Source organism: Lissotriton vulgaris, chromosome 1_1 (assembly GCF_964263255.1).
Source record: "Lissotriton vulgaris chromosome 1_1, aLisVul1.2, whole genome shotgun sequence".
NCBI classification, from domain to species: domain Eukaryota; kingdom Metazoa; phylum Chordata; class Amphibia; order Caudata; family Salamandridae; genus Lissotriton; species Lissotriton vulgaris.
In genome coordinates, this window is record NC_141685.1 from 59,335,020 (window position 1) to 59,407,108 (window position 72,089).

At 48.6% G+C, this 72,089-nt stretch overlaps 1 protein-coding gene across 1 annotated transcript; it reads right to left on the reverse strand.

Annotated features, from left to right (window-relative positions):
- Positions 1-697: 697 nt before the first annotated feature.
- On the reverse strand, positions 698-50,526 carry LOC147737258 (uncharacterized). Its single transcript, XM_086922011.1, has 2 exons — positions 50,397-50,526; positions 698-3,200 (listed from the first exon to the last, which is right to left on the reverse strand). Exon 2 carries the CDS (start codon positions 2,280-2,282, stop codon positions 1,464-1,466), a length of 819 nt encoding a protein of 272 aa, XP_086778137.1. The 5' UTR covers positions 2,283-3,200; positions 50,397-50,526; the 3' UTR covers positions 698-1,463.
- Between the last annotated feature and the right edge of the window lie 21,563 nt (positions 50,527-72,089).

Consider the following 72,089-nt stretch of genomic DNA (forward strand, 5'->3'; position numbering starts at 1 on the left):
CTAACATAAGTAAAAATATGCAAAAAATCAATACAATCAGCATTGTTACAGTTCCATAAAATAGAAAGGGAGAAATCATATTATAATGATAGTGGAACCAGGTCTATAGCGCCTTGTGTACCACCCTCCCCTTGCTAGGTATTATAATAATAGAGGATCTCAAGGTTAAAACGGGGACCGCATTCCTCCAAAGTCAGGTGAAGTGAATCACATCCCAGATCAGCACAACTCTTTGTCGATGGAAAGGTTTTTTCCAAGTGTTAGTCTCATGCATGCAGTGCAATATTAAAAGCACCTGAGTTTCAGAAATGAGCAGCTGTGTTTGTGTTGTGTCTAGAGCGTGGGCTGATCAACCTACATCAACAGCATACATTGTTATTTTAACCTTGAACACTTTGTGCAGACTTGAGGTCGCAGTGTGAGTCCAGCGATGTGAAAAACAGATCATTCTCATGTGAAGGAAAAGCAAGCAGTTTGTCTTTATAAAAACAGAGACATGTAGTGTCATGTGCAAAAGCAGCAAAATGGCGTTTGAGCAACTAACTCACTTATACTAATATAGCAATGTGTGCAGGCAGAATCGTATTCATCCCTACACTTTTACAGTTAGCATGAACAGGAACTCTTGGATGTTTTCCTTTGTAAATCTTCATCGCTAAATAAAAACCACCAGTGTTTCTTTTCTTTTATTCCACATTGTGCTAGTCTCCCAGTGGATTTCCTGTTATATCACATTGTTTTTTCTATGTGTACCGAAGTGAACAATCACTGGGAACAGACACTTTTATTATTCTACAAATCTTTGGTTTTCTTCATTTCTTCTAGTCGAGTCTTCATTCATCTGGTATTTGAATATCCCACATAATTATATATTTGTTCCTGGAATTCCTTCATGTCACAATAACTGCACTGTTCTGCTCCTGTCTATGTCCTCAGATGAGTCAATATTATTGTTAATGTTCTTCATTTCTTTCTGAATTCATTGCATCTCTAGGATTATTTCTAAGTGAGTTAAATGAAGGTGTGTGTTCGCTGAGGCTATGTAGGATCAGAAATTGACAAAAGCTCGTCACACTTTTAGTGCAATTGTAAGGTTTACCCCAGGTGTGTTCGCAATTGACAAAATTACTTCTGACATTCATTGCAATGCCCATTTTTACTCTGTGTGTGTTAGTTGATGTATCTGTAGGTTTAATAACTGACAGAAGATATTCACACATTCACTGCACCTGAAAGGTTTTTTCTCTGTGTGCATTAACTGATGAATCCTTAATGCGGAAGATTTCCTAAAGGTACTTCTACACTCACTACAGTTGTACGGTATTTACAGAGTGAGTGCAAGCTGATGTCTATATAGGCTTGATAATTGACTACATTTCTTCACACATTCACTGCACTTGAAGGCTTTTCTTCTGCGTGTGTTCGCTGATGCCTGTTTAGAATTGATAATGGACTACAGCTTTTCAAGCATTCATGGCATTTAAAAGATTTTTTTGCTCTTTGAGAGCTCGCTGATGATTTCTTAATGCTGAAAAGTAAGTAAAACTACTGCCACATTCATTGCAATGGTAGGGTTTTTCCCCTGTGTGTGTTCTCTGATGTGTGTGGAGGTTTGATTGTAAACTAAAACTACTTCCACATTCACTGCAATTGTATGGTTTTTCCCCAGTGTGTGTTCGCTGATGTCTCCGGAGGTCTGTTAACTGACTGAAGCTCTTTACACATTCACTGCACTGGTATGGTTTTTCCCCTGTGTGTGTTCGCTGATGTATTTGGAGATGTGCTAACAGACTGAAGCTCTTCACACATTCACTGCAATGGTATGGTTTTTCCCCTGTGTGTGTTCTCTGATGTGTGTGGAGGTTTGATTGTACCCTAAAACTACTTCCACATTCACTGCACTGGTATGGTTTTTCCCCTGTGTGTATTCTCTGATGTCTGTGGAGGTTTGAAATGTGATTGAAGCTCTTTACACATTCCTTGCAATGGTATGGTTTTTCCCCTGTGTGTGTTCGCTGATGTGTTTTGAGTTCTGCTAAGGTACTGAAACTCTTGGCACATTCACTGCAATGGTATGGTTTCCCCCCTGTGTGTATTCTCTGATGTCTGTGGAGGTTTGCAATGTGATTGAAGCTCTTTACACATTCCTTGCAATGGTATGGTTTTTCCCCTGTTTGTATTCGCTGATGCTCTTTTATGGTTTCTATTTGGCTAAATCTCTTGACATATTCAGTGGAATTGCACGATTTTTTTCCTGACCGTGTTTCCTGAAGGGTCAGCATAGTTAATAAACTACTTGCGTTATTTTCACATTCCCTGTATGCGTGTTATATTTTGGACGCTTGATTTCTGATTTAACAATAAAATACAAGACTCACTAAATACCTGCCACATTCATAATATCAGTAAGGCTTCCTTGTGGGTGATTGCATCTTTAGAGTGGATAATGGCTTCGCCTGCTTGCGGGTAAAGCTTAATCTTCCTTCCGGTAGGTGCAAATTGGGACAATACTCTGTACTTCAGAGAGCAGAACTCCCCTTTCCTTCAGCCTTTAGTTGTTAGGCTCCACTTCATTGTGCTTTTCCCTCGTGCCTGCGGTTTGGCTAGAAAGAGTTTGCAATACACCTAGAACACTGAATGGTGGTCTGTTGCCAGTTTAGATAGCGAAGCACTGCTCTAGCCATATCATGATGATGAAGCGACTGGTAATGTGTACAGCTACTCCAAAGAGTGTCCCGGGGCAAAGCACAGGTCAGAAAAGAAAGTAAATCCGGTTGTTTCAAACATGGACAAAAAGCCAAGTTTTCAACCTTTTTTAAACATTATCATGTTGCTAACAGCTCAAAGCTGAAGAGGGAGTTTGTTCCAAGCTATGGATCCCAAATAGACACGAGACCTTCCTCCAACTCTCATACCGGCCTCATGATCAAAGCTGGTGTTGGACGCTTGTTTATACAGCAGGTGGTTTGTCAGTTGTGTTGCCTCAATTTTGTTGAGGTAATTTCTTCGTCTTGGGGTGTCGAGGTGCAGAGCTCAGACTCGGACACTCACTGAATTGCCTTTGACTGCTTCTTCCTGGATCTGTCCTCTGCCTCTGATTTCACTGATGTTTTTGGAGCTCCTTATTTTTGATAATTTTTGGAGGTTTGATGTGTTATCTTCATTATTCATAATCAATCCGTGCATTTAAGGCTTATTTTCTGTTGGATGTAAAGAAATGCAATATTACTAAATGCAAACGTAAAGAATGTGAATACACAATATTTAACCAGCTGTAGAAGACATCTCTTCTCTACCATATTTGAAATTTAGTAAGGAACATTTGACCATACATGGATATTTCATTAAAACTGTGGTTGAACATGTCACATTGTATTTACTTCTGAAAAGGCAGTGATTTACCATTATTCACCGAGTAACTTACTAAAGAAAGGGCAGTCACAGAGCACTCGTGCTACAGGTACAGTTTTAGGTAGATGTACATGGACAAGATTTCAATTAAACAGAACAGATTGTGGAAAAAGAGAGGAATCAGGAAGCGCTGCCGTTAATTCAGTTTCAGGAAGTATCTACCAAAGGTGGCTCTTTAGGAAGTGTATAACAAAGGTAACTCTGCAGGAAATATTTAACCAAGGTAACTCTTCAGGAAGTATATAACAAAGGTAACTCTTTAGGAAGTGTATAACAAAGGTAACTCTTCAGGAAGTATACATGACAAAGTTAGCTCTTTAGGAAGTATATATGACAAAGGTAACTCCAGACACCTTTTTCCACAATGCTTTCCTGTTCATACTGGATCAGCTCAAATGTCAACTCCCGCCTTTACCTGGCAGCTTATTAAGTGTCTTTCTATAAGTGCGACGGTCCTCATGATCGCCGTACTCGCGGTTGCGGTCCAACTGCCACCATCCAGGCAGACTGTCCGCTGTATTATGAGTGTGGTGGTGGGACTGCCCCCCCGCCAGGATCAAGGATCCTGCTGTGGAGGCGGTCTGCAAACACCCCGAATATGTTGGCAGTGCGGATACCGACATCGCCGATCATATTACGGTCTGCATATCCGCCGTCCTTTTCCCTGGCGGGGACCCCGCCATGAAAAGGATCAAGGACATGCAGGTAAGGGGGCCCTCACAGGGCCCCGGACGATTCTGCTCCTGGGGTTGCATGGGGGGGGCACATGTTGTGCCACCCCATGGAATTGCGCCCTTGTTCCTGCACAGTGTGCCATGCATGACATGGTGCAGGAACGTGCTGCAGGCACTCTTAAGGTGGTGGTATGCTGTTTAGGCTCTCCAATGAGCCTAATACAGCCCCTGCAAGATCGCTGCTGCACCGCCCACCCACCCTGGATTTAGGTCATAATCCGGCGGCGGGCTCTCAATGGGCTTGGCAGTCTGCCTGGTACCGCCGCTGTGGTAGTCCCATTGGAAGACCGCCACACTCGTAATAAGGCCCTAAGTCACCTTCAACACATTTACAGCCCTCCTGGCTCAAGCATTTCTGGATCCTAGTAACCTAGAAGACTGGAGCATTATCCTGAGTTGAGGTGGATTTTCTATCAGCGTAATATATATCCATCTCCCTTAAACTAGTGCCTGATTCTGAACTGAATGACAACTTACAAAAGTGAGGTGCAGATTTATGAGTTCTGGCGCATCTCTGCAAATCAGCAGGGATGCGCCAGATCTGATGCGTCACGCAATTCCCTCCTTGCTGCACCACAGATGCGCCGCATTTAGAATGCGGCGCACCATGGTGCAAGGAAGGGCAGATGTGTGACGCATCTTGTGGTGTACGGGCGGCTCATTGCTGGAGTAGCGTCGCAAGTGCGACGCAACTCCTGCAATGTACAGAGGCCACCCATACATAACGTGGTGCGTCACTCCTTACGCCTGCTTCAAGCAAGCGTAAGGATTTGACGCAGCAGCCTCGTAAAACTGACTCAGTGAAATCTTGTAGATTTCACTGCGTCAGTTTTACGGGGCTTTCCTACGAGGGAACGCCCACCCTGCGACAGAACGCCCACATGAAACCTGATGCAGGTTCCATGTGTCGCAGGGCTTTACAACGTGACGCATCTGCCTAGATGCGTCACGTTGTAAATAGGTCGCAGGGATGCACCACGTTTCTGTGCCGTTGCGTGACGCAACGGCGGCGTAAACGTGGCGCAAGTCTGACATAAATCTGCCCCTAAGACTTTAGTTCTTCCTAAACTAGTTAAAGTTAAGATCATGTTGTATTTCAATCAGCAGCTCCTTCCAGGGTTTTTTGTAAAACAGAATGAGGGGTTATTATAATGGGCCCGACTTTATGTTGCGCACACAGATTTGGCAAACAAACATTAAATCATGTAATTTATTATTCAACGATATCAGTCATTTAATCCTTATAGAGAATCCATCACAACCAATAATTTAACTGAAATATCAAGCATCAAACAGATGTGTGCATATTAATAATTGTTTTTGTTTTTCAACATTTACAAGATATTTGACTTATTGTTGTCTGTCTGAAGGCCAGGATGCTACTTTGTGACTCAACAGGGCTTTGGTAGAGCGGGAGGAGGTGTCTGATGTCCACAGGTGAAGTCTCATTTCTCCATTCCCATATTTCTTTTATCCAGGTTTACCTCATTCCATGTCCTTTAGCTCCCTAATCCCCTCGGTCTGTGTACTCACTCGACAGGGTTCATTGTTAGCTGTGGCAGGGTACACACTTGAAGCATGCACACAGCAGATGTATGATAATGGCCTGATAGTGAAGAGGCCATGGTTGGCAGTACGGAGCTCACAAGCTTCATTTCAGAAGCTCACCTGGGAGGTCCTAACTGAGGAGGTGAACACTTTTTTTGGGCTGTCTGTGTCCAGTTTATCAATGCTCAGGGTTTAGTTTCAAGTCAAGAGATAGTGTAGGATTAGAATAATTGTAATGTCATACAATCCAACAAATGCCTTTACCACGTATGCCTTTACCACGAAACACCTTTACCACGCAAGTCTTTACCATGCATATGCCTTGACCACGTAACACCTTTACCACGCAAGTCTTTACCATGCATATGCCTTAACCACGCATAATGATTTACAACAATGGCCCTGCGATAAGCCACCTCAAAACGACTTCATTCAAAGGACGATCAGCCGCACTCTCACTCTGTGTCCAACGAAGACGACACACCATTGTCCAAGCACTCACTACTGTTTTATTAATTCTATAATGCAGCAACACTCAACACACAATGCCTACGCGTTTCGACTCACGCCTTCAACCGAGCAACCCAGTGTGCAACAACCACAGTGTTTTTAAAACAAACATCACTAAACATTTAAGGTCTCCAACACGGCTGTCCTCTAATCATCTATAAACAGGTTGCAACACTTGGAATGAGTGTCGTCTCTCTGAGCAAAACCAATTTGATGTGTGAATGTCTTGAAGAATATATTCAAACTTCAAAAAATCATGATTTCCATCGTAATTTATTCCATGTTTCTTCACAGGAAATTGTATGTATCATGTAGCTGATTGCTAGTTTAACATCCTTAAATTTCCCAAGATTTTCAAAAAGACCATTGAGAGTTCACCCAATGCATTTCAGACTTTTAAAGTCCTTCGTCAGGGGTAGTCTGAAAATAATGTAGAAAAAATATATGTAGGATCTTTTCAAGTGTCACATTGCACAAACATTTACAGAATAAAATAAATCACATGCTGCAAAATCATTACTGATTCAACCATAATTGTATCAAAAACCATAAGTAAAATTACAAAAAACGAGTAGCATAAAACCAAAATATCAAGCACTATGAAGAGGAAGATAAGTTGATAGTCCCTAGAAATCCTGATCAGAAATAAACCATGAATGTATCACGTTTACCCGAGGTGTAAGAAACGAATATTAGAAAGTGCAAGTAGCTCGAGGTTGGAATGAAAAATGAAAACATGATAGGCAGTGTACGAAAATCGTAATTACCAAGTGAGATAATGTGTCAAAGTAAAGTGTGCCGAAAATAGTAACAAGTTAAAGAAAGAGCGTGAGCCCAGATAAATCAAGCCGGATATACCGTGTGGAGAAGTGCGGTCGGTTAAAAGAATGTGCTAGCGGCGAGTGGACCAAACTTACTTGAAGGTTCAGAAACGAACAGCGTGTCAACGCCGTTCAGCTATCTTTGCACCAAAGCGTGTGTTTGTGAAAAAGAAATAGTGAAGGGGGAAAGTGAACTAGTAATGTAAACATAGAAAGAGGACACATATGGTGGTGGCCATCTTGTAACGGTGTATTTGGAAGATGAAAGGCAAATAGTGAAACTGAATGGATTAATACTGCCCAGTAATGTACCAGTAAATGAAAAAAGTAGATAAAATGTAGACAGTATGTAAGAAACAGATATCAAGAAATACAGATAATTCATGACTTCATAGGTAACACAAAAATTCCATCCGATCATTTAAACCCAAAGGTTTTGACGATTGCAGAAATTTTATCCAGTAATTTTCCCTTTGCAAGATAAAGTTAGTATTGTCTCTGTCATCGCGCTTAGGCACCACTTCAACAGCAGCAAATCGTAATTGACTGATGTTGTGTCTAAGTTCTTTAAAGGGAGCTGCTACAGAAGATTGAAGGTTTTGAGTCCTGATGTTGCTTTTGTGTTCATTAATACGTGTCTTTAACTTGCAAGAAGTTTTCCCTGTGTAGATCAATCCACAAGGACATTTGATGATGTACACCAGATTTTCGGTATCACATGTGGCATTGAGTTTCAGCTTGATGTCGGTGCCTTTCATGGGGTGTTTCAAGATTGACCCTCTGATAAGGTTGTTACAATTTTGACAGTTAAAACAAGGTTGATTGCCTTTGTAGATGGTGGAGGTTACTTGTTTCGGTTTGGTGATAATTTCTTTTAGGTTGTGACCTCTTTTGTAGGCAAATAATGGTGGACCTTGAAAAATGTGCTTGAAATCAGGTTCAGTACCTAGGATTGACCAATGTTTGAGTATAGATGTCTTATATGATCTCGGATTGACTGAATATTTTGATACGACCACAGGTCTTTTGCTGGTGTCTCTGTTTTTAAAGGTCAATGCCTCCTGTTGACTCAATTTATCACAACGTTCTTTGGCATTTTTAAGAATGGTTTGCGGATAACCTCTTTGTTCAAACCGTCTGATCATAGTGGTTGCCTGTTCTTCAAACTTGGTAGTTTCAGATACTATTCGTTTGCTGTGGTAGGTGGTATTTCAAAGCCGTCTGGTGAAAAGATTTGTAATGCAGAGTGTTATTCTTATCAGTGGATTTTCTGTGTAGGTCAGTTTCCAGATGATAGTTTCTTGGTTGACCTCATGGGTGAATTGAATGCGATCATTAATATGATTCAGTTGTAGTAGTGCATTGTTCAAAGATTCATGGTCTCCTTGCCACAAGACAAAGATGTCATAAATGTACCTTAGGAAAATCCTGGCATGTGTCTTCCAAGATTTGAGGTTCAGTATATTGTTTTCTTCAAAATATTTCATGAAGGCATTGGCGTAGACCGGCGCGGCACAGTTGCCCATAGAAGTACCGGACAACTGTACAAAGTGCTGGCCCTCCCATTGGAAATAGCTTTGCTCTAATCATCTATTACACGTTTTGTGATATACTTCTCCAATTCCCCTTGTAATTCCTCATTTCGCCCACATTTTCACACAGAAATGTTGGCAGTTTTCAGTGTTTAAGTATATATATGCTCTGTATTTCCAGATATCATATTTACGTGGGGAAGATAACTGCTTTTACCGGCCCCATCCGCACTAAAGAGATTATACGTAATAAGGGTTACACGCTGGCTGACCTCCAGACTGCCCTGCGGCTTGTCTTTATGGCTGCTCCTCCTTCAAGTCTCTGTGGTTCACAAGTAACCTTCCCCAACGGGCAGGGCTCTTAGCGCCTTAATATCTCGGTGGTATGGTGTACTTGCTTGCAGCACATACAGGAGATCACCATATCTAATTAAGTTGGCCAAACTTTATGACAAGGCCTAGAACACAAGCAAAGGTAATGCGCTGGGCAGCTTCCCCTACTAAGCTGTGTTCACATTCAGTCCTGTTAAGCAGTGCCATGCTCCCCAATGGAACTTCCTGCCACTGACGGGCTGATAATCATTTCCAACTCTAAAGCTGATGTATTTCACGTATAGAACAATATCCAACGAGTCTTTACTCTTTCATACAGCATCCCTCTCGCAAATAACATTTGTTCTCCAGCAAAGCTAGGTGACAGCAGTAGCCAGTGTGTCAGGGGCTCTAGTCCAAGAAAGAAATTCCCTCTTTGACCCATGTTAAACTGTGAAATACAGCAATAATTAGGAGTTCAGTGGGCCCTGGTGCCACTGCACCTGCTGCGCAAATGGAAGCTACGCCTCTAGTTTGGAAGTAGGAATGGAGGAAAAACAATCCGTGTTTGGGATAAATGTGATTGTGAATACATAGAAAATTGCGGGTGTGCTAATGTCATTTAATGTGTTTTTTAATTTGTAAGGCAGGCTTGGGGAATACCTAATTAAAAGAGGCTTTCTATCTTCTACGGCAGAAAAGGGTGTACCTACAAAGAAATACACATACAAAGGTTTGCACAGGTCCACAAACACACACACAAAATATGAACACACAGATAAGAGTGGGCGTAGTTGGCGGAGTACCACTACACCGAATTCTGTGGAATTGATAAAAAACTCAGTGAATTCTGCTCCGCAACTCCATTCTGTCTCACCACAATTAAGAAAACAGAATCCTCACATACCCTTGGGAAAACGACTAGTAACATTATTACATGCTAAAATGTATATAATCATCTCACAAAAGTGAAAATGAAAATACAGCAAGCAGTGAGAGAAGTGATGATTTTGGGGTCCTTCCTAACCTAGGGAGAGGACCAAGCAGAATCCTTGAACACAAACAGCACACGATGCTGAAATGATATGGTGGTGGTCCCATCCTCCTAGGACCACCCCAAGCACAGGTATGGGCAAAAATACAATCCCAACCAAAAGGCCCTGCAAAGCATTATGGGACAAAATTCTAAAGTGCAGTGAATATTATAGTATCCAATATCAAAACCCTCCTCAGGGGGCAGGCTCTAAGGCTCAGCTGAGAGCTAATACAATAATATTCACTAAACTCTAGAATCTTGCCCCATAATGCCCCGCGTTCAGCAAGCAAGAGCATTTTTTTCTGCTCTTGCTTGCTAGAAGTGGAACACAGTTTGCTGTGGCTTGGCCGGAGCGCTATAGCTCCCGCCAAGCCACAACAAACAGATATGTTCCAGGGGTGGGCACCCCGGGAAATAGCAGGAGTCTGGCCTGGGGTGCCCAGGGCCATTATTGGCTGCAAGTTCTTCATATTTTCCCCAGGGCTGCAGAGGGGCCATATGTCCCCTGCAATACATTTAACAAAAAAAGAGGTGGCAGTCCCTGGGGTTGCAGGGGGGTCTGTGTGGGCCCCACACATCAATTAAAATTAGAGCCCTTGAGAGGTGGTCCCTGGGTCTCCGGGAAGACCACGCTGGCCCCCCCATCCAAATTGGCAAAAGGCCCAGGGAGGTGGCAGGGGTTCTGTGTGGCCCCCGCATTATTTAAAATTAAAGCCCTGAGAGGGTGGCAGCCCCCAGGGTGGAGGAAGGGTGGTCCGCACGACTCCCGCTTTGTGTAAAGAGAAAGCCCCAGGGAGGTGGCGGACACCGGGGCAGGTGGGGAGTCAAGGAGCCTCCAGGGAGGTAATGGTTCCTGGGCAGTGGGGGAGGCTGTACAGGGCTCGACAAATCCATTCGCCCGCTTGTATTTGCGAGGGAGAATTGATTAGGACAAACTATTTTTAGGTCCTACTCGCCTTTTCTGACGAGTAGGAAGACAAACTAACGTTTGTGCTCTGTCTTTGAAAACGGAGCAAAAGTGACAAGATAACAAGATTTAAAGGCATTTTTATTGCTCACAAAGGGAATGAGCAATAAAGATGCCTTTAAATCTTGTTACCTTGTCACTTTTGCTCTGTTTTCAGAGACAGAGGTCAAGAGGGTTACAGTTAGGTCGATGGGATTTTCCAAGGTACTAGACCTGCAGGACTAGTACAATTTTTCGGATTTTTCCTACCCTGCTGTGCGAGCCTCCCCAACTTTCATTTTTAAAGAAGCCCCGGGTAGGTGATGGCCCCTGGGGCAATATTCAGCTTCATGGGGTGTCCTGCTCCCAGGACACCCCCGCACCTCATGGCCACCAGCTGCTGCGTGTGCCCCCCTGCTCGACTCAGCCTCGCTGAGCCTGCCGCCTCTGCGTGTGCCCCCCTGCTTGACTCAGCCTCGCTGAGCCTGCCGCCTCTTCTCTGCTGACTGCCGCGCTATTTGTATTTCTTTTTTCTCGCCACTGTTGCCACTTTACTGTAATTCTCTCCCCCTGAGCCTGTGTTGTCCTTTTGGGTATTCCTTGCATTAGTTTGTGTCCCCGTGTTCCCCTGAGCCCCCCGCCCCGCTCCCTGCTTCCCGCCGCCGTGCCAGCGGCCACGCCCCCTTTCCTTTGTCTACCCTCCCCGCTTCCCAGCTCCTCCCTTCCTGACACTTGGCCATATATGGCGACCGTGCAGTGCGGGTGAGTGTGACCTGCTCCCAGGACACCCCCGCACCGCACGGCCACCAGCTGCTGCGTGTGCCCCCCTGCTCGACTCAGCCTCGCTGAGCCTGCCGCCTCTGCGTGTGCCCCCCTGCTCGACTCAGCCTCGCTGAGCCTGCTGCCTCTTCTCTGCTGACTGCCGCGCTATTTGTATTTCTTTTTTCGCGCCACTGTTGCCAATTTACTGTAATTCTCTCCCCCTGAGCCTGTGTTGTCCTTTTGGGTACTCCTTGCATTAGTTTGTGTCCCCGTGTTCCCCTGTGGCCCCCCGCCCCGCTCCCCGCTTCCCGCCGCCGTGCCAGCGGCCATGCCCCCTTTCCTTTGTCTACCCTCCCCGCTCCTCCCTCCCTGACACTTCGCCATATATGGCGACCGTGCAGACGCGCAGCGTACACGCGCAGCGGGCGCACCAATTGTGTGCCGAAGGCGCGCCAAAGGTAAGCCTGTCTGCGCCCGTCCGCGCCTGGACCGCGCCCAGCGCCGGAACCCCTGGCCCCCGCGGACCCCAGCACACCCGCCAGACGTACGACGCCGCCACCCTCATCGCACTCAACACCGGCCGAGTCCCGGGATGCTACCAAGCCACCCCGAGACGCACCCATGGACCCTTCAGCTGCCACTACTGCAAGTTCACCTGCATCCGGACCTGCAAGGCTCCCGCCCCCTCCAAGCCGAACACCAGCAGCAGCCAACTGAAGTGCATCCTGCTCAACACCCGCTCCGTCCACAGACACGCCGTCCAACTCTGGGACCTCCTCGACACCACATCCCCAGACGTCGAATTCCTCACGGAAACCTGGATGAACGCCTCCTCAGCGCCCGACGTCGCCATCGCCATCCCGGACGGACACAAGATCACCCGGAGGGACCGCGTCAAACAGATTGGAGGAGGCATCGCCATCGTCCACAAGAACACCATCCGCGTCACGACCAACACCGACAACACCATCACAGCCGCCGAACACCTGCACTTCCAGATCCACACCGACCCCAATACCACCCTCAGAGGCACCCTCATCTACAGACCCCCGGGACCACGCACACAATTCAGCGAAGACATCGCCGACTTCATCAGCTCGCACGCCCTCCCCTCCGCTAACTACATCCTCCTCGGGGACCTCAACTTCCACCTGGAGGACAACAACGACCGCAACACCACCTCTCTGCTCGACAACCTCGCCAACCTGGGACTCAAGCAGCTGGTGACCACCCCCACCCACCTCGCCGGACACACACTCGACGCCGTCTTCTCATCCAGCAAAGACATCGCCTTCAGCCACGTCACTGGGCTCCACTGGACGGACCACAGCTGCGTCCACTTCAGCTTCAGAAGAGCCACGATCCACCACCGCCAGCAACAGGTTGCACGAAGAAGCTGGAACAAGATCACTGCCGACCAGCTCGCCGCATCCCTGAGCCAGCACCCTCCCGCCAGCTCTGCGAACCCCAGCCAGGCAGCCGAGAACCTCTCGAAGTGGATCAGCAGCTGCGCAGACGACCTCGCCCCCCTGAGGACCCCGCCCAGCAGACTCGGCAGCAAGAAGGCCCCATGGTTCACCGACGAACTCAAGAGGTCCAAGAAGAACTGCCGAGTCCTCGAGAAAGCATGGAGAAGAGACCCTACACCAGACAACATGACCAAGCTCGCCACCCGAAAGCACCATCAACTGATCCGCGCCACCAAGAAAACAGCATTCAAGGAGCGGCTGGACAACAACGGACACAACAGCAAGGAACTCTTCATCATCGTGAAAGAGCTCTCCAACCCCAACGCCGGAAACAACGACGTCACCCCATCGCAAGACCTCTGCAACTCCCTCGCCTCCTACTTCCACAACAAGATCACGGACATACACAACAGCTTCAGCTCACAACCAACGCTCCTCACATCTGCACCATCGCCCCCCACCACCACCCTCAACGCCTGGACCCCTATCAGCACCGAAGACACCATCCGCATGATGAACTCGATCCACTCCGGATTTCCGACCGACCCCTGCCCTCACCACGTCTTCAACAAAGCCGACGCCGTCATCGCACCCCACCTGCGGGACATCATCAACACCTCCTTCAACACCGCCACCTTCCCCGAGAGCTGGAAGCACGCCGAACTCAGCGCTCTACTAAAGAAACCTACGGCAGACCCCACCGACCTCAAGAATTACCGCCCCATCTCGCTCCTCCCGTTTCCAGCCAAAGTCATTGAGAAGACAGTCAACAAGCAGCTGGCCGCCTTCCTCGAGACGAACGGATCCCTCGACCCTTCACAGTCGGGCTTCAGGGCCAACCACAGCACCGAGACCGCCCTCATCGCCGCCACCGATGACATCCGAGCCCTGCTTGACAAAGGAGAAACAGCGGCCCTCATCCTCCTAGACCTCTCCGCAGCATTCGACACTGTCTGCCACCGCACTCTAGTGCAGCGCCTCAGCAACATCGGTATCCAGGAGAAGGCACTGGAGTGGACCATCTCCTTCCTCGCTGGAAGGACACAGAGAGTCCGCCTACCACGTTCAGATCAGAAGCCACCGAAGTCATCTGCGGCGTCCCTCAGGGCTCCTCGCTCAGCCCCACCCTCTTCAATGTCTACATGAGCCCCCTTGCGGCCATCGCACGCCAACACCACCTCAACATCATCTCCTACGCCGACGACACACAGCTGATCCTCTCCCTTACCAACGACCCCGCCACCGCCAGAGCCAACCTGCACGAAGGGATGAAAGACGTAGCCGAGTGGATGATGACCAGCCGCCTGAAACTGAACTCAGACAAGACGGAAGTCCTCATCCTGGGCCCCTCACCCTCCGCCTGGGACGACTCCTGGTGGCCCCCCGCCCTGGGCACCGCACGCAAACCGACAGACCACGCACGCAACCTGGGCTTCATCCTGGACTCCTCCCTCTCCATGACCAGACAAGTCAACGCCGTCTCCTCATCCTCTTCCTTATCCCCCAGGATAAGGAAGGCTAGATTAGGCGGACGATCCTTTGCGCTACAAGCAGCTCAACAATGGAATAAACTTCCCCTTGTTTTGAGACTGGAGAACAGTGAAACACGGTTTAGGGCCTTGCTTAAAACACATCTATACACGGCGTAGAGCATAGGACCTCATGTCATGCTGCTTCACTGATAGCTTTAGCGCAGGGACACGCCGCGATGGCGTTACTGAGCGCTCAACAAGCTCTTTATTATTATTATTATTATCTTGTTTCAACATCCTGCGCATGCTACGCAAGATCTTCAGGTGGATCCCCACCGAGAGCAGGAAGACGGTCACCCAGGCCCTCGTCACCAGCCGTCTGGACTACGGCAACGCCCTCTACGCCGGAACAACCGCCAAGCTCCAGAAGAGACTCCAGCGAATCCAGAACGCATCGGCGAGACTCATCCTCGACATCCCCAGACACGGCCACAGCTCCAGACACCTGAGAGACCTGCACTGGCTCCCGGTCAACAAAAGAATCACCTTCCGTCTCCTCACCCACGCACACAAAGCCCTACACAACCAAGGCCCGGGCTACCTCAACAGCCGCCTCAACTTCTACGCTCCCACCCGCCATCTCCGATCGACCAGCCACGCCCTCGCCGCCGTCCCCCGCATCCAAAGAGCCACCAGAGGAGGAAGGTCCTTCTCCTACCTGGCCGCCAAGACCTGGAACGCCCTCCCGACCCGCCTCCGCCTGACCCAAGACCACCTCACCTTCAGGAAGCAGCTCAAGACCTGGCTGTTTGAGCAGTAGCAGACCCCCCCCCCCCATGCGCCTTGAGACCCTCCGGATGAGTAGTGCGCGATATAAATGTCTTGATTGATTGATTGATTGATGGAGGGGACCTGTGTGCCCCTCACTCTATTATTTTTAGAAATGCCCTCAGGACCTGGCCACCTGGGCCCAACACAGGAGACCACGCTTGGTTTAACAACAAAAAATTTAGCAGGGTCCACGGATCCTGCTGAAATAAAAAAAATTTAATGCTTTTTTGATCCTGTGAGGTCCTTGTGGGACTCCCTCAAAGAGACCCAGTGGGGTCAGGGTGTTTCTACCCGACACCATTTTCTTTTTTTAAATGTTTTTTTCTGTGACTTGATTCAAGCAGAGCCACAAGATGGCTTCCAACACTACCTGGTTTGAAGTGTTGGTAGCCAATCAGATCACAGCACGAGATTGGGAGGTGTTGGGGGTCCTCCGTGTCCCAAGGTATTTCTTTAAATAACTCTGCAACTACTGTACAGATTTAAAGAAATCACAAAAAGGCACTTCCCAGAATCAATATCCGTTTTCCTGCCAAATCTGGTGTCATTCTGATAAGCAGGTCAGGGCTGTAGCCATGTCTAAATTTCCTATGGAAATTAACACAGGGAAAAAGCGTTTTTGGGACCCCCTTCTAAGCCCCCGCTTGACAGATCACCCCGAAAAAAGATAGCAGATAAAATTAGTTGCAAACTACTTTTAAAAATTTCACAAGGATTCATCAAATGACACCAAAGTTATTGGCAAATCAAAAAACGCTCTTCCTATTTAAACTAAATCCTAACTAGAACTACCTATTGGCAACCGCCTGTAGGTGATATATACACACACATCTGATATATATACTTGGTATTTTGTTGTAAAGGCATGCGGGGAAAAGGCTTGCGTGGTAAATGGTGCATTGTAAATGCTATTTCCCTCTATGTCAAGTTTATCAAGAACTAGGGTTTAGTATCACATCAAGAGATAGCGCAGGATTAGACTAATTAAGACCCCAATTCGTCTCATAGCGTCATGGTACTCAATGGGACATGAACCTAAACTGAGTCAATGCCGTCTACGGAGTCCACTTCAATGGGCCTTTGCTACCAGTATCTTGAAAGCTCAGTAGCACTTACGCTTCTTTTAATGCTGAGGCAGTTTTGGTATTTGGTTCACCACAGAACGAAAGGCCTGACTAGTCCAGTTGAAACTTCGTCACCTTTGTACATTGACAGGGGTTCTTTTAAGAGCATAAAAATGTGGTGGACGCCCACATTCGATTTTGATGGCAATCCACCAAATGTTTACAAAGTCGGAGTTTGTTTCTGAAAAACACACTGGGAGTTTTTTCATGGGGAGTGTGGATCAATATTTTCTTTTCTGTTCATCGCTACCAAATTTTACCTGGAGTTGCCTAACAAAAACAAGCATTTGCAATGCAATAGGTTTTTGCATTTTCACGAGTTAGAGCTATGGGCATTGCAAATAGCAAAGTATTTTACCTAACTGGATTAAGCGGACCACAGGACTATGTGCTGCGACCAACCTGCTCTGCTTTACCTCCTGAGCCCACGGACACTGTTCGCCGGACCCGCTTCGCCGGTCCCGCATCACAAGGGCACTCAGCAGGGTCTGTGGCAGCGAAACAGGGCTGCGAGCGTGACGGCAGGGACTCCATCTACCAGGAGTCCCTGCGTGGCCAATAGCTGACACCTGGTTCGCTCTCCCTGTAAGCCACGCCCACAGCGCACCAGCTGACTGAAAATCAGCCCTTCCTTCCTGCCCTGGTGGGATTCTCCTTTATTTGCATCCTGGATTAAGCGGACCACAGGACTATGTGCTGCAACCACCCTGCTCTGCTTTGCCTCCTGAGCCCACGGACACTGTTCGCCGGACCCGCTTCGCGGGTCCCGCATCACAAGGGCACTCAGCGGGGTCTGTAGCAGCGAAACAGGGCTGCGAGCGTGACGGCAGGGACTCCATCTACCAGGAGTCCCTGTGTGGCCAATAGCTGACACCTGGCCCGCTCTCCCTGTAAGCCACGCCCACAGCGCACCGGCTGACTGAAAATCAGCCCTTCCTTCCTGCCCTGGTGGGATTCTCCTTTATTTGCATCCTGGATTAAGCGGACCACAGGACTTTGTGCTGCGACCAACCTGCTCTGCTTTGCCTCCTGAGCCCACAGACACTGTTCGCCGAACCCGCTTTGCGGGTCCCGCATCACAAGGGCACTCAGCGGGGTCTGTGGCAGCAAAACAGGGCTGCGAGCGTGACGGCAGGGACTCCATCTACCAGGAGTCCCTGCGTGGCCAATAGCTGACACCTGGCCCGCTCTCCCTCTAAGCCACGCCCACAGCGCACCGGCTGACTGAAAATCAGCCCTTCCTTCCTGCCCTGGTGGGATTCTCCTTTATTTGCATCCTGGATTAAGCGGACCACAGGACTTTGTGCTGCGACCAACCTGCTCTGCTTTGCCTCCTGAGCCCACGGACACTGTTCGCCGAACCCGCTTCGCGGGTCCTGCATCACAAGGGCACTCAGCGGGGTCTGTGGCAGCGAAACAGGGCTGCGAGCGTGACGGCAGGGACTCCATCTACCAGGAGTCCCTGCGTGGCCAATAGCTGACACCTGGCCCGCTCTCCCTGTAAGCCACGCCCACAGCGCACACGTACATAACCAGTCCAACACCCGCGCACGCCGGACGCGTGCGGAACAAAGCGCAGAGCGAAGCCCGGGCAAAGGGCGGGCCGTTTGAGGCCGTTAGAGACTGTTATAGACTGGGCTGGGCCACCCCCCTAAAAAGCTCGATCGCCTAAGCCGTAACTTATAATCTTTGATATTTTCGGCAGTTGTCCCATACCAACCCTGGGTTCTGCCTGTATTTCCACAAGCTCACCCTCTTCTTTGTAAGTGAGACAGTACTCACACGTCCATCATGTCTACACGTGGAAGTAGAAGTAAAACTGCCGCTAAGGACGGGCAAATCACCGGCCCTATCGAAAATTTTATCACCAGAGCGAATACTTTTATAGATCAAAGTATTTCCTTGATAGAACGTAGAGTGTCCCAAGATTTAGCAAAAGCCAAAAGGTCCTCTATGGGACATTTGGCGGATGCACGAACACCGGATCAACGTAGGGACCTTGGACTGAGTGAAGCCTGTGGCCAAAGGCATAGCCTTCCAACCACGGTTGATCTATCAGTCTCACAGCTTTCTGACTCACAACTCTCCCTGAACTTAGAAAAGACCCCAGATTTAGTGATCCATCCTACCCCAGAGGAAATAAGACAGTCAAGAGGGAGGAGGGAGGGTGCAATAAGAAAGAAAAAACCTACAGCCACAAACAATCGAAAAACAAAAAAACTAGATAAGGGCCCTAATAAGACAAGAGAGACCCAAACCCTTACCCCACCGAGACGAAATCAGGAAACTTGTAATGTGATTGTTCACCAAACACTACATGACACCCCGCCACCCACTACTGGGGAAGTCATAACTGACCTCTCATTAGGTAAGGATGCCGGTGGTAACTCTGACTGCAATGCCCAACTATTAACTAAAATTGGAGACCTTTTTAAACAACTATTCAAACCACTAGAAATGAGACAGGGACAAATAGAAAAGACATTGGCTGATTTGACAGCCTCTGTAAAAACTAAAACACATCAGGGGGTACAAAAGACAGGGGGAGGTAAACAGTTACCTACAACCACCACCGTACAAAATAAACAACCTATCCCCTCGGTAGCTAAACCAGCCCACCAGATTCTGACAAAAAAAAAGACATCAGAAAATACCCTAAGTAACACCCCGATTAACATTAACACCACAAACACAAATTTGGCACACAATAATATGGGCCCAAAAACACCAGCTACACAGTCTAACAGAGAGTGGGATAGAAGACCCCCCGATGGAAGATTTTCTGTTAATCTCCCACCGGAAGCCAGTCCTTTCATAGTGGTAATGACAGGCGTACCAGAATTGGTAGATCATACTAATGAAGCAACCTGTTCGCTAAAAAATAAGGTCCAACATTGGCTAAGCGCAAATCGCCCACCTCCTCCCTATTGCTCAACCAAGATCCTAATGGTAAGAAGAGCCCCCTGGGTAGGGCATGGTAAAAAAATGATACAGGGGGATTGTGTCCTTATCACCTTTGATGATCCTAGATTGGTTGATCACATTTGTTCCTGGGACCACCCGACCCCAACTGGCACTATAGGAACAAAGCGCCTTTCCTTCTTCTACCCCCCAAGACATCGTAATGGTTATCATTACGATGGACCCTGGCAAACAGTAGGCCCTCGACATCGGGGTAGAGAAAGGGACGACTGGGGAGGACCATACCATAGGGATCCCTATGGAGAACCACCATCTTGGGAGGGCTGGAGCGGCATCCCAATAACAAATAGATACAGCGGTCTGGAGTTAGTGGATAGACCACCACAGGCTGAAAATCATCTCAGCCCCCAAAAAAAGGAATCAGAGGGTAATACCAGACCCCAAATAACTCAAACTCCAAAAAGGGATCCCCAAACTTTGAGTTTTGTGTCCTGGAACATTGCCGGCCTCCGCTCCAAGATCGAGGATGGCACAGCTATAAGTTTCCTAGACAGTCATCAAATAGTATGTCTCCAGGAGACATGGTCACTAACGGAACTACACCTCCTGGGTTTCAGGAAGTTCATTTCTCCATCTATATAGCGAATACCATACAACAAATAACAAGCACTGGCGTTGCCAATAGGTCTCGCAGTAGGAAAGTTGGAGCTATTACAATTGCAAATAACAATGCCTTTTTTTTGTTTTCATTTTAAAAACATAAAGGGCTTTGTCATTTACAAAACCAATAGCTTCAACTTTCCTACTGCGAGACCTATTGGCAATGCCAGTGCTTGTTAGAAAGAGTAGGCTGAAAACGGTGGGAGGTATCATTTTATGTTTTTCAAAGCAGGGTTAGCAGCTTTTTTATTAATAGGCATGTAATTGGCTTTAAAAATTTAATTTCATGTATGTTCTTACTGCCTCTTCTGTAATTCTCGGCTAAGGAGCACTGTGCGCTGGTTTGAAGTAAAATTGTAGTCCTTCTTCTATTTTTGGGAAATGTCCCGTTTTTTTACTTTAACATTCTGGTCACCCTAAACATGTACCATGTTACACATCATGTTTGAAAACTATTCCTTCCCTCAATAACGCTTCTTCACTGTATCAAAAATCCTTGCCTGTGTGACCTATGTAGCCCAGTATTCCAAGTGCCAGTGCTTCCATGAGCTACCCAAGGCCACATCCACGCATGGCGAGTGCGCAGATAAGGGCATCAGCGACTGTGCTGCATATCCTAGGGAGAACACAAAAACATGCAATGGATTATGACATTGCAAAGCTTCCACCCCTGAGCTGAAAACCTTCATAGTCCATGGGTTTCCAGCTCAGCAGCTTTACCAGGGTGTGAACTCTACACCAAGTTCCCATTGGAAGCATGCTTATACTGTGGGACGCTTGCACACTCTCTTCCTGTGCTCTTGCAGTGGGCCTTTGTGCCCCATTTCCTCTAATTAGGCCAGCGGGCATAATTGGGTACTTTTCTGCAATTTCGAGTCACAAAAGTAACACGAAATTACCGAAACGACTCTGCTTTATTAACATGTTGCCCAGATCTAGTTATCAAAATGGGTTAATTTATTAACATATCTGTATTATAGAAGCTTCACTGTTTTTTTTATTTCGTGTGAGTCACACAAAGAGCCGCAGAAAAAGCACTAAAAAGTCGTCCCTTTTAAGTGCACTTAAAATGCTGTAAAGTTACACATGGAACTGAAAACGTGGATATATGATGGGGTGACAGCATTGTGCGGCGCTGTTGGGTGCCCAAAATGGCAAGCACCAAAAGGTGGTCTCCTTGCTATCCGTGAAACAGCAGGTCTGGTGTGCAACACTCGGTCAATGAGACATCTCGACCTCCGTGAGCAGGTTGGGTGTTTGCTTTAAAGTAGAAATGATCCGCGATCCCGGGGATAAAACAAAGCCCCTTAGTTAGTTATGCATGATGGTGCTAAGCGTAGAAATGACGGTCCTCTCTACCATTTTAAGCAGGGTCGGTGGCGGGGATTTCGGTGATGGCGCCCTTTGTAATTCAGAATAAATGTGGAGTTTACAAGTAGGCGCGAAAATGGCGGGTTTGACGGTATTCAGACATTGGCTGTTTCTGAAAAAGTTTCGTAAGCAGGCGTTTTGGCGCCCACTTTAACCTTCTGCATATCTACCCTGTCCGACGACGGTCATTATCACACTGTCCCACAATGTTCATGTCCCTGCAGATATGGGTGGGGCGGGGCGGGGTGATGGAGAGGGGGCTTGTACATACTCAACTAGGATTTGCGCGCTTAAAACTGGGCAGATGATCGGAAATAGAACATGGCGCCAAAAAAGGGAACGAGAAAAAAAAAGCTTTTTAGTGTGTATTTCCTGCAGTCTTGGCTCTAAACTCTCTGACTCAGAACAGCCAGGGCGTGGACCCTGGCAACCCTACACCTAACAGCTTACATCTCATGCAAATATGCTGTCACTTTTTTTAATTTTTTTTTATTTAATGCGATTTTATATAGCGTGAACTTTACCTGAAGGTGTCAGAGCGCTTTACATGAGAACCAGTTGCAAAACATAAGGATTTAGGATTACATGCGTTCCATAAAAGACACACACACACAAAAAATAGTCACCACTGCATCTGTTACCGAGAGAGGACGGGAGAAGGGAAAGTGAGTTGATCAATGGGAAATTCATCCTATTGTACCCGCAGCTGCAACCCTAGAAATGCTGCCACTCGGACACAGAGGCGTGATGGCTCGGAGTAATGTGTCTGGCTTCTCGATGGCGCAGCACTTTTCAACTCTGCCATAACAAGCAAAACAAGAAAAAACGTGGGAGTGCGAGAGATAGCGAGGACAACCAGAGAGAGGTCGTGGGAGGCGATGGAGAAACTGAAAGTGAATGAGCGAGAGAAGCGCAGAATCACAGAGAAAATAGAAAGTGGTAGAGGGCAGACCGCCAGCCAGTCAGCTCGGATGCCTCTTCAGAAGGTAGCTTGGGAGTTCTGCGTGCGCATTTCAAGGGATTTCCCCTTCATAAGCAAAGAAAATGGAAGTAAACCAGACGGCAAGGCTGTGTTTGCGGGGAGAGAGAAGGGAGGTGCTGGTGTCGGAGGGGGGAGGTGCTGGTGTGGGAGGAGTGCTGCTAGGGCAAGGCTGTGATTGCGGGGAGAGAGAGGGGAGGTGCTGGTGTGGGAGGGGGGAGATGCTGGTGTGGGAGGAGTGCTGCTAGGGGAGGAGAAGCCCTGGCCGTGAATGCGTGTGCATGTTTACGTGAACTGCAAGAAAACCGCGGGGCTGAAAGCCCTTGGTTTGAAGAGCATTTTGCCGACTTGAATTCTCCCCATTTCCCATTCCTGTGGAATGGTAAAGGCGAGACCTAAAAATTACTACTCTTGAACTGGATGTAAATTTCCAGCTTCTCTCCCTCTCTCTACCCAATGAGACTGTCCTACTTATTAACTTTTATAATAACTTGGAGGAAGGAGAATTGCAATTTGTTAACATGCCCAAGGGTGTTAACATACACCTTCGGTACAGCCAGTCTCCTTTCTTATTAGGAACAGTTCAGCAACTCCCCGCTTGTTGTTTAGGACTGCTGATAGGGCAAGGCTGTGTTTGAGAAGCAAATAAAATGGAAGTAAACCAGACGGCAAGGCTGTGTTTGCGGGGAGAGAGAGGGGAGGTGCTGGTGTGGGAGGGGGGAGGTGCTGGTGTGGGAGGAGTGCTGCTAGGGCAAGGCTGTGATTGCGGGGAGAGAGAGGGGAGGTGCTGGTGTGGGAGGGGGGAGGTGCTGGTGTGGGAGGAGTGCTGCTAGGGGAGGAGAAGGCCCTGGCCGTGAATGCGTGTGCATGTTTGCGTGAACTGCAAGAAAACCGCGGGGCTGAAAGCCCTTGGTTTGAAGAGCATTTTGCCGACTTGAATTCTCCCCATTTCCCATTCCTGTGGAATGGTAAAGGCGAGACCTAAAAATTACTACTCTTGAACTGGATGTAAATTTCCAGCTTCTCTCCCTCTCTCTACCCAATGAGACTGTCCTACTTATTAATTTTTATAATAACTTGGAGGAAGGAGAATTTTTGAGAGTAATACTAAATTTAAATGAAAAACTCACTAACTTTAGACAGACGAAAGGAGGGAGGGTTTTTTTTTTCTTTTTATGGGGAGGGGACTTCAACCTGCATCCCTGTCCTTACTCTACTAAAAACTGTAGTGAAATGGAAAATGAATTGGATATCCCCCTTACCCATTTTTGTCATACAAAATCGGACATAGCCATGAATGACCTTCTGTCAGACCTGGGTCTTATAATAGCTAACTACCTAAACCCAAAAACAGGAAAACTAGAACCTACGTATGTAGGGAGGGGTCACCAGTCTACTGTCGACTACATCCTCATATCAGATGGGCTGTCAAATAGGATTAAGCACGTTGAGGTTCTATTAAACACTTTAAGGGATCACTCTGCTATCAAGATAGAATTTAACTTACTACACCAACAATCCCTTGAGTCAACAATAGCAAAAGCTTTGAATCAGAACACCCTACAACTGGCTCAGGTAAATGGTTATACTCTAAAATGGGGGAAGATAAATCCTGGGTAAATCACCGAAGAGGTGATCAAAGCAGCATACCCCCATATCTTAAAATGCCTTGATCTAACCACGATAGAGGAGGAAGTCATAAGTAACTTCTCCAAAATCTTAACTGTCATCAAGGGCCTTTTAACAAAAAAATCAAAGGCAGAAACTCTAAACAAGAGAGGCTGGTTTAATCATAGCTGCACCTCGGCACATACCAAGCTTAAAGTGGCCCTGAATAATGAAAATAGAGACCCACAGCTAATCACCAGACTGAGAAAAAAATATCTGTCTGCCCGAAAGCAGAGAAAGGCCGAATTAAAGCATGCCTTGTGGGACGAACTACATTAAAGTGCCCTATACAAAAATATGGAGGAATTCTGGCGAGTAGTAAAATCCCCCTTCTTAGCTGACGATGACCTCCCAAAAATAGAAGTGGCCAGAGAAGAAGGAGCATGGGTTTCTCATTTTTCAAGAATTTTTAAGAAACAAATGTTTCTTGAAAACAAAGAAATAACTCATCCAGCTGTCGCTTACCCCATCCTAATAGAATTCGATATCTCCGAAGTTCTTATGGCCCTAAACCTAAGTAAAAATGGAAAAGCCCCGGGCCCGATGGAGTCCCGGTAGACATTTTTAAATATAATCCGGACCTTTGGGCCCCCATATTGACCAGGGTGTGTACGGCAGCCGCAAAAAAGGGACTTCTGGAATCTTGGACCAAGTCAGTTATGGTCCCGATTTTCAAAAAAGGAGACCGTCAGGACCCTACCTGCTACCGCCCCATCTCACTGTTGGATTCAGTGGGCAAGGTAGCCGGTAGGGTCATTCTTGAGCGTCTCCAACAATGGGCAGAGGATAGGGGGATACTGTCCGATTTACAATTTGGCTTCCGAGAGGGTTTTGGTACGGTGGAGCAGGCTTTAAACCTATCAATAATTGTGGCAAAATACATCCATACAAAGAAAGACAAACTATATATGGCGTATGTGGACCTGTCCGCAGCATTTGACTGCGTATCCCATTCAAAATTATGGTCAGTCTTGTCACAAATGGGCGTGGACCCCTCACTTCTAGACTTTTTAAGAGAACAATACTACAAGGCTTCCGCAAGAGTACGTTACGGTGTCAGGGGCGAGTTTACTGCATCCTTCGGAGTAGAGCGTGGAGTCAGGCAGGGATCTGTCTTGGCCCCCTTCTTATTCTCCTTATATACAAACAGCCTGGAGACGGAGCTTCTGAAGGGGGCTCAAGACCTCCCCCGAGTAAGACAACGCCTGACTCCCGCCCTGCTCTACGCAGACGACGCCGTCATCCTAGCCCGTACCCCACGTGAGCTACAAACAGCACTAACCAGGAATGCGGATTTCATGGGCACCTTTGACCTCCACATTAATATTAAGAAGACCTTTGTAATGGTGGCAGGTAAAGGGAAAAAAGGGTTTAGGGATATATCCCTCAATAACCAAAATCTCGAACTGACGGCCCAGTACCCCTACTTAGGTATTACGGTAGACAATAAATTTAATTGGAAAGCGGCAGTTGAGTCTAGAAAGCATTCCTTCAAGCGGGCAATAGCCGCTCTGATGTCCTTTTCACAAAAACTGGGCAAACGGCCGCCTGTGGAACTATTGAAAATGTATAATGCGAAGTGCCATACAGTAGCCCTGTACGGGGCTGGGGTTTGGGGGCATGTCGACGTTAGCGCTCTACAGGTGGCAGAAAATTCCTTCTTAAGATTTCTTCTGGTGGCACCAAGGCGAATCTCCACGTATGCTTCCCACATTGAATTAGGTATACCGCACATTGAGGACCTGGCAAAAATCCAACCTTTGTTATTATGGAGGCGTATATGGACCTCAGAGAAAAACCTGTTAATTAAAGGAATTGTGGCGGACTCAATGTCACTAGACCATTCGGGAAAAATAAAATGGCTCGCCTATATCAGAAACTTTTTCACCGATCTAGGCCTAGAGGACTATTACATAACGCCAGAAAAGATCTGTGAAATAACCAAGAAGGACTTGAAAGAAATGGCCCTGAGCCATCTTGATGGACTAAGACTTACAAGCGAAATAAGGAAACCTTCGGTCCTCCATTCTGTCCCTATAATTCAGCCTTACCTAACGCTTGAAATTGGTATTTTTGATCGTTTCTTACTAACCAGATTCAGATTAAATCTCTTCCATCGGTTAGTAGCCTTCCCCATGAGAAACACCTGGGGACAAACATTAGACCATTGTCCTTGCGATGATACATCTGTACAGACTACTATGCATACAGTATTGTTCTGCAAGTACTATCATGTCCATTGCAAAATTTGGTTGGCACCATTGCTGAAATTGTGGGACCTAAGACAGTGTCACCCTGCAATGCTACGCCTTCAATTTCTGGACTCTGAAGCTACTTGCTACCATATGGTTAACTATTTAAAATGTGTTTTTAAATATAGAAATAATCTGTGAGGAAACTGTTAACACAACGAACTTTATCAAATATAAACAGAACTGAACTATTTTTAAGTACCCTTTTTCAAAATTTTATTGTAAAACTTCAATTTTTAAAAGGTGTATTTTCCTTCTATTTTTAATGGTAAAATGTGTATAAAAAGGCTTTTATGGATTTCTATCATGAAATACCGAATAACGAAATTTAATAATAATAACCTAACTATAACATGTGAGGTTTGGTTTGATTATGTGTTTTTTTTAAATAATACATGTAAACTTGAGCGTATTTAAGGTAAAATAAAAAGTAAATGTTAAATGAAAATAGAATCAAAAGGTATTTAACTATTAAGCACATGTAAGAAAAGGAAAACAGCCCAAAGTAAATATATTATTATATGTTATCAGATGATCCTGTGCCAGTTACTTTGTCTTTACCGACCGCTGTTCTTCCTGTAAGATAGCGTTTGTGACCGGGAGGTAGGTGTGAAAAGCTCTTTGTGGCGAGCCCAGCAGGATATAACAAAAGCATGGCCGCTAACTTCAATATGAAGCGGTGTGTGCAGAAAAGGAAGACGTGGCCGCTACTACGAATGTGTGTGAAAAAGTGAATGAGATGTGTGGCACACACAAGTCATATGTTATAATTAACCACCACATGTTAAACATACCTACAGATGGTATATGCATGTATATATACTCAAATGTACACAATAAAATTAAACAAATGAAAATATGTATGCACTCTACTAATCTATTATAGCATACCGGGAGGGCAAGGGTGATAAAGCGGGCAGTCCTGTTCAGAACACTGCTAGCTGGTGACTGCCTGTCTGCATCCTTCTGTGTACCTGGTTCGACCTGGGGGTGAGGTGCCTGTTCTGCAGCAATAAACACACACCGTGTACCACACACACATCTGTGATGCTCAGTTTACTCCACGTTCAACATTGCGTCGTTTGGGTTTCTTGTTATATATGCTTTCATTGTTTTAAGTTTTACTGGTATTGTGACCTTCTGTCCTGCACAACACTTCATTTAGCAAAGGAAATCCTAGGTGCGAGAAAGGACGCACAAGAGCAAGCCCTCTCACAGGGGCAGGGGAAGTAAACAAAAGACGACAAACAACTGCACCCAATACACTTACTGCGTCCTCAGTAGGCACATTATATGGTATTATTTTCACTATTAGATTAGACTTCCCTTTTTAGGCGCTGCCTGGCATCTAAGTCAGTCCTAAACCAGACTTAAAAAAGATGCATCGTTTTGCACATATCTTATAAAAATGTTTGTTATGCAAATGTACTGTGTACCAGCATTAGAGGGCAGGAGGGCAGGATGCCATTATGTAGCTTCAGCAGTAAACCGGAATCTACGGGTAACGGCTTGGGGAAGGAGCTACAATCCTAACCACCCCACACTACTACAAACAGCGACAAATGGAATGCTGTCCGTTCACAAGCTGGTAAATGGAAGCAGCTGACGTAGGCGGGCCGTGCCGGCGCACCATACGCTTGCACATATCCTGTCCGGGCTCGTGCACATTTCCTGTACCTCTTCCACAAAGAAATCGACGACAATAGATCTCGCCAAGTGAGCAGAAAATATGTTGCACCGCTAGGCGAGACCTAAAGAGGACAGTAGTACATCACCCACCCTAAATAAGGTGGGCAGTGTAATACCCCTCCTTTGACGACCCCTACTCTATTGGCTGTCAGAGGAAGCTTGAAACCCTTAAGGCCTGCCATCCAGGCAGTTTATTCTTTCGTGTTTGCAAAGGATTACCCAAACTCTAAACCAGGTCATAAAAGTCTAGGGGACTGAGCTCTTGTTTGGATAACACCCAGGATTCCTGCCCGGCTCCTGCACGGCACAGTTTTTTTTAACTTTACAGGAGGTGCTTCAAATGAGTCAAGATGATAACCTTCAGGCCGGCCTGAACCTTCTAGATCCGACGGCCACTTTAGACACTGTTGAACAATTACTTCTCGTTTTGAATGTCCTTCGGTTGGAGGCACCAAGGGCAGCTCTACAATCGTTCTGCTTCTTCAGCGAGGGTGTTCCAACACTGTTTTTCTTCTGCTTGCTTGTTCTACTGCTACTGCTCTGGCAATAGTTTATGGAGGAACCCAAAGGATATGATATCTCATCCTTTCTCTTTAAACCAGATGTGGCACCACTGAGGGGTTAATCCACTCCTTTGTTCTGTAAGTATTATCCTTTGCTGATGGCACACAGCTGTTCCTTAGGCTAAACAGGGATTCTGACAATTCCATCAGCCGTCTGAGGGTGTGCTTGCAGTCATTTATTTCCTGATGACTATCAAATGTATAAATATGGATAGAGTTAACACGGAAGTTCTTCTTATTGCTAGAGGACTCTCAACAGGAAAGCCAGAGCTTTGTCCCACACCAGTTGAGCCTGAATAGGTTAAAAACCTTGGAAGTACATTTGACAGCGATGTCTGATTTCTTCTTCAAATTCAAAAACGTTTGGTCTTCTTGAGTTTTACAACAGGATTACTGGACTGATTCAACAAAACTACTACCCACTCCTAAAAGAGTTGAGGGGGTAAGAGCTTCTTTTTCTCTCTTGGCTCGACTACCTACCTCAACTTGTGGAAGGCTGCACGGGGAAGACAGCTACACTTTCAAAATATGCTGTTCAGAATATGCTGGCAAGGATGGAGTTACGGTGCAGAACTATCATCCTGTCCTATCACTGCCTCCTTGATGAAAAACAGGTCAACTTTAAACTCCTCTGTCTCAATCATCAGACGTCTTACAAAGTACAAAGGTGGTCCAACCTCCTTGCCTGACGTGTTAGTGCCCGCACACTACTCCTACACGACTTCTAAGACCCATCGCCTGGGTCATAAATGATATTCCTCACTTCCAGAGGGCTGGCTGGGGGTGGAGAACCTTCAGTGAGCTGAGGAATTACCTATTGTCCTCGCTTTCAGAGGGCTGGATGCGGGTGGAGGATCTTCAGTGAGCTGGTGTATCACCTATTGCCCTCGCTTACAGAGGTCTGGATGAGGGTGGAGGACTGTCAGTGAACTGAGGCTTCACCTATTGTCCTCTCTTCCAGAGGGCTGGATACAGGTGGAGGACCGTTAGTGACCCGAGGCTTCACCTATTGTCCTCACTTCCAGAGGGCTGGATGAGGGTGAAGGACCTTCAGTGAGATGAGGCATCACCTATTGTCCTCTCTTCCAGAGGGCTGGATGAAGGTGGAGGACCTTCAGTGAGATGAGGCATCACCTATTGCCCTCGCTTCCAGAGGGTGGATGAGGGTGGAGGACCGTCAGTGACCTGAGGTTTCAACTATTGTCCTCGCTTCCAGAGGGATGGATGAGGGTGGAGGACCTTCAGTAATATGAGGTTCCAGCTATTGTCCTCGCTTCCAGAGGGCTGGATGAGGGTGAAGGACCTTCAGTGATATGAGGTTTCAACTATTGTCCTCTCTTCCAGAGGGTTGGATGAGGGTGAAGGACCTTCAGTGAGATGAGGCATCACCTATTGCCCTCGCTTCCAGAGGGTGGATGAGGGTGGAGAACCGTCAGTGACCTGAGGTTTCAACTATTGTCCTCGCTTCCAGAGGGATGGATGAGGGTGGAGGACCTTCAGTAATATGAGGTTCCAGCTATTGTCCTCGCTTCCAGAGGGCTGGATGAGGGTGAAGGACCTTCAGTGATATGAGGTTTCAACTATTGTCCTCTCTTCCAGAGGGTTGGAAGAGGGTGGAGGACCTTCAGTGAGTGGAGGCCTCACCTATTGTCCTCGCTTCCAGAGGGCTGGACGAGGGTGAAGGACCTTCAGTGATATGAGGTTTCAACTATTGTCCTTGCTTCCAGAGGGCTGGATGAGGGTGAAGGACCTTCAGTGAGTGGAGGCATCACCTATTGTGCTCGCTTCCAGAGGGTTAAATGACGGTGAAGGACCTTCAGTGATATGAAGCATCACCTATTGTCCTCGCTTCCAGAGGGCTGGATGAGGGTGAAGGACCTTCAGTGACCTGAGGCCTCACCTATTGTCCTCGCTTACAGAGGGCTGGATGGGGTGGAGGACCTTCAGTGACCTGAGGCCTCACCTATTGTCCTCGCTTACAGAGGGCTGGATGGGGTGGAGGACCTTCAGTGACCTGAGGCCTCACCTATTGTCCTCGCTTCCAGAGGGCTGGATGGGGTGGAGGACCTTCAGTGACCTGAGGCCTCACCTATTGTCCTCGCTTACAGAGGGCTGGATGGGGTGGAGGACCTTCAGTGACCTGAGGCCTCACCTATTGTCCTCACTTCCAGAGGGCTGGATGACGGTGAAGAACCTTCAGTGACCTGAGGCCTCACCTATTGCCCTCGCTTACAGAGGGTTGGATGGAGGTGGAGGACCTTCAGTGATATGAGGCCTCACCTATTGTCCTCGCTTCCAGAGGGCTGGATGAGGGTGAAGGACCTACAGTGACCTGAGGCCTCACCTATTGTCATCGCTTACAGAGGGTTGGATGAGGGTGAAGGACCTTCAGTGATATGAGGTTTCAACTATTGTCCTCTCTTCCAGAGGGCTGGATGAGGGTGAAGGGTCTTCAGTGATATGAGGTTTCAACTATTGTCCTCGCTTCCAGAGGGCTGGATGAGGGTGAAGGACCTTCAGTGATATGAGGTTTCAACTATTGTCCTCGCTTCCAGAGGGCTGGATGAGGGTGAAGGACCTTCAGTGATATGAGGTTTCAACTATTGTCCTCGCTTACAGAGGGTTGGATGAGGGTGAATGACCTTCAGTGATATGAGGTTTCAACTATTGTCCTCGCTTCCAGAGGGTTGGATGAGGGTGAAGGACCTTCAGTGATATGAGGTTTCAACTATTGTCCTCGCTTACAGAGGGTTGGATGAGGGTGAATGACCTTCAGTGATATGAGGTTTCAACTATTGTCCTCGCTTCCAGAGGGTTGGATGAGGGTGAAGGACCTTCAGTGATATGAGGTTTCAACTATTGTCCTCGCTTCCAGAAGGCTGGATGAGGGTGAAGGACCTTCAGTGAACTGAGGCATGACCTATTGTCCTCGCTTCCAGAGGGCTGGATGGGGATGAAGGACCTTCAGTGATATGAGGTTTCAACTATTGTCCTCGCTTACAGAGGGTTGGATGAGGGTGAAGGACCTTCAGGTATCACAAACTGAATTTCTTCTTTTTGTCCCTCGACTCAACCCTTCCCTCAGTAAAGTCATAGTGGCCTCAGGAACGACTTGACAACATACTTATTCCGCTGATGTGATGTTCTGTTAGCTTGTTCTTTGTCTGCCTGTTTTAATTCTATCAGTCTTTTCTTGGTCCCCCAGGGCCATGATCACAGTGTCAAACTTACACTCTGCTGGTAACGTGTTACTACAGCTCCCGGGCCCTGGATCAAGTTTGTTGTTGCTTTGGTGACGGTGGCCAGCTGGGCTTGAAGGATCGTGTGGTTTGTGGGTCTCTCACTGGTTTGAGGCCACCGCCAGCAAGGACTTCTGTCAGCGGGGCCTTGTGCAGATCTTCCTTCCAGGCAGTTCAAAGGTCGGGTGAGGTACAACTGGCCTAGGTCAACTTCTTTATTGTAATTCTACTGGTCAAGCCACAGGGCTCAAGCTGTGAGATGAAGGACAATCTGGATTTTCTAAGCTCCGTGGAAAATTGAGACAGTTCTACCGCATCCACCACATACTGCAAGACTCCAAGAGCTGAAGCTAGAAATACAATTCCAAGGATTAATCCAACCACTCTTTCTGAACATCCCCTTGAAAATGGCAACTAGTGAACATATTGACTGTACCAGCACAGTGCAGAGAGCTTTTCAAGAACCTCGAGGTACATTTATTTTCTCTATCTGTTGTAACAGAATATTTTGATTCTTGGTAACATCAATGCTCTTTGGACAAGGTCATACATTTTGCAATAAGAATCGAATTAATCCTGCCCAGACATACACCCTCAAGTCAATATTGCATGAAGCTTGGCGGTCTTAGTTCTCAGCAAGCCCTCTGCAAATTGCTGAAATTTTCTTAGACCTCCTGGACAGCTGTGCCAACACACAGACCAACTAAACACCCTCCAGGAGCTACCAATCGATCTACCAACACTTAGTAGTCCAATCCAGACTCTAATCTTTAAAACCATCTTCCAGCATCCAGGTTCAAATCTTTCAACGTTCTCTGCTACCATCTTTGGAACTGCCTGTCTCTGAGATTCGTGGAAGCTCCACGCTCAAAGTTAGTTCGTAAAATCCCAATAGACTGGAAGACAAGAAAAAACAATGACACACCGCACAGAACTGTATATTATTCAACCATTTTTTCATACCATGTACCATTGTCTTACTTCTGTTGTTTCAACATGGACGTTTTGCTGTGTTTATCAAAAACAGCTCAGTTATTTAAAACCTCACTTACCAGTTTGTTTTACATCATACCTACCTAGCTGTTACTATGTTGGACTTGGCTCTTTTCCTCCAAAATGTTTCGCTTTTCGCCCCCCTAATTTAAGGCTGTCTCCCCCATGGTAAAGGTTACTGTATGTGTGTGAAGTAGTGTGGCTCACTGTGAAGTAGTGTGGCTCACTGGTTAGAGGCGGCAGACCCGAGAGCAGAGGACGGCCCGGGACCAGGGTTCGATTCCCGGCGCAGCAGGTTTCTGGACCAGGGTCAGCGGACTCGATAATTCTCTCGCCTGGGTGCCCACTCTGATCAGCGTTCACACTCGGCAACTCTGGGCATTAGCTTGCCTCATCTTCACTAACGGCCCCACCAGACCGCCGGGGATGCCTGGTCTCACCCTGGAGATACCCATTAAAGGACCATCTCTCAGGGAAGCCAGGAAGGGTTTCGCAGCGGTCGAAGCGCCTTGGGACCCTCCGGGTAAGTAGTGCGCTATATAAATGCCTATACATTTACATTTACATTTACATTTACTGTATAGGCCAGGTGTGGTGTGAGACGCCATGTTAATGTGATAATGTGATGCAATGGTATACGCGTATTTTCCCCCCATTGTGTAAAATGTACCCTGATGAAATGTCACATTTAAGATGGATGCCATGGCTGTGCGTTGTGCCACCTGACTGAAGTAGGTTAGCAGTCTAGTTGTTAGGTACCCAGCCATCCCTGCTTTTGGAGGGAAAGCCTGGCACCCAGGGTGCTCTACTCCTCCCCCTGAGCCAGTTTAAACCAGTTTGCCTGAGAATTCTAGAAGGTTCTGACATTGTCTGGTAGGTAGGGTGAGGGGGTTATAAATAAGGGGGATGTGCCACCCTGTACAGAGACAGAGCTGGGACAGGAACGTGAGGGGACCTGCTGCCAGGGGAGACCGCCACTTGGGCCTGTGTGCTGGACCCTGTAACCATCTATCACCCCTCTATTGTCCCCAGTGCTAGTGGAAGCCCCACTTCAGGAGTTCAGGCTGCTGTTCAGGAGGAGGGCCCCCCTGCAGTGGAGGATGGTGTCAGCCTACCGCCCTGTTTAGATGAAGCCCCCACTGGCTGTTGACCTGGCCCAGTAGTGCCTACTGCTCTGTCCTCCAGCCCCCTGAAGAAGGAGGGCCCTCCTAGGTCCCTGAAGTGCTGGGACCCTGCACCACAAAAGCGCTGCGCCCAGAAGCGCCTAGAATGGAAGGAGCATCTTAGGCCCCCCAGGAGGTGAGGAGTGTTACCCTGGGGTTTGCTGCTGGGACTGTCTGCCCCCCTTGCGCTACAATCCTAAAGCGCTATGCCTAGAAGAAGCGTTGTGGGCCGGGAGAGTTGCTGCCTGTGGTGCACCTGTCAAGCGCTATACTGCCTGGGACTGCAAGAAGCATTGAGCCTCCTAGTGCTGGAGCTGGAGTAGCTGTCTGCCCCCTAAGCGCCACAATCCTAAGCGGTGTGTGTGTGAAAACGCTATTTCCCGGAGCGCCATGACCGGGACTGCCTTGCTGCCCTTCTAAGCGATGTTGCCCCCTTCATAGCTCTGTGCCTAAGTCGCGCTGCAGGCCCTACTCACCGCCGCAGCCCGGGGTCAGGAAGAACTGTGGGCTCAACAGCGCAGCAGGTGACTACCCCGCGTGTGGCGCGATCAACTACCCCCGCTTCATAAATAATTAATCAGCGGGTGCCTACCCCGCACTGGCGCCACAGTTGAACTCACCACCGCGGGCCCTTGGGCCGTCTGAAGAAGCGCCGTGCCTGGGATCACCGCCGCGACCTCGGGGTCGCTAATCAAGGAAGTTCCGCTAGTGACTGGACCCTCGCGGCGGCCCCTGGAGCCAGGAGAGGGCCGCCGCAGCATTGAGGAAGCCGCGCTGGGCTTCGCAGAAGCTGGGACGGGTGGCATCACGTGGCTGGGGGCGCTGGTGATGTCACCGGCCACGCCCCCCAGCCGCCGCACACAGATTGGCAGGTCCCCGTGATGGAGGGGGAATCCGAGTGAAGCCGGAAGGGAGCGGAGACGTTGCAGGGCTCCCGGAGTGTCGAGGGAGCCCGTTGGAGAGCGACCCCGCCGGTCTGTGCCCCACAAGAGGAAACCGCTGGAAGAAGCCGAAGTGCTGTCGGGGCCCCAGCGGTGGATAGAGAGCCCTGAGTGCTGCCGCGAGTCCAGCGCTGTGCTGCGGGGGCCTGAGTGAGGCCTCGCGGGCCCCGTGTAGCCCACATAGATCCCTGGAGCTGCCCCGGGGCCCTCATGCTCTGAGGAGAGCCCAGCAAAACCCCGCAAGGACATCAGGAGCCCGGTGAGTGGGGGCTCCATTAGACTGTTGTGTGGGGGGGGTCTGGGCACAGGGCCGGTGCCTGCCCCCGGGGACCATTGTGTATTCAGGGAGCCCCAGAAGAGGGACTCCCTCATGCCCACACAGGACTACCTTCGCACCACTGCCCCGCTGGACAGAGGGTAATGGCAGCGATTGGGGACATTAATAGTTTAAGTGTCACCCCATGTAGGACACCTGACCTGTTAGGAAGGGGGCTATGTTGGAAATGCCTCAATGCTTTACGCCCCGGGATAGGGTCGTGCCTGCAGTAAAGAGTTTGCCTGATCCCATGCCGAAAGTGGAGGTCAGGCTATGAAGTTTATTTGCAGAAGGTCCTGCCTAAGGTTTTGATGCCTAGGGTTTACCTGTTACCACTGATGTACCTAATGTGCTTTTCTTAAGGGTGATGCCAGATGTTAAGTTGATGCCCCATGTTAAAGGTGATTCTGCCTGCCTAGGCCTGATGGTAGTATTGCGTGCCTGTTGTTCCCTTTTGCAGGAGGTGAAGTCAAGCTGTATTTAATCCTAATGTTTTATTTTATATTTACAGCCTACTGCTAGGTGATGACAAGGATTAATGCCTGTGTTTTCCCTGCAATACTGACCCTATGTTTCATGCCAATTGATAGCGTTCTTTTTATTTCAGCCTGGAAACTAATGGACTCACCCTTTTCTTGCTTTGCCCATTTTCCCTGTAAATAATCCCCCTGATATCCATTGCCCTGGCGCCCGTTGGCGCCCTATTGTGATTACTGTGCATTACTGAGTTTTACCTTTGCAGGTTGGACCTAATAAAAAAGTTATTCCTTTTCCAACCAGAAGCGGTGTTGTGTCTCTTTTGTGGTGTGCCTGGTGTGTCATCTGTGCATACTGTGTGGATGCTTCACACATGTCCTCAGGAGTTTGGCCTGCCTGCTCTGCTCCATGCTACCCCCCGTAGAATTGGTAACCCCATTTCTAACATACTATTTCTGACCTAAAGAAATCTCCGGTAGACATGTTGTGCTGCCTGTTTCTACATAAATAGTTAATGGACTACTACGGCAGGAACTGTGCAGTATTCTTGCAGTAAGATACACTTTATTGGGAGCGGGTCGAGCAGATTTGGCTCCCCCCTATTTCCTCCTCCCCTCAGCTGGTCACCATTGGAGTCCCGCAGGGTTCCTCCCTTAGCCCGCTCCTCTTTAAAATTTATGTTACGCCACTGATATATCTGGCAGAGGAAATTGGGGCTAAGGTGATGGCCTATGCGGGCGATACGCAGCTGTTGTTTACCTGGGACAAAACATCGGGCACCGTTTCAGCAGCGCAACAGTGCCTAGTTTCCTCCTTTAAATGGCCGACCGATGCACAGCTTAAGGGTAACGAACAAAAATCTGAGATCTTGCTTTATGGCAAGTTTCCTGCTGACTTCCGCGAGCAGCTGTGGCCACCTGACTCCCCGCTTCCCCTCTCATCGGGCCAGCCCGCCAAAAATCTGGGAGTGTGGTTTGACGAGAGTCTTTCTTTTACAACTCACATCAAGAAACTGGCAGGATGTTGTTTCGGCCTCCTTAAGACTCTGAGGACTTTCTTTCCGCTTCTCCCTCAAGCGGCAAGAGAAACTGTTACATGTGCCCTGATTTTATCTCGCTTGGATTACGCCAATGCCCTCTATGCTGGCACCCCTGGCTACCTGCTTAAAAAGCTCCAGGTGGTCCAGAATGCGGCCGCCAGACTACTATTGGGCATTTTGGTGAGGAACAGTGTGAGTCTCCAATTACGATCTCTTTACTGGCTTCCTGTCGCTGACAGGGTCAGGTTCAAATCTTTGGTTTTGGCCCACCTTGCTCTCCATGGCTTTGGCCCCCTGATAACCTCGGAAGCGGACGCTCCCCTTCGCTCCCCTGGTCCCACCTGGATATCGTATCTCACTGCACTCTGCTGACGTTTTTACCCTGATTATTACGATTTGTGCTGGTGCCTACGCTGCACGCTGCACTCTGGGACGATTTATTTAGTGCTGTAACCTAATTTAATTTCTCGTGGAACCTGCGCTGCTCGCATTCCCTCCTCAGCTGCATCCTCCATAGCTTAATTAACTCTCAGCTACTGTGGTGTGGTGCTCGCTTTGTGTGCCCTCATTGACTACTCGCATTGCCTCCGCATTAATTACTTTCGTGCACAGCCTGTCCCGGTTTGGAATCGCCAGCCATCTTTGTTGTTGTTGTGATTAGGATCCCGGCCCCTCCATGGATCCCGCCTCCCAGCTGATCCCCCCTCCGACTAAGTGCCTTGCCTCGCTCCATCCTTTGTTTGCGCTGTGTCCGCCCTGATAACCTCGGAAGCGGACGCTCCCCTACGCTCCCATGGTCCCACCTGGATATCGTATGTCACTGCACTCTGCTGACGTTTTTACCCTGATTATTACGATTTGCGCTGGTGCCTGCGCTGCACGCTGCACTCTGGGACCGATTTATTTAGTGCTGTAACCTAATTTAATTTCTCCTGGAACCTGCGATCCCGCCTCCCAGCTGATCCCCCCTCGCCCCTCCCCCTCTACTATCCATATATGACAGATGCATTTGCGCGCAGCGTTCACGCTCAGCGTTCACACGCAGCGGTCGCGCCCCATGCGCGCCGAGAGTGCGCCAAAGGTAAGCCCGTCTGTGCCCGTCTGCGCTTGGACCGCGCCCAGCGCCTGTCCCCCTGGTCCCCGCCGCACCCAGCCCACTAGAATCACATACGATGCCGCTACTCTCCTCGCCCTCAACCCCAGACGCGCTCCACAATGCAGCAATGCTGCCCCAGGACGTACTCACGGCCCTTTCGCTTGGCTCTCCTGCAAGTTCAACTGCTCCAGGACCCTCACCAAACCCACTTCCTCCATGCACAGCTCTGACTCTAACCGCATGAAGTGCATCCTTCTTAACACCCGTTCGGTCCACAGACACGCCACGGAACTCTGGGACCTACTCGACACTGCATCACCGGACATTGCCTTCCTTACAGAAACATGGATGAACACATCATCAGCACCCGACATTGCCATAGCCATACTGGATGCTTACAAGATTACCCGTAAAGACCGCACCAATCAAACAGGAGGTGGCATCGCCATCATTCATAAGAACACCATCAAAATCACGACCAGCTCCGACGACAATCTTGCAACCGCTGAACATCTCCACTTTCAGATTCACACCGACCCTAGGACCACACTTAGAGGCACCCTCATCTACAGGCCTCCAGGTACCCGCACTCAATTCAGCGATGACATCACGGACTTCATCAGCCCACACGCCCTCGCCTCCGAGAACTACATTCTTTTAGGAGACTTCAACTACCACCTTGAAAACAAACATGACAGCAACACTACCACCCTTCTGGACAACCTGGCCAATCTTGGCCTCAAACAACTTGTTGACACCCCCACCCATGTAGCCGGACACACGCTCGACCCCCATCTTCACCTCCAGCAAGCACATCTCCTTTGATCGCACCACAGCTCTCCACTGGACGGACCACAGCTGTGTCCACTTCAGCTACAAAACCACCCTGACCCACAACCGCCCACAACCTATTCCTCGAAGAAACTGGAACAAAATCACCTCCGATCAACTCCTCACATCACTCAACCAAAACCCTCCTACCCTCTCATCGGACCCAAACCAAGCGGCCACCAATCTCAAGCAATGGATCGCCCTCTGTGCAGACGAATTAGCGCCCTTGAAAAAGCACCAGATCAAATCAGCCAGCAAAAAGGCTCCCTGGTTCAATGATGACCTTAAAAAATCCAAGAAGCTATGCCGCGCCCTGGAGAAAACATGGAGAAAAAACCCCACCACCGATAACATGGCCACCCTCAAAGCAGCCACCTGCAAACACCACCAACTGATTCGATCCGCCAAGAAATCAGCATTCAAGGACCGTCTCGACAACAACAATCACAACAGCAAGGAACTTTTCAACATCGTCAAAGAATTCACCAACCCCATCGCAGCATCTAACGACATCACTCCCTCCCAAAACCTCTGCGATGCGTTATCCTCCTTCTTCTACAACAAAATTGCCGACATTCACAACAGCTTCGAGAATACTCCCAGCATTCAACCCTCCCCACCCACCTCAGATCCTACTCCGCCAACTAACAACCTTAGCGCCTGGAACACAATCACCACCGAAAACACCATCCGCCTAATGAACTCCATCCACTCTGGCTCGCCAACCGACCCCTGCCCCCACCACATCTTCAACAAAGCGGACTCCATCATCGCACCCCATCTCCGAGAGGTCATCAATTGCTCGTTCAACTCTGCCACCTTTCCAGAAAGCTGGAAACACGCCGGACTCAGCGCCCTTCTGAAGAAACCGACAGCAGACCGCTCGGAACTCAAAAACTACCGACCCATATCCCTCCTCCCATTCCCGGCCAAAGTCATCGAGAAAGCCGTCAACAACCAGCTCGCCGCCTTCCTTGAATCCAACAACTCCCTCGATCCATCTCAATCCGGGTTTCGTGCCAAACACAGCACCGAAACCGCCCTCATTGCAGCAACTGACGACATCCGAACACTACTGGACAACGGTGAAACAGTAGCCCTCATTCTACTCGACCTCTCCGCCGCCTTCGACACAGTCTGCCACAGCACCCTTATACAACGCCTCAGCAGCATCGGCATACAAGAAAAAGCCTTGGACTGGATCACCTCATTCCTCGCTGGGAGAACTCAAAGAGCCCGACTTCCCCCATTCAACTCCGAGGCCACTGAAGTCATCTGTGGCGTACCACAAGGATCTTCACTCAGTCCCACCCTCTTCAATGTTTACATGAGTCCACTCGCCTCCATCGCGCGTCATCACAACCTCAACATCATCTCCTACGCCGACGACACCCAGCTAATCCTTTCCCTCACCAAAGACCCTAACACCGCCAAGAACAATCTCCACGAAGGCATGAAAGAAGTAGCCGAATGGATGAAACATAGCCGCCTAAAACTCAACTCAGACAAAACAGAGGTGCTCATCCTAGGATCCTCTGCCTCTGCCTGGGACGACTCTTGGTGGCCTTCCACCCTGGGCACAGCACCCACACCCACAGATCATGCACGTAACCTTGGCTTTATCCTAGACTCATCTCTCTCGATGTCCAGACAAGTCAACGCAGTCTCATCCTCCTGCTTCAACGTACTTCGCATTCTCAAAAAGATCTTCCGTTGGATCCCCCTCGAAACAAGAAAACCTGTCACCCACGCACTGGTCACGAGTCGGCTGGATTATGGTAACACACTATACGCCGGAATCACAGCAAAATTACAGAAAAAACTACAACGCATCCAAAACGCATCAGCGAGACTCATATTGGACATTCCTCGCCAAGACCACATCACCGGACACCTAAAAGACCTCCACTGGCTTCCCGTCAACAAAAGAATCACATTCCGCCTTCTCACCCACGCACACAAGGCCCTTTACAATCTAGGACCCGAATGCCTCAACACTCGACTGTCCTTCTACAAACCCACCCGACAACTAAGATCGTCCAATCAAGCCCTCGCCGCCGTCCCGCGCATCCGAAAATCCACCATGGGTGGCAGATCCTTCTCCTTCCTTGCTGCCAAGACCTGGAACTCACTCCCCACTCACCTCCGACTTACTCAAAACCACATCTCCTTCAGAAAAGAACTTAAAACCTGGCTATTCGACAAATAATGTACCCCTTCCCCAAGCGCCTTGACACCCTCTGGGTGAGCAGTGCGCTATACAAATGCCCGAACTTGAACTTGAACTATCTTCAGAGGCGCTTCTCCTTCTACTTTCCGTCGCGTGCGCTCCGATCAATGTCCCTGTGCCTGGCTCGGGTTCCATGCTTTAACCCCTTCCATGCTGATGACAGAACGGTTCCGTCATCAGCTACGGGTGAGCTGTGCTGATGACGGAACCGTTCCGTCATGAGCCCGTTAGAACCTTAGAACCCTCAGCACAGCGCGAAAATTCGCGCCGCGCTGAAGGGGTTAAGCTTCAGAGGGTGGGCGGTAGCTCTTTTGTGGTGAAGGCTAGCGCAGCCTGGAATGCCCTCCTCCTTGCTTTGCGGTCCATTCAGAACACAGCTGTGTTCAAAAGGAAACTTAAGACTCACTTCTTTGTTTGTTGGCCTCTCCTTATACCCCTCTGGTATCGCACCAGGACACTCACGAGTATCTGTGCGTCCTACATGTGGATATAACATAACATAACATAACATAAAAGGTACTTTGTTAGAATAGCTGCAACTACTAGAATAATAACATAACAAATGCAGAGCATACAGTGCAACAACACAAACCAGGTACTAGGAGAATCTGATGCGATAATACAGGTCACACATTAGGAGAATCTGATGCAAACAAGGCAATAACACAGGCAAGGCACTGGGGAATGTAACACAAACAATTCAATAACACAGGCCAGGCACTAGGGGAATGTGACACAAACAATGCAATAATACAGGCTGTGTACTAGAAGAATCTGATGTATACCATGCAATAACACAGGCCAGGCACTAAGGGAATCTGATGCGAACAATGCAACAACAAGGACCAGGCACTAGGAGAATGTGACGCAAACAATGCAATAACAAGAGCCAGGCACTTGGAGAATGTGACACAAACAATGCAATACACAGGCTGTGTACGAGAAGAATCTGATGTATACTGTGCAATAATACAGGCCAGGCACTAGGGAAATCTGAAGCAAACAATGCAATAACAAGGGCCAGGCACTAGGAGAATGTGAAACAAACCATGCAATAACACAGGCTGTGTACTAGAAGAATCTGATGTATACCATGCAATAACACAGGCCACAGGTCATGCACTAGGAGAATCTGATGCAAACAATGCAATAACAAGGGTCAGGCACTAGGAGAATGTTATGCAAACAATGCAATAACACAGGCCAGGCACTAGGAGAATCTGATGGACACAATGCAATAACACACACCAGGCACTAGGAAAACCTGATGCAAACAAAGCCATAACACATGCCAGGCATTAAGAGAATCTGATGCAAACAATACAATAACAACCGCCAGGCACTAGGAGAATCTGATGCAACAATGCAATAACAGAGGCCAGGCACTAGGAGAAACTGATACAAACAATGCAATAACACTGGTCAGGCACTAGGAGAATCTGCCGCAAACAAGGCAATAACACAGGCCAGGCACTAGGTGAATCTGACGCAAACAATGCAATAACACTAGTCAGGCACTAGGAGAATCTGACACAAACAATGCAATAACACAGACCAGGCACTAGGAGTAACTGATACAAGCAATGAAAGAACACTGGTCAGGCACTAGGAGAATCTGACGCAAACAATGCAATAACAAAGGCCAAGAACTAGGAGAATCTGACGCAAACAATCCAATAACACAGGCCAAGAACTAGGAGAATCTGACGCAATCAATGCAATAACACAGGCAGGCACTAGGAAAAACTGATACAAACAATGCAATAACACTGGTCAGGCACTAGGAGAATCTGACGCAAACAATGCAATAACGCAGACCAGGCACTAGGAGAAACTGATACAAACAATGCAATAACACTGGTCAGGCACTAGGAGAATCTGATGCAAACAATGCAATAACACAGGCCAAGAACTAGGAGAATCTGACGCAAACAATGCAATAACACAGGCCAAGAACTAGGAGAATCTGACGCAAACATTGCAATAACACAGGCAAACACTAGGAAAAACTGATACAAACAATGCAATAACACTGGTCAGGTACTAGGAGAATCTGACGCAAACAATGCAATAACGCAGACCAGGCACTAGGAGAAACTGATACAAACAATGCAATAACACTGGTCAGGCACTAGGAGAATCTGATGCAAACAATGCAATAACACAGCCAAGAACTAGGAGAATCTGACGCAAACAATGCAATAACACAGGCCAAGAACTAAGAGAATCTGATGCAAACAATGCAATAACACAGGCCAGGCACTAGGAGAAATTGATAAAAAAAACAATGCAATAACACTGGTCAGGCACTAGGAGAATCTGACGCAAACAATGCAATAGCAAAGGCCAAGAACTAGGAGAATCTGACGCAAACAATGCAATAACACAGGCCAGGCACTAGGAGAAACTGATACAAACAATGCAATAACACTGGTCAGGCACTAGAAGAATCTGACGCAAACAATGCAATAGCACAGGCCAAGAACTAGGAGAATCTGGCGCAAACAATTCAATATCACAGGCCAGGCACTAGGAGAAACTGATACAAACAATCCTATAACACAGGCAAGGTACTAGGAGAAACTGATACAAACAATCCTATAACACAGGCCAGGCACTAGGAGGATCTGACACAAACAATGCAATAGCACAGGCCAAGAACTAGGAGAATCTGGCGCAAACAATTCAATATCACAGGCCAGGCACTAGGAGAAACTGATACAAACAATGCAATAACACATGCCAGGCAGTAGGAGAATCTGATACAAACAATCCTATAACACAGGCAAGGTACTAGGAGAAACTGCTACAAACAATGCAATAACACAGCCCAGGCACTAAGAGGATCTGACGCAAACAATGTAATTTCTGGTGCAGAGGCTAGCTCTGTACACTATAGGTACAGAATTAAACCAAGTCATGGTCTCTTTACATTGTTTAAGCCAACACGTTTTCTGCCCCACGACTGTTGGTCTTACGGACTCTATTGTGACAGGCATTAGGTGGGACATGGCTCTAGTTCACTGGGTCACAAAGGAGCCTCTGCTCAGGGCTCAAATGGGTTCTTCAGATACCAAGCACTGGAATTGCTGATCTGAGCTCTTCTGTGAAATGACGTCTGTCACACCCTCTTCCATCGTCACACGAGGTGCAACAGGCAGGATTCTACAATAAGCCAAACCAGAGGCCCTTTCTTGAATGTGCCTTTTAACCAGTCTCCAATCAGCAAGTGAGCTTTTTTATAATTTGCAGCAAGAAAAGAGGATCTTTTTGTTTCACCTCTGCCAGGCTTCCTGCTCTGACGTGGAGACAAATGGGTTGGAACAGTCTACAGGAGGCCGGATTTGTATTCCACCCTATGCCAGACATCCAGTGAACAACAAGGGGTTCCTCGGGGAAGCTACCAGGGGCTGCTTTCTGAAGCAGGCCATGTGCACAGAGACTGACCCTCATGTAGGAACTAATCAAGACTGGATATCAGAATGAATCTAGATCTAACCGAGATTATTCATGTCCTTATTTCCCTTCCACTGTCAGTAAAAAGCAGCGCCAGTGTGAGAAGTTGGCCCGATATGCAACGTTCGCTATTCTAGCGACCGCTATGTATCGTTCCAACGACCCTTATGGTGTTTGGTTGTAAGTCAACCTATAGACCAGCTATCCTAGTAGCGTGGATACGAGCAGTCTAAGGCTAAAGACTCGAGAGGGCGCGTTAAGCCAGCTGTTTACCACACATGTACCCCTTGAACACCCAGTGAAAGGACACCACACAAGTGTTATGAAAATAAACAAGATATTTATTAAGATTCACAACAGCCCTGGACTCTTTATGAGGACAGGGTACTAAGCACAAACCAAATCTCTTAGGAAAATACTTCAAGTGCACAATTAAAACAAGTGTCCGAGGACACGGAAAGTTTAAGGTCTCGGGCGGACCCGATAAGGCAAGTCGGAAGCGAGGGACTCGGGACCCTAGAGTAAAGAGGCTATGCAGGCACCGAAATGCCGAGTTACCTAGCCACGAGGGCTGCGGCTGCACAAGTCTTACAGGCGTCGGGGTCTTCGCTGACGAGCCAGGAGCCGGAAGGAAAGGAGTTGCTGGCCGGCGACCAGTGATGAATAGTTCGTAGAGATCCAAGCCTGGATCAGAGATTGTTGATACCTGAAAGCAGAGGGGACCAAGTTCGTACTACTAGCCAGTAGTCAGATGGTACCAGGATGGCACCTGTTGGCCGTCACCTCGACCAGGTGAGTGGGCGACGCTAGGCTCTGCAGTCTCACGGACCAGGAGGCGTTGTCGGCGACCACGGCGGAGGTGCGAGCTGTCCCACGAAGGATGATGCTGTCGGCGTCGCTGGGCCCAGGATGGGGCAACAAGCCTTGGCAGATCTCAGGGCCACGTGGTGGGCCTAAGATGGCGTCTTGAGTGGACCAGGAGGGTCCGGGGTGCTTCTCGCAAAGATGGAAGCAAGGGCCAGTCTGGAGCAACCAGACCAGCAGTGTTGATGTGTCGGATGTCGTCACAGAAGGGCACAAGCCAGCGGCTAGTGACCAGACAACGTGCTGAGCAGCGAGCAGAAGGGCCCCACGCAGATCGTGGAGATGCTGGGAGACTGCACTTCGGTGCTGGAGCGGCTCAGGGTCGGGGCTTCTCGAACCCCAGAGCACTCACCAGGGAATCGCTTCGATGGTCGTGCTGGTTAAGAGCGTGCAGGTTCTGATGATGGCCGGTCCCTCGAGGTCTCGTCGCACCCACAGATCACAGCTGAGCTGATGACGTGGGTAGAGGTCAGAGGTGCCAGGGAAGCCGGTTCTCGTCGAGCTGGGCTGTCGGATCCTTGAGGAAGGACTTGCAGCAAACCGCAGAGTTCTTAGATGGTGCCCGCTGATGCAGGGTGACTACTCCTTAGTCACAAGGGAGAAATCTTGAGAAGAGTCTTGAGTGTCCTTTCGTAGAAAGTAGTTCTTGATTCAAAGATGATCTAATTTGGAAGGGTCCCCGCTCCGGCCTTTATTCTAAAGAAAGGGGTGGGTACATGACTAGGTCCTGCCCTAAGGGTGGGACCAGGAAGGGGGGTAGTTACACCCCTCTCCCCTGCCGGACTTTCCCCAGGCCAGGGCTGGTGCCCCTGGAACTGGTTCTAACCGGCAGATGCGTAGTGAGCACCGGGGTGCCACTCCGCAGTCACCTTCTCGCAAAAGCCCTACCTACCCAGAATACACAAACCCTGTCTGGGACGGTGCGAACACCGCCCTCGACAGGAAACCCTTTTTCCAAGCTCTCCTCGCTGGAAGGACTCCCAGCAGCAGGAGGTCAGACTCGTGTCTGTGGTGGCAGCGTCCATTTTGTGGAGCTGAGGCTTTAGTTAACTTTAACCGGGGTTCACAGTTACGTACATGTCGTGTCCCTCTAGAAGGGGGGAATGCTAACCTCGTCGCCAGAGTTGGTGAGAGGGCAGCATCCCGATTCGTATGACACCTTACTCGACATGTCTTGATAACGCGACACCGAAGTTACCGATGTGGTACGCGTTACCATGGAACAGCCATTGGATCTTGGTTCCGCAAGCTGCAACCGGGCTCGGCTCGGGCCAGAGCCTAGTTCACACGAGCCCATGCACTCTGCCTTCAGGATTGTCAAGGCCTGCCATAGGAGTGACTGATAGGAACTCGAGTGTCCATTGTATGGTTAGATATAGGGCTACTATATCTAAAGCAAAGTGTGATTACACAACTTCGCCCCAGCTGTCATGCAGCCAGTTGTGTCAAATTTAGGAGGCCAGCCAGGGGTGGCATAATACATGCTGCAGCCCCTGGCGGCCCTGGGTACACCTATGCCCTGAGTTACAGGGTCTGATAAGGTGGCCCAGTACCAATTGGTAAATGCACCTAGGGTACATATCGTAATTTAGAAAGAGAACAGCCAGGCTGTGGGTCTGATTAGCAGGCCCACAGCCAGAGAAAGTCGTAAACCAGTGAAACAAAAGCGAAAAATCTGGGTGATCATAGGATTGCAGACCCTACTCTCCTACAGCCAGGTGCAGAGGTTACTTCTGTAAACGCCTCCTCAAAGTGAAGTAAAGTCAAAAGTAGTGCAGAGTAGCAATGCTGACCTCTGCAATCCTGACAGTGGCAGTAAAACGCAGAGCAATGTGCACAGATTCCCTTGTTTAATTAAAACCCATGGGTGTCAGTAATAAGTGGTGCAGTTTATAAATATTCCCACATTAAATGCCCCTCGTAGTGTGAGTAAAAAGCAGCACACATATATTCTGTACTTTAAACACTTCTCAAAGTGTACGGAAACATCCATGCACCTTACAGATCGATAGGTACCCCTTATAATATAGTGAAAAGCAGTGCTTTGGACACAGATTTCCTCTTTTGTAAACACCCCTCATTGTGTTTCCTCTGTAAATGCCCCTGGTATTGTAATACACAGCAGTGCACTGCACACAGCTTTCCTCCTGTTACTGCCCCTCATAGTATAGGTAAAAGCAGTGCAGTACTGACAGATTCTCTCTGTAAAGGCGCCTCAAAGTGTCAGTGAACTGCAATGCAGAGTGGACAGATCTACTCTTTTGTAACCTCCCCTCACTCTGGTGTAAAATAGATTTCCTCCTGTGGTTCTAACTGCTTCGAGTGCAGGGCTCAGACTTCCTCTTCTGTAAACGAGCCTCGTGATGTAGTAAAGAACAAAGCAAGACGCACAGGTCATCACTTCTGAAAATACCACACTTAGGGGCGCCCTTGAGCCACACAATGAAGCGCAAGAGCGACGCAACTCTTAACTTATATTTATCAAGCCACGCAAGGCCACCTTGCATGGCCCTGCGCGGGCCATGCAATGGAACGCAAGAGAGACACAACTCCTAAATTAGATTCATCAAGCCACGCAAGGCCACCTTGCATGGCCCTGCGCGGCCCATGCAATGGAACGCAAGAGAGACACAACTCTTAAGTTAGATTTATCAAGACACGCAAACCCGCCTTGCGCGGCCCTGTGTGGCGTCATATGCAGCCCAAATCGCTGCTTTGCGTTGCTCTGCCCCAGTGACGGGTTCCATGGGTGGAGCGTGGGCGTTCCCACGCATCGCCTCATAGATTTTGCCGCATTCCCAGATTCACCAACACTGGCAGACCTGGGAGTGCAGCAAAATGCAGCGCCTCCCATGTGAGGTGCAACGAGGATGAATATCTTTATTTCTCCTTGTTCCTTGCTTTCTATGTGTGCTGGATTCTGCAGCACACATGAAAGAGGGAAATGCTTCAGGGGATTGCTTTTGTGCAGGAAGGTGCCCCTTTCTGCACAAAAAAAAAAAGGTTTACAACGCACGCACGCTTGCACCATGGTGCAGGGGCGCCTGCTTTGGCGTTAGGTAGAACATTGTGCGCCAGCGCAGGGAAAAACAGGAATGTGCTGCATGAATTTTTGAATAAATATGCCCCTACGTGTAGTAAAAGGAAGTGCAGTATGGACAGTTTTTTCCCAGTGAAGAGTGAAGAGTAAAGAGCGGTGCAGCATAGATGTATGTTTCCCAGTGAAGAGTGAAGAGCGGTGCAGCGTGCCCAGATTTTCTCTTCTTTAAATGCCCCTCGAGCTGCTGTAAAACTGATTCCGTTTGCAGACCACAGATGGGCTCCGAACACCCTGCACAGAATAGTCAAAGGCAGAGGAGTCTGCACAGATTTCCTCTTTTATTTTAAACCCCCCTCACAGTGTAATAAAAAGCAGTGCAGTGTGCGCACATCAGCTTTCCTGTCAACAGCCCTCATAGAGCAAGGAAAAGCAATGCAATATACAGATTTTATCGGTTCACAGAGATTAGTAATATAGCAGAGCACACATTTTTCACAAGGTACAAAAAGCAGTGCCATTTTCACAGACATCCTCTTCTGTCAATCTAAGACACAAAGTGTAGTAAAAAAAATGACCAATGTGTGCAGATTCCTCATCATGAGGTACGATGCTTGGCAGGGTTCACAGATTTCTCATTATGCAGAACGATGCAGGGTAGCGTGAACAGATTCCACATAGTGCAGTAAGATGCAGCGCAGTGTGCAGATTTTTTACAGTCTTAAATACAAATGATGACCACAAAGACCACCAGGCCAGAAAGAAAGCCCCCTCCCCTCTCTCCAAGAGGTCCCAATATAGATGAGCCCAGCTGAGCCCCACAGGCCCCCGGATAGAAGCGCCCAGCTCAGCCCCAGGGGCCCCCAGATAGGAGAGCCCAACTCAGCCCCAGGGGCCCCGGATAGAAGAGCCCAGCTCAGCCCCAGGGGCCCCCAGATAGGAGAGTCCAGCTCAGCCCCAGGGCCCCCAGATAGAGGAGCCCAGCTCAGTCACAGAGGCCCCAGATAGAAGAGCCCAGCTCAGCCCCAGGGGCCCCCAGATAGAAGAGCCCAGCTCAGTCACAGGGGCCCTGGATAGAAGAGCCCAGATCAGCCCCAGGGGCCCCCAGATAGAAGAGCCCAGTTCAGACCCAGGGGCCCCTGATAGAAGAGCCCAGCTCAGCCCCAGGGCCCCCTGATAGAAGAGCCCAGCTTAGCCACAGGGGCCCCCCATATAGAAGAGCCCAGCTCAGCCCCAGGCCCCCCGGATAGAAGAACCCAGCTCAGCCCCAGGAGCCCCTGGATAGAAGAGCCCAGCTCAGCCCCCCAGGGCGCCCGGATAGAAGAGCTCAGCTCAGCCCCAGGGGGCCCTGGATAGAAGAGCCCAGCTCAGCCTCAGGGGCCCCCAGATAGAAGAGCCCAGCTCAGACCCACGGACCCCCGGATAGAAGAGCCCAGCTCAGCCCCAAAGCCCCCGAATAGAAGAGCCCAGCTCAGCCCCAGGGCCCCCCGGATAGAAGAGCCCAGCTCAGCCCCAGTGGCCCCCGGATGGAAGAGCCCAGCTCAGCCCCTTGGCCCCCCGAATAGAAGAGCCCAGCTCAGCAATAGTGGCCCACGGATAGAAGAGCCCAGACCAGCCCCAGCGGCCCCGGATAGAAGAGCCCAGCTCAGCCCCAGGGGCCCCAGATAGAAGAGCCCAGCTCAGCACCAGGGACCCCCGGATAGAAGAGCCCAGCCCCAGGGGCCCCGAATAGAAAAGCCCTGCTCAGCCCCAGGGGCCCCCGGATAGAAGAGCCCAGCTCAACCCCAGGGCCCCCAAATGGAAGAGCCCAGCTCAGCCCCACGGACCCCCCGATAGAAGAGCCCAGCTCAGCCCTAGGGGCCCCCGAATGGAAGAGCCCTGCTCTGCCCCAGGGCCCCGCGGATAGAAGAGCCCAGATCAGCCCCAGGGGCCTCCGGATAGAAGAGCCCAGATCAGCCCTAGGGCCCCGGATAGAAGAGCCCAGCTCTGCCCCAAGGCCCCCGAAAGAGGAGACCAGATCAGCCCGGCTCCTGCAGAGATTCCTTCAAGGATTATTCAGTCTATTTCTACAAACACTGCAGAAGGTGCTGACAATCTCCTACCTGACCAGAGACCTGAGCAGACATGTCCAGGCTCTCTCCTCCCCCTGGGGACCTCTGGGGGGGGGGGGCAGCTCTGGGTTCTGTGAGGGTCTGAAGATCAAGGTAGCTGCCCACCAGACAGGGCTCCTTCCTCCTCTGCAGAGGCCGGAAGTGATGTCACCATAGCTACTGGTGCTGTCTCTGCCGCTGCTGACCCGGAAGAGGAAACCCTTCTCCCTTTCATCCAATGTGCAGCTCCGTGTTTCATCAGCAGGCGAGGAGCGCCCTCTGGTGGACAAAGATGGAACCGCTGCCTCCAGTCTCTAGGACTGAATTTGAAATGACAGCCTGAATTTCATTAAATAGATGAAAATGTGTATGCAACTCACTGCTAGAATAAATCCAGACAGCGTTTTTATAATTTCCCTGTTTCTGAGGGTAAATCTTTATATTTGTTAGGGCAGTGTATACTCAAACAGCATTTCAACGGTTTGCCCCAAATTTAGTTTTGCATTTGTCTGCGTTGTTTACCACCTCACTCCCTTCAAAGTTTCACTTATAAAATAAAGAAAGATTAAGAAGATTGTAGTCACAATAACTTCACAATACAGAACAATCAGGTTTGACTCTCACAGATTTTTCCCTCAGTGGATGGTCCCATGGCAATGAGTGACCGGTGCCGGGCCTGAGGATGAGAGGGTATTCCAGCACTAACTAATGCCAGACTCCTTCATACAGGCTCTTATTAGAGTTTCCACCTTTGGTCATGTTTTAAGAGTTTGCAAAGGCTCGGATATTATTCTTCAATAAGACTTTGTGTAAAATTGTTTGTATTATTTATTAACATGGCTCTGCTGTCTTTGTTTACTTTAACTATGAGTCATGATTCATTAAGGCAGTTCTAGAACACATTAAACAAGTGATTTTTACTTATATTTGATATTTTAACTTTTCACTTATTGAAGAAAACTATACCAGCGTTAGGTTATTTTCCTACTTATTGTACTGGCCGGAACATTGAAATACTGGCCATGCCACGCCTATAATATACCAGCCAGGTGGTAACCCTCTCTCCTGGCATAAGTCACTCCTCGACCACGCACCATCAATGTGCGGGTGCAGGAGGGTTTCGTAGCACTGTCAGGCAAGTTGCATTTGTTGCCTTCGCAGTGACATCAGATCCGACAGGCACACATGTAAATGTAAATGTAAATGTATTTGAGCTTGTATAGCGCACAGCTACCCGCAGTGGGTTTCCCGGCGCTTGCTTAGGGAACCCGTCCTGGTATTCCCCTGTGAGATAACCCCGGCAGGGTATCCACAAGGTGAAAGCCAGGCATCCCGCCGCGAGGGGCCGTTGTGGAGATTAAGCAAGCTATTGCCCAGAGTCGCAGAGTGTGAACCCGTGAGTCGAGAAGGCACCGGAGCGAGAATTATCGAGTCCGTGGAATTTTTGAGCCCAAGACCCGCCGAGGCGGGGAATTGAACCCTGGTCCAGGGCCGATCTCAGCTTCCGGGTCTGCCGCCTCTAACGCCTGAGCCACACTTCTCCACACATCAGAGCATTCAAGTCTCACTCATCATGAGTGACACTCACACATTCACACCTTGCTTAATCTTATCACTGGGAGACGGGCCTAGTACTCCATATGTTACTTTGCTGGTACTTCCACTGTGTGCGGAGTAGCCGCTTACAACTAAAGAGGGAGACACTATTCACTTCAGCAAACCCACTGTCCTACATTTTGATATCACTACTTTTTCAATATTTCACCTTGACGGCTGCACAAATTATACATTCCGTGTAATGTTAATTTTGGTGTCTGTATTAATGATTAGGATTTTACCTGTGTACTCATCATTCCTATAATTTCACTAATATCTCTTCCTCTGACATTATCATAGTCAAATGTTATGTGACATCAAGTCATGTGAGGTCATCAGTAGGATAGTTTATTTCGGCTCCTAAGAATGTAAAAGATTCGAGCTCTGTGAAGAACATACATGAGCGCTCATTTGGAGTAAGGGCAGGCACACAACGCCCATAGGGCTCAAAGGGCATCAGCCTCCCTCTCTCCCCACCCCCACCCCTGTCGTGGGTGTCAGCCCAGGCTGAGACAGCTTCCCGTGCACTCACACAGACAGTTTTTAAGCTGCTGTAGCCCAGCAGGTCTAGCGTCCATCTTATTGGTGTCTATCTTATTGCCGCCGCACATGAGTACTTCACAGGTCTTTAAAAGGCCATTTTCTTGTTAGCGAGGCTTTGTTGCTTTTTCACCCCTTCTTAGAGCTCCTGCAACTCCACTCTGCCTATTGCTGGAAGAATTAGTCCCACCCCCACCGAAAATATTTGTAGCCCTCCCTCCCCCCTCGAAATTTGGCTCTAGTTGTGCCTCTGAGTAAGGGGGAGGAGCATGGTCTTTGCTGACAGATGAAAACATCTGGAAGTAGTACAGGTGCTCCCCTGACACATTCCTGCAAATCTATGCTACCAGCATTCAGAGCAGAAGAGTGTTGATCTCTGCAAAAAAGATATGAAATGTGTGTTTCAGTTTAATTACACTTCATGTCAGAGTTGTTGATCTTTACAATGGTCACAAAGTGGTTCCTCACTTGCGTTCCTACGAGTACCTTCAGTCTCTTAATTTTCATGTTGTGCTGTTTCTCCAACTAAATTGCCCTCGAAAAGAGCATACAGTCTTTTCTGAGAGAGAAATAACAGTTATGTTTCCTGGAGAAAGTGGTTAAAGGCGCTGTCTATGTTACTGCTGGTTCTTGGATTTGACTAAAGTGAGTCAATTTCTGTGCCGAGGTGGGTTCACTAAGAGAAGCCCTTCAAAATGTACATTGACGCCGTATGAATCTGGCTTTGTATATGGTATGCCCACTAGGTGGTCATTCCATGCACGGAGATCGGGGGTTCCCCAAAAGTGTACAGGGCTCAATGTAAATCCCAAAGTGCTCTATTAGTGGGAGTGTGGGCGAGCAGCCTTAGGCCTCACACCGAGGAGTGGAAGACATTTATTGCACAACATTGACCAATAATGGACACACGGCTCAATAAGGAGATCCACACCACTTTTGGAAAAAAACACTTTGTTTGTATTTTATTTTAAGACCGAGATCTTCGCAAAAAGGTAAGTACGTTTTTAGGATTAAATATTTTTATTGAGCATGACACGACAGGATGGATACATAACAGCCATACAGATCACTCATTGCGCCTAGGAGCGGCGTGCATAGTAAAGCATTGAAAAACAGGGGGGACTGCAAACTCGTCCGGGCGTTGCCGCCCGCTCCCCCATGCGGGAAACCAGGGGCAAGAACCTGCGATACGAAGCACTCCAATCCCCGAACCGAATCGCTATCCCCAGGGGCGGCTGAGTGCAGAGGTCGGAGTCAGAGTTCGGCCCAATGCTTTTCAATCAATCAATCAATCAGAACAATTTGTAAAGCGCGCTACTCACCAGGAAGGGTCTCAAGGCGCTGGGGCGGGGGGTCCGTTACTGCTCGAAAAGCCAGGTCTTGAGTTGCTTCCTGAAGGAGAGATGGTCCTGGGTCAGCCGTAGGTGGATGGGGAGGGTGTTCCATGTCTTGGCCGCCAGGTAGGATCTTCCTCCGGCGGTGGCTCTGCGGATGCGTGGTACGGTGGCGAGGGCGAGGCTGGTTGATCGCAGCTGACGGGTGGGTGTGTAGAAAGTGAGGTGGTTGTTGAGGTATTTGGGGCCCAGGTCGTGGAGAGCTTTGTGTGCGTGGGTGAGGAGTCTGAACGTGATCCTCTTGCTGAAGGGGAGCCAGTGCAGGTCTCTCAGGTGGGCGGAGATGTGGTTGTGGCGGGGGATGTCCAGGAGGAGTCGTGCAAAGGCGTTCTGTATCCGTTGAAGTCTTTTCTTAGGTTTGACAGTGGTTCCCGCAGTCCATTCGGCTGGTGACGAGTGCCTGGGTGACCGTCTTCCTGGTTTTGGTGGGGATCCATCGGAAGATCTTACGGAGCATGCGCAGGGTGTTGAAGCAGGATGACGATACGGCGTTGACTTGCCTGGTCATTGCGAGGGTGGAGTCCAGGATGAAGCCCAGGTTTCGTGCGTGTTCCGTTGGCTTGGGGGTGGTGCCCAGGGCAGGGGGCCACCAGGAGTCGTCCCAGGCGGAGGTGGATGATGCCAGAATGAGGACTTCTGTCTTGTCTGAGTTCAGCTTCAGGCGGCTGTTCTTCATCCATTCGGCGACATGCTTCATTCCCTCGTGTAGGCTGACTCTGGCGTTGGCCAGGTCGTTGGTGAGGGAGAGGATTAGCTGGGTGTCGTCGGCATATGAGATGATGTTAAGGTTGTGTTGTCGTGCGATGCATGCGAGGGGGCTCATGTAGACATTGAAGAGGGTGGGGCTGAGTGAGGATCCTTGAGGTACGCCACATATGACTTCGGTGCCCGCGGATCGGAACGGGGGAGGCGGACTCTCTGGGTTCTTCCGGTGAGGAACGAGGTGATCCACTCCAGTGCTTTCCGTTGGATTCCGATGTTGCTGAAGCGCTGTATTAGGGTGCGGTGGCAGACTGTGTCGAATGCTGCAGAGAGGTCCAGGAGGATGAGGGCAGCTGTTTCCCCATTGTCTCGCATGGATCTGATGTCGTCGGTGGCTGCGATGAGGGCGGTCTCGGTGCAGTGGTTGGCTCGGAAACCAGACTGTGAGGGGTCGAGGGATCCGTTCGTCTCGAGGAAGGTGGTGAGCTGTATGTTGACGGTCTTCTCAATAACTTTGGCAGGAAAAGGGAGGAGCGAGATGGGGCGGAGGTTCTTGAGGTCGGTGGGGTCCGCTGTTGGTTTCTTCAGGAGGGCGCTGAGCTTGGCATGCTTCCAGCTCTCCGGGAAGGTGGCGGTGTTGAAGGAGATGTTGATGATGTTTCTGGGTTGGGGTGCGATGATGGAGCCGGCCTTTTTGAAGACGTGGTGGGGACAGGGGTCGGTAGGGGATCCGGAGTGGATGGTGTTCATCGTGAGGGTGGTGTCTTCGGTGCTGACCGGGGTCCAGTTGCAGAGGGTGGTGGTGGGGGTGTTGTTTCAGTGGTTGGGTGCGTGGTTGGTGCGTCAAAGCTTTTGTGTATGTCGGCGATCTTGCTGTGGAAGAAGGAGGCGAGTGAGTCGCAGAGGTCTTGCGAGGGTGTGATGTTGTTGTGTCCGGCGCTGGGGTTGGAGAGCTCTTTGACGATGCTGAAGAGTTCCTTGCTGTTGTGGGTGTTGTTGTCCAGGCGTTCTTTGAATGATGTCCTTTTGGTGGTGCAGATCAGCTGGTGGTGTGTGCGGGTGGCGTTCTTGAGGGCGGTCATGTTTTCTGTGGTCCGGTCGTGGCGCCAGGCTTTTTCGAAGGTGCAGCAGTTTTTCTTGGATGTTTTGAGTTCGTTGGTGAACCACAAGGCTTTTTTGCTGCCGTGTCTGCTGGGAGGGTTCTTCAGTGGTGCAAGGTCGTTGGCGCAGTTGATGAGCCACTGTGTGAAGAGAATGTCTGACTAAATATCGAAATTAAAAATATCGACCTACAAAAATATCGGGACAAAAATATCGAAGTCAAAAATATCGGAATCCTATCCCTAACAAGGTAAGTACAAAAATATCGGAAAAATAATATCGTAGTACAAAAATATCGAAATAAAAAATATCGTTTTTTAAAATGTATTAATAATGATGTTAAAATAATTATAAAATACATATAATGTTACAAATATTAATTAAAAATATTAAAACATAATTTAAAAATTAAAACTAATACATATACATTTAAAATAAATTAAAAACTTAATTTAATGTAATTTTATATTTTGTAATTTCATTTAATTGATTTAATTTAAATTTATTTAATTTTTACCCTGTACGGCTGTACCCCAAAAACCCAAAACTGACCCAGAACCCTAAAAATACCCCTTTACCCATGAACTGAAAACTGACCCTGAACCCTAAAAATACCCCTTTACCCAAAAACTGAAAACTGACCCTGAACCCTAAAAATACCCCTTTACCCAAAAACTGAAAACTGACCCTGAACCCTAAAAATACCCCTTTACCCAAAAACTGAAAACTGACCCTGAACCCTAAAAATACCCCTTTACCCAAAAACTGAAAACTGACCCTGAACCCTAAAAATACCCCTTTACCCATGAACTGAAAACTGACCCTGAACCCTACAAATACCCCTTTACCCATGAACTGAAAACTGACCCTGAACCCTAAAAATACCCCTGTACCCATGAACTGAAAACTGACCCTGAACCCTAAAAATACCCCTTTACCCATGAACTGAAAACTGACCCTGAACCCTAAAAATACCCCTGTACCCATGAACTGAAAACTGACCCTGAACCCTAAAAATACCCCTGTACCCATGAACTGAAAACTGACCCTGAACCCTAAAAATACCCCTGTACCCATGAACTGAAAACTGACCCTGAACCCTAAAAATACCCCTGTACCCAAAATTAATTAATATTATTTAATTACCAATTAATTATTAATTAAAATATATACATACATATATCAATTAATTAATTATTATTAAATTACTTCCCACCCTATTCCCCTATAAACCCATAACCCGCTACAGAACATATTTATCAATTAATAAATTAATTAAAAATAATTTAAAATTAATTCTCAATTAATTAATTAATAATTCCTAATAATTATTAATTAATTTAACATAATTAAATTACTTCCCACCCTATTCCCCTATAAACCCACAACCCGCTACAGTAGTAAAACACAATATTTAATAAAATTACATTAAAAAAAATAATAAAACATAATTAATACAATATAATATACACTAAATTTATTTAAAAATAGATATTAGTAACATCAAAGTTATTAATTTCGATATTATTAACATCGATATTTACAACTTCGATATTACTGATATCATACCAATATCGATATTTAGACTGTCGATATTACTTACCTTCGATATTTTTGTATATCGATATTTAAACTTCGATATTTTTGCTTATCGATATTTAAAAATCGATATTTTGTCTGTGTACCGTGTGAAGATGCGGGCTGCTTCGTTGGGCTCCATCGTGTTGGTGGGAGGGTTCTGGCTGAGGGAGGTGGTGAGCTGGTCGGCGGTAATCTTGCTCCAGCTCCTGCGGGGAACCTGTTGCGGGTGGTGGTAGGTCGTGATTCTCTTGGTGCTGAAGTGGACGCAGCTGTGATCAGTCCAGTGAAGTCCGGTGGAGTGGCTGAAGGCGATGTGCTTGCTGGAGGAGAAGACGGGGTCAAGTGTGTGGCCGGCGTAGTGGGTGGGGGTGTTCACCAGTTGCTTGAGTCCGAGGTTGGCGAGGTTGTCCAGCAGGGTAGTGGTGTTGCTGTCGTTGTTGTTCTCCAGGTGGAAGTTGAGGTCCCCTAAGAGGATGTAGTCAGAGGAGGCGAGGGTGTGCGCGCTGATGAAGTCTGCGATGGCTTCGCTGAATGGTGTGCGTGGTCCCGGGGGTCTGTAGATGAGAGTGCCTCTGATGGTGGTCTTGGGGTCGGTGTGTATCTGGAAGTGGAGGTGCTCGGCGGCGGTGAGGGTGTCGTTGGAGTTGGTCGTGATGCAGATGGTGCTCCTGTGGTCTGGTTGACGTGGTCCTTCCGGGTGATCTTGTATCCGTCCGGGATGGCTATGGCGATGTCGGGTGCTGAGGAGGCGTTCATCCATGTTTCCGTGAGGAAGGCGACGTTTGGAGATGTTGAGTCGAGCAGGTTCCAGAGTTCGACGGCGTGTCTGTGGACAGAGTGGGTGTTGAGCAGGATGCACTTGAGGTGGTTGTTGCTGGTGCCTGGCCTTTTGGGTGCGGTGGTATTCCGGAGGCAGGTGAACTTGCAGGCTTGGCAGGTGAAGGGTCCGTGGGTGCGTTTCGGTGTGGCTCGGTAGCAGGCGGGGTTCTGGTCAGGTTTGAGTGCGTTGAGGGTGGCGGCATCGTACGTCCATTGTGCTGGCTGGCATCTTCCGGGGCGAGAGGTCCTGGCGCTGCGCGGTCTCCATAAGTGGAAGGGGGAGGAGGGGTCAGCTGGGAGGCGGGAGGGCAGGCTGTCGATGGGCACGGGGGGCGGGCCGCAGGGGGGTCAGTGGAGGAAAACAACGGCGGAGGTCAGCGGCGGTAAAATCGGTGGCGCAGGGTCAGGGACTGCTGGCACACGGGGGGCCCAGGAGAAGGCTGGCAGGCTGAGGAGGCGGCTGGCTGGCAGGCTGAGGAGGCGTTGTAGCGGCGGGGAAGCGACCTACCCAAGGGTCGATGTCTCCGTCGCGCATCAGCCTCCCTTTAACTGGGGTCAGCAGGGAGGCGGGAGGGCAGGCTGGCAATGGGCACGGGGGCGGACCGCAGGGGGGGTCAGTGGCAGGAAAAAACGGCAGGGGTCAGCGGCGGGAAAATCGGTGGGGCGGGGTCAGGGGCTGCTGGCACACGGGGGTGCAGGAGAAGGCTGGCAGGCTGAGGAGGCGGCTGGCTGGCAGGCTGAGGAGGCGCTGTAGCGGCGGGGAAGCAACCTACCTGAGGGTCAAGGGTCGCTGTCTCCGTCACGCAACAGCCTCCCTTTAACTGGGGTCAGCTGGGAGGCGGGAGGGCAGGCTGCCAATGGGCACGGGGGTGGGCCGCAGGGGGGTCAGTGGCTGGAAAAAACGGCAGGGGTCAGCGGCGGGAAAATCGGTGGGGCGGGGTCAGGGGCTGCTGGCACACGGGGGTGCAGGAGAAGGCTGGCAGGCTGAGGAGGCGGCTGGCTGGCAGGCTGAGGAGGCGCTGTAGCGGCGGGGAAGCAACCTACCTGAGGGTCAAGGGTCGCTGTCTCTGTCACGCAACAGCCTCCCTTTAACTGGGGTCAGCTGGGAGGCGGGAGGGCAGGCTGCCAATGGGCACGGGGGTGGGCCGCAGGGGGGTCAGTGGCTGGAAAAAACGGCAGGGGTCAGCGGCGGGAAAATCGGTGGGGCGGGGTCAGGGGCTGCTGGCACACGGGGGTGCAGGAGAAGGCTGGCAGGCTGAGGAGGCGGCTGGCTGGCAGGCTGAGGAGGCGCTCCAGCGGTGGGGAAGCGAGCTACCCGAGGGTCAAGTGTCGCTGTCTCCATCACGCAGCAGCCTCCCTTTAACTGGGGTCAGCTGGGAGGCGGGAGGGCAGGCTGCCAATGGGCATGGGGGGAGGGGGCCGCAGGGGGGGTCAGCTTTTCAATAGAGACTGGTGGTGCCTGGAGCCACACTTCTTGCAGGTAAGTGCATCAGTTGCAGAGGCTAAGCCTTGGGGGTTGGCACAAGCACGGGGGGCCTAAGCAGTACCAAGCATACACCACCAGGAGCAGAGGGGCAGCTGGATGCTAAATCAGCATTGGGTGCCCAATGCTTTTGAATGGAGTTTGGAGCTTTTGACAAACAGGCTGCAGGCATCTCACTGTAGGTTGCAAGAGGGAGACCAACTACAGGAAAGGTAAGTAGAGAGGCAGGGTGTGGTAGGGGCACAATTGGTTCAGCTCACCAAGGCCCAGGGGTTCCGGGTGCAGGGGCGCCTTTCAACTTCCAAGTCTTCTTACCTGAGCCAGTCACGGTCAGGCAGAGCCTCTGGATTCAGTCTAGAGGGATCGTCATGGAGGTCAGGAGTGAGCGGTCAGCTAACACTGGATTCGAGGTCTGAATCACTGGGGAGATTTCACTGGGCAGGTGGGCCACTCAGACTCGGGCCGTGGGCTTCGGGTGCAGGGATCGCGGTTCCAGCTGGATCCGGAGCCCTTGGAGTAGTTTTCTTCTGGACAGGTCCACTCTCAACGGGAGATTGGAGTCTTTTCAAAGGCATCAGTCCTCCCAGGGTTTTCAGAGGTCACCGGCTGTAAGACAGGTTGCAGGTTCTCAGAAGCTGGAGACAGGCTAGTAGGGATGGGGCCAAATTAGTCAGCGTATTCAGTCTTCTCTACAGGGACGTCATCTTTCTTCTTAAGTTATCGCAGATCCAATTTTCAGGACTGGTAGAGCCACCTAAATACCAAATTTAGGGGCATTTTAGGGGAGTAGAAGGTAGGGCCAATTGGCACCTTACCTGGATTGACTACACCATCTATTATGCCACCCTCCTGTGGCAGTGTGCACAGACCTAGCCCTGATTGGCAGGTCTACCCATCTTCAAGATGGTGAGAACTGAAAGATGTGCTTCACCTCCCCTCCCCCACCTGAGGGGTGGATTGGCAGAGGTGGGCACATCTCTTCTTCTCCTAAGTTTTTCCACCGGTTTTCCCACATGAAGTGGGGGTGTAAACCGGAGGCTGCCGTCTTCTGTTAGCAGAAGAGGTACAGGATTGCATATTACAAAGGCGGCAGGCCTTTGAAGCTTCCCCTTTGAGCAATGGCCCATCCTGGGGAGGAGGTGTGACACCTTGGCCCAGGATGTGCATTGTTTCTGGTCCAAGAGAGAAGGGGCTCTCCACCCAGGGGTCCGGAAACATGTCTGGTGGTGGCTGAATGCCTACAGCCGGCCAGAAACCACACCAGGATTGGTAGGTTTTCAGCGGGCACCTCTGAGGTGCGCTCTGAGTACATGGTATAATAAATCTCGCAGTGGCATTGGTGTGGATATATTGAAAGGAGTAGTTTGGTACCAAACACCCCTGTGTTCAGGGAATCAACCATGGTGCTGTGGAAATCGAGCTGTCGAGTTTCCAGCCCATGTGCTCTGTGTGGCTTCACTGGCACTTACAGTATTAAAGAATGGACCCTAATAGTGTAGGGGCGTATCTGCTCGAGCAGATATGTCCTCATCTGTGTTATGGGTCACCCTGCCCTGGGGCTGTGAGGTCGGCTAGAGCGGTGACTGACCTATACCTTCAGGCAGTGTTGTCTGGCACGGCACCCAGGTAGAATGCATGTCAACCTTGTTGTTTTCGCTTTCACAGGGGTATGCAAGCTGCAAGGGCAGTGGCATGGTCCCATTGAGGAGGGTACGAGGAGACCCTCTTCGGCTCCCAGGCCCTGGGTACCCAGGGTACCATTTACTAGGGACTTACAGGGGGCAGACATAGCAATTGTGGATATGTTTTGGGAAAAAGCACTGGCACAGGAGACCCTGTTGTAGGAGAGTAGGGTCTGCTTTCCTATGGTCACCCCAAATCTTTGCTTTTTGCTTCACTGGTGTTCGACTTAATGTGGCTGTGGGCCTGCTAATCAGACCCACAGCCTGCTGTTCTCTCTCTGCATTACTGTCCATGTACTATAAGACCATCACCAATTTGGTACTGGACACCTTATCACCCTCTGTACAGTGCACTCTAGGTGCCTAGGGAATAGGTGCATCCAAGGCCTACCAGGGGCTGCAGCATATCTTCTGCCACTCCTGGCTGGCCATTCAAATCTACACAACTGGCTGATCACTCAGCTGGGGCAAGGTGGTGTAATCACCCCTTGCTTAGATATAGTATACCTGTATCTAAACCTATATCTGGACACATAAATACCTATCAGTCACTCCTATGGTAGGCCTTAACAATCCTGGAGGCAGAGTGTTTGGATTTATGTAAGATGGTGCTCTAGCATGAGCTGAGCCTGTCTGCAGCGTTCAGAGCCATTTCCTTACTGCTGTTCCAGGATATTGCCATACCATATACTCTTAAGTGCATTATAATCCTCGCGGTTATTGCTAACTTTGGTTTGGCTTTATCAAAACATGTCGTGTAAGGTGTCATACACTTTGGAATACTACCCTCTCGCCAGTCCTGGTGACGGGGTAGCATTCCACCCTTCTAGAGGGAGAAGACACATTACTTTACTTAAAACGCGGTTAATCCTAACCAGAGCCTCAGCATCACAAAATGAATGCTGCTGCCCCGTCACAAGTCTGGCCTCCTGCTGCTGACCGAAACCTGGCAGGGGAGGCCTGGACAAAGGGTTTCCTGTCACAGGGAGGTGTTACACCACCCCAGACAGGAGATAGTGGATTGGAGCAGGGAGGGTTGAAAGAAACTAGACACTGCCTGGGGCACACAAGGTGTCCCATGCAAAATCCAGTCAAACCGGTTCTGGGGAACTCCAGCCCCAGCCCTGGCGCAAAACTGGACAAAGGGAAAGGGGTGTAACCACCCCTTCCTGGATCCCACCCATAGGAGGGACCTAGCAGGTAATCCAGCCCCTTGATTTGGAATAAAGGTAGTAGTTGTGCCAATACACATCAGATTATCCTGACGGAAACTTACGAAACAAAACTCTGGACCCTTCAACATCCTACTCGACGTAGAAGACTGAAGAATCCCCCTCTTGGTCAAGGAGTGACCACCCTGTGCAAACAGCTACCATCCAGCGCCCAACGGTTTGCTTTGTTGCAGTTCCTGCTAAAACTCGAGCAACAGAGATCAACAAGACCCAGCTTCCCTGACTTCCAGCAGCCCGATCCACAGTCCCAGCAAATCTGAGACCTGTGCAGGCGACGTGAAGCATGGAGCCGGCCATCTTGGAAAAACTACAAAGTGCTGACCGTGCAGCTCCCAAGGCACCCTCAAAGCTGTGCTTTGGGGTTTGAGAAGCCCTAGCCCTGAGCAGCTTTTGCACCAAAGATCTCCCCTCCACACTCACCGAGTGCTGCGTGGGGCCCTTTTGCATTTTTCTGCTCAATGCGTTGGTCCGGTCACTTGCCAGTTGGCTAGGGGCCCCAGTACCAACGAAACCTTGAATTTACACTGCTAGTCTGGTTGCTCAAGACTGACCCTCACTCCCCTAAAAAGGACCAATCTATATGACCTTGCTGGTCCGAACAAGAAGCGATCTTCCAATCCTGCGTGGGTTGCACTTGCCAAGGCTTGTTATCTCCGATCCGGAAGCCAACACCGCTGACAGCAAGAACCTTTGTGGGACAGCTCGTGATTCACTCCAGGTCATCCTCGGTGCCCCAGAGTCTACATGGCAGCGGAGTCAAGCTTCTCAACAACCACCTGATTGCGCCCGACATCGCCTGGTTCCTTCCTGGTCACTGGCTAGTGACCCAGACTCTGTCCCTTCTGCTTTCAGGTACTCTACATCTTCGATTCACCCTTGGATCCAACCGGACCCTTCATCTCTAGGCTCCATAGAACTCCACGACGAAACCCGACACGCTTTGGCACCTATGCACCCGCTACCTTTGGGTGAGGTAACTCATGAACGCCGGTGCTCCTGTAGTGGTTTACACCTCTAGTGTCCTAGTTTTAAGTGGCTAAGTTCTAGTCCAGTCAGAAAACTTCTAAAACAGTAACTTTGTAACTTTTACGCACCATTGACTTTGCATTGGTGCATGTGTGCGCTTTTAGCGCTGCACCCGATTCCCGTGGGCTTCTCCCGTCCTAACTGCAGTTAGTCCAGTGTAGTCCCAGCGATTCCCAAGGCCCCAGGCCTTACCACTGTTCGTAAAGTGATACTTGTACCACTTTTTGATATATGGTTTGAGTGGCCACAGTCCTCATCCATAAACTTGCAACTTTCATATGTAAAACTGTGCTTTTGTTTAAACGCTTGTGCTTCTATACTCATAAAGAGTACAGGGGATGAGGGGATTATTCTCGTAATAAATACATATATTTTTATAATATATAACTTGTGTGGTGTCCTTTCATTTGATATTACAGGATTGCATATGGTAAAACAGCTGGCTTCACATACCCTCTTGAGTTTAGCCTGAAGGCTGCTTAGTCCATATTACCATTAGGATAGCTTGTCTTTTAAGGTTGACTTACAACCACCACCATAAGGGATTGTTTGGACTGATACAAGGTGCCCCCAGAATTGGAGACATCATACATCAGGCCAACTTCTCACACCTGTGCACTACAATTGGAACCACATCAAAACCAGACAGCAAAAAACAGGGGCTAACCATGTCAAACAAGGCACTTTCTCACAGATGCTCTTAGTGTTACAAATGGACGTGAAGGAAAGGACCTCTGCTCCACTGTCCTGGGTCAAGATATTTCCTTTGAAATGTTTTCAGCTGACACATCCGGGGGATTGAAAGGGCGTCTGATGAAATATCTTCATCCCGCAAAGAACACTGCGAAAACCGAGGAGGAATCAAAGAATCTAGCACACCTTAAGTCATTGGGGGTAGAGGTTACTCCTGCTGCAGACCGTCTTCACCATACCCAGGGTTTGGGGGGAATAACATGCATGTGGCAACAGAGACCATTATGAAAGGACTGACTTCATGTTCAGCTTTTCTGCACAATACAAAGCCCCTGAAAGAGAAAAGAAAAGGGACTCTATAATCAAAGTGCATCACTCCTTTTGCTTGCTTGTTTCTTTTGTCATTTTTTGCCATTGAGTTTCACATGTGATTATTACATATTATTTGGGGAGACTGTTATTTCTAGAATAGAAATATAGGGTGGGTGAGTTAAGGGGATGGATTTTAGTTTAGATTCTTTAAGGTTTCATTTTGTTCGTGTTACCAGGCACATGCTCCCGCAAGTTGTACAGGATCGTTTTGATTCTAATGACAAACGAAATGTTGTCAGACTTAGATGGGATATAGTATAAAGTCATGGACTGACAATGGTTTGAAAACTAAAATTGAGATGGGGCCTTTATGTTGTTTGTTGATCATCATACCCCTGATATCCTGTTATTTCGAGAGACTCATTTACTAGGTACAAAGTGTGTGTTCTTCGGTAGGATATATACACCAATGTCAATCATCCAGGATTTACTCAGTGGTCGACAGGGGTCGCCATTCTCCATTTGCCTCTGTAGGTCCTTCCCATTTTCAGTACAGACAGTTCATGTAGACGACAAAGGTAAACATGTCATTCTCTCCAGTGGGTTCTCCGATCATTTGCCAGTCTTATAAACCTCCTGACATCGACAATGGGAGTTGGAGGGTAAATGGTGTTTGAATGTTAGATGATACTCTTGTGAAACATCTGCGGAATAAGATCATAGATTATTTTTACATTATTGCGGGTTCAGTCTCCTCAGCAGTTACAGCTTGGGAAGCATTCAAGGTAGTGACTAGAGGAAATACCATGGCTCAGGTTAGACGTCAGCTCGAAAATTGGAGGAGGGAGAATACTGACCTAGAAGACCAAGTTATTCAGGTAGAAAAGAGGTAGGTGAATGCAAACCATACTAAAGTAGCTCAACTCCTTTAACATCCGAGAACCACACTAAAGCAGAAGATTCATATTACTGGATGGACAGGTTAGTTTTATTCACAAAGTATGAAGTGGGTGACCAGGCTGGGAATTTTTGTACTGGCTTCCAAACAAAGGCCATATGTCAAGAATTGTCCCTTTGATTTTATCCACTGAGGGTCAAGTACAGATATTACAGAGACATTCACCCATTACTACCAAATTATATATTTTTGTGTACAATCCCCCTTCTGCTAAACTTCAAAATCCCATCATAAGAGATCTTTCAGTGTGGGCACTGTCAAGGGAGGATCCAGGTCCCAAGGGGTGTACTATTAAATTCTTCAAGAAATGTGCCTTTCTGGTTATTCTGCATTTAAAGTTGATGTTTCAAGGGGCCTTTGTGAATTGCATGCTCTCTGACTTCTTGTGAGGGGCGGTTATTTCAGTTACTCTGAAGCCGCATAAGTCCCCACAACTCGATGCCTTCAATAAATCAATTTCAGTAATTAATAATATCGAAACTAAAGCCTGTACAAACGTAATAGCCTTGAGATTACATAATGTCATCCGAACACTACTGCATGATGATCAAAATGGCTTTATGCCTAATAAGAGCGCTCATAATTGTCTCCGGAACCTCCACATTATACCCTCACATAAGCACGATTTCCACAGCCCAACTGCCCTACTTTTGCTTTATATATAGAAGACTTTTGACATGCTACATTGGCCTTTTACACTAATTGTACTATAAAATTGATTTTGGGCCTTGTTTCATTTGTTTTTGAGAGCAGATCGACCTCAGAGAGGCTCGGGAACCCACCTCCTGTGTTGCAGAAATCTGCGGAGTCCTCAGGAGCTCGGGAGAGGCAAACCGGTCAGATGCTTTTAGGTGCACGCTGATGCAGGGGAGTAACTCCTTTACTTCAAGGGAGATTCTTCTATCGTCCAGCGAAGTGTAGACCATTCAAGTACTTGGTTTCTGCTTGCAGAGTTTAGTCCACTTAAAATCCAAAGCCCTGTAGTCAGGTTTCCCACTTTATACCCAGGGAAGGCATTGGACTAACTCTAGGGACCCTGCTAGGGGAGGGTTAGGACAGAGGGGAGGCTACACCCATGTCCTTTGTCGAGTTTCACACCAGAGCAGGAGCAAATGACTGCTGTGACCGGTTTGAGCTGGACAATGCATGGGAACACCAAATGTACCCCCAGTGCAGACTTTCTGGCTCTCTAAGAGTGTATCCACCCAGTCCCAATACACTAAAGACTGTTTTGGAGGTGGTCACACCTCCCTGTGTCAGGCTTGGCTCAGCAGCAGGAGGGCAGACTTGTGTGTGTGCCTGGCATCATCAACTTTGTGATGCCCAGATCGAAAAAGATGGTACCGGGTGTATTGGTCTTTCACATAAGTCCCTCTAGAAGGGTGGAATCATACCTCCCCCGCAGGAGGTAGGATTCCAAGGTGTTTGACACCAAACACAGCATGTTTCTAAGCAGCCGTTTTAAAATACGCTGCCTAGCGCATCTTCCGCTCCTCATCGGGGAAGCTGGTAGGAGTGTCTAGATTTAAAAGAGCTAAATCAGGAGGAAGGGTCTTTAGTATTGCAGCGGCACTGGCCGGAATAAACTCCCAACTGAACTCAGGCAGATGGAGAACTTGCTGTAGTTCAGGAAGAAGGTGAAGACCTGGCTCTATCCCACCAAAAGTAGTAAGAACGTTCTGTGAATACCAAAAGTAGTAAGTTTAGGATTTTGTCTTAAGTTAGTTCTATGAATCGAGCCCACAGGATTAAAGCGCTGTCCTCTCTTAAAAGATTTGGATCCATTGAACAGATGTGGTTAGGACACGTGTGTGGTCCATAATCAGCAAGAAAAGTAATTTAGCAATTCACCTTTAACTGGTCCTTAAAAACTCCTAGAATTAAGTTAGTGCTGTGAATCGGGCCCTGTGTCACTCTTCTGTCAGAAATGTGAGTCCCTAAATAGGGTGACAACCTGATTAAGTCATATATGAAAAATCTAGACATATATGTTGTTCCATCTGCAAGTTCGGCTTGCCCCGAGACTGTTGCCTCCCTGAAATCCTGAAATTAGCTTTGCTGTTTGTTAATCACATTTTTAACAAACGGCTGAACGCTTCACGGACGTCTACTGTTGTTCTGAAGGGGTGAAAACAGTCCCTCCTGGTACCACTGTTAACAAAACTAATGCTGATCCCAAAACTCTTAGCAAATTCAGACCTATTTCAATTCTTCCCACAGTAGCCAAAATGCTGGAAAAGGTGGCCAATAGACAGCTTTCCCTTTTTCTGGAATCAAACTCCCTTTTCCATGATACGCAGTGTACAGGGTACAGTACGGAGTTGGCCTTACTGGAGGTCTCTGAATTTATCAAGTCTAATATGGTTCAGGGTGCATCGGCTACGGTTGTAGAATTGGATTTGTTATCAGCGTTTGACACAGTCTCGCATTCTATCCTGCGGCGAAGGCTGTTGAAGATTAGAACGGAAGGGAAAGCTCTGTCTTGGCTTAAATCATATCTTGAGGACAGATCTAAGGCTGTTTTCCTTGATCCATTTTCTTCGGGTCCAAAGACCCTTAAATATGAATTCCCCCAAGGCTGTCCCTCACTCTTTTCAATGTGTAATTGGGGCCCTGGCTAACTTTGTGGAAGCCTGGGGCTTGAAAGTGATTTCCTGTGCTTATGACGCTCAGCACCTTCTGTCCTTCCCTTGTTGAGGCTTCAGATGCCTTCAGTTCTTCCAAGAATTGCCTGAAAGCATTGGCCAATTGCATGGATGAGAGCTGCCCTAAACTGAATTCTGAAAAAAATAAAATTCTTCTCTTTGGCTCTATCAAGCCCCACCCCCATTCTCTCAACTGATGGCCCTAAGAGGCTGGGGCTCCTCCAATTTCCTCCTCTTGTGTGAGGAATCTGGGTTCACATTTGACCCTCACTTGGCTTTTGAACTGTAGGTCACAGCAGTCTTGGCTAGCTGCTTTGCTACCTTAAACTCCCTGAGGAGGATATTGTATCTGGTTCTGTTGATGCCACAGAAGACTATTGTTCATGCCCTGGTTCACTCAAATTTGGACTATGTGAATAGTCTTTATCTGGGCTTACCAGCATACCTACTGCATCGGCTGCAGATCACTCAAAATGCGGCAGCGCCTTCTTCTTAAGGTACCTATGCGTCAGTCTGTTTCTGCTCATCTTTGTTAGCTGCGCTGGTTACCGGTTGTTAGAAATGGGGGTCTCTAGCTGGCAACGGTAGGTACCTTTGTCCAAATAGGGTCCCTTGCTCTTAGTCAGGGTAAGGGGGATACACACTTTAGATAAATCCTGCTCCCCCGCCCCCCCCCCTGGTAGTGCCAGCATTGTGGAAGGGAGGCACAGCCCTATTCAGGTACAGGTGCTACTCCACCCACCACTCCAAATGTAGATCAGGCCTATTCAGACTAGTGCTGACTCATCCAGATTCCTGGAGCCACTGCACCTCCCCAGCTCCTGTCACTCCAAAGCCAGTCAGTCCACAACGAGGCAGAGACACACAGGATGGTTGAACAAGAAAATAGAAAAACCAAAGGAAATGATGGACGGAGCGTTGACAATACAAGCACTCACCCCCAGTCAACTGATCTGGGTTTAATCCATTACCGTTCTTTAGCCCACTTAGCCACCCCAGTTCAGACATGGCCATCTGCAAATCAGTCTGACCCTGTGCCTCATGGGAACAGTCCAGCCCGAACTGCCAAGCCATGCCTTCCCTGGACCGGAAACAAGCTACGAGGACCGGTTTCTGGCATTTCAGCCGTCTTCAGCCCGGCTTGCTTGAATCCAGTGGCAAAGTGAGCAAGAGACTCACGTCTGAGCATACCCCGCCAACTTATGGCGAACAAAGAAAAACCAAAGGAAATGATGGACGGAGCGTTGACAATACAAGCACTCACCCCCAGTCAACTGATCTGGGTTTAATCCATCACCGTTCTTTAGCCCACTCCGCCACCCCAGTTCAGACATGGCCATATGCAAATCAGTCTGACCCTGTGCCTCATGGGAACAGTCCAGCCTGAACTGCCAAGCCATGCCTTCCCTGGACTGGAAACAAGCTACCGAGGACCGGTTTCAGGCCTTTCAGCCGTCTTCAGCCCGGCTTGCTTGAATCCAGTGGCAAAGTGAGCAAGGGACTAGAGACTAGAGACTCTGAACTGTAATTTTGCACAAGCAGGGCCAGCACTGATATATCTGCAAATGTTGTCCTCACCTTTGATATGCTTCGTGGCTGGGAGTTCCTACGCAGAAAGAAAAAATTTGATTGTGCATTGACTTGTCTCTAGAATTGTTATATTTTAATGGGCATTGTTTTAAATCATTTGTATAATTATTTTTGTAGGGTAAATGATAGCAAGCATATTGACGCACTTGAGGGCTTCTTGGAGCACTATGGAGAGACGAGTCGCTCCTACTATGAGGTTATTTTAATGGGAGATTTTAATGTACATCAGTGTCCTTCTAATTATACTCTAGGTAGGGGCTCTAGGCAAGGCTTGGTAACATATGTTCATTTTGAACACTCTGCCCTAGGCTGTCGGCTAGAATATTTACGTACCACAAATAATTTACACTGCCTTGATCACACTGGTGAGACAGAGTTAGTACCATCTTTTATTGGCGGGGCTGTTCTTTGAATATAGAGTTTATTATGGTATCTGCTCCCCTGCTCCTTGACATATTGAAAGTCAATCCTACGTGGAGCTGCTACAGTGATCATAATCCGCTGATTTTACAAAGGATGGGAGAGCTGGACTTCCATGGAGCGGAGACAAAGAGTGGATCAAATTGGGACTTTAAACCAACAAATCAGGTCCGCAAAATGAGGTGGGGGAAGATAGTGCTGGAAGCCTTTTTAGATAAGTTATATACACAGGGTGCTGAAGATATTAAATTGTGTCTTGATTCCCAGGCTGAGGCTGGTGTGACAAGAGGGGCTTTTGGAAATCTTGTCAAGCGGATTGCAGAAAGTTTAACGGGGAGAGGAAGGATAGGGATATTAGAGGGGGAAAAATGGTTCGACGCAGACTGTTCTAAATCCCACAAAGCTCTTATGAGTGCTTTACAATATAAACCCAAGAGTGAAGAACAGATAAAGGTACGGAGAAAAGCCTGTAAAGTGGCCATAAATCAAAGGAAAGAAAAGAGACAGGAACAAGCATGGCACAATCTGAATCAGGTTAGTGTTTTGTCGAATAGTTCAAAATTTAGAAAAATCATAAAAAGTTCTTTTTTTTATAGAACAGCACTCTGTGAAAACAGACCGTGTCATCCCTGCGGATGTAAGGGTTAGTTATTTTGAGCAGAATTATAGAGGAATGGATTTGGACAGAAGCATCACCCCCCCCCCCCCCCCCCCCCCCGGGTACCTTGCATAGAGACGCGTCCGCTATGCTTTGGGGTAGCTGAGGTCCAGAAAACAATCATGGACACATCAGGACAAAAAGCCCCTGGGCCTGATGGGGTCCCTGCAGATCTTTATAAAGCTGACCCAGGGATGTGGGCATAGATCCTAGCTAGGGTCTTTAATGCAGCAACGGTAGGCGGTTCATCCCACTCTTGGTCTACAGCGGTTATTTTACCCAATTTTAAAAAGGGCGCTTGGGATGACCCTGCTTTTATCGCCCGATCTCAATATTAGTCTGTGCTGCAAAAATGATGGGGAAAGTGATTTTACAACGCTTAACAATATGGTTAGATGCAAGTAATATAACATTTGACCTGCAATACGGTTTCAGGAAGGGGGTTGGGGACAGTGGATCTATGCATAAAAGTAAATACTAACTCACTAATAAAGGGACATATGCACATGGCTTTCATGGACTTAATGTCTGCTTTCGACCGAGTGAATACGTCAAAATGATGGCCTTTATTATTAGAGATTGGAGTGGAGGCCACTCTAGGGGCTTTTCTGCATTGGTCCCACCCAAATTTAACAGCCTCTGTCAAATACAATGAAAATGGTTCCCTTACAGAATCCTGGGACGTTAAGCGAGGGGTGAGACAGGGATGTATTTTGGCCCCTGTTTTGTTTACCTTATATATTAACAATCAGGGTGCAGCCCTATCATCGCCTAGCAAAGACACTCCTAGAGCGGGTGCTAAACCCATCCCTGCTCTTTTATACGCAGATGATGCAGTTCTACTTGTAAGGACACCAATTGCACTGCAAAAACTTGTAAATACGTTTATAGATTTTATGGTCTCACTCAACCTCTCTATCAATTTCTCCAAGTCCCACATCTGGTAAAATTAAGCACGACAAGCGTACGCGTTTATGCACAGGTGGAGAATTGACAAATGTTGCTACATTTCCCTATTTGGGTATCCTGGGGCAGATTTGCAAGCCACCTGTGTCATTTTTGCGCCGCTGTTGCATCACTTTTTGTGTAAGAATGAGGCCATTTACAACCTGAAGCATCTAGGGAGATGCGTCACTTAAAGCCCTGCGTCACATTATACCAGCGTCAGGTGTAATGTATGCAGGTTGGGTGTTCCAATGCAAAAAAGCATTGTAGAAGTGACGCAGTGAAATCTACAAGATTTCACTGCGCCACTTCTAGGATGCCACTGCGT

Coding starts and splice junctions, on each gene's coding strand:
- LOC147737258 (XM_086922011.1), bottom strand. CDS start 2,282: ATGCTGACCCTTCAGGAAACACGGTCAGGAAAAAAATCGTGCAATTCC.